This window comes from Ochotona princeps, chromosome 13 (genome assembly GCF_030435755.1).
Source record: "Ochotona princeps isolate mOchPri1 chromosome 13, mOchPri1.hap1, whole genome shotgun sequence".
Taxonomy (NCBI): Eukaryota; Metazoa; Chordata; class Mammalia; order Lagomorpha; family Ochotonidae; genus Ochotona; species Ochotona princeps.
In genome coordinates this window covers 1,767,626-1,839,714 of record NC_080844.1, presented here as the reverse complement: position 1 = coordinate 1,839,714, position 72,089 = coordinate 1,767,626, and the positions used below count along the sequence as shown (strand labels likewise).

The following is a 72,089-nucleotide window of genomic DNA, read 5'->3' as shown; positions in this document are numbered from 1 at the left end:
GCCCATTTCTTGAGTGGCTTGTTTGTTTTGACATTTTGGTTGTTTTGTAGCTCTTTGTATATTCTGGAGATCAGCCCTCTATCACCTAAGTCGTGTGCAAAGATCTTCTCCCATTCTGTGGGTTGCCTTTTTACTTTGTTGATTGTTTCTCTAGCTGTACAGAAGCTTCTTAGTTTGATGAGGTCCCAATTGTTTATTTTGGTCTTGATTTCTACTGCATCTGGAGTCTTTTTTAGGAAGTGAGGGCCTACCCCTAAGTGTTCCAGTGTGGTTCCAACATTTTCTTCCAAAAGTTTGAAGGTTTCTGGATGTAGGTTTAAATCTTTTATCCATTTGGATTTGATCTTAGTATATGGTGAGAGATGTGGGTCTATCTTTTTGTTTCTGCAGGCTATCAACCAGTTGTCCCAACAGCATTTATTGAACAGACCTTCCCATTTGCCTGGGTTGTCGTTTGTCTTTTTGTCAAAGATTATTTGGCTGTATTTCTGTGGGTTCCCATCTGGTGTTTCTATTCTGCTCCATTGATCTTCTTCTCTATTTTTGTGCCAGTACCAGGCTGTTTTGATAACCACTGCCCTATAGTATGTCCAGAGGTCCGGAACTGTGATTCCCCCTGCTAACTTCCTGTTCTTGAGAATGGTTCTAGCTATTCGTGGTTTTTTGTGTTTCCAGATGAACCTTTGAATCATTGTTTCCAGGTCTGTGAAGAATGTTTTGGGCAATTTGATTGGGATTGCGTTGAATGTATATATTGCTTTTGGCAGTATAGACATTTTAATGATATTGATTTTACCTATCCAGGAGCATGGGATGTTACTCCATCTTTCTAGGTCTTGTTCAATTTCTTTTTTAAGTAGTTTGTAGTTTTCCTCGAATAGGTCTCCTACATTTTTGGTTAGGTTAATTCCCAGATACTTCATGCTTTCCTTTGTTACTTTGAATGGTATCTTGCTGGTTAGATCTTTTTCCAACTTGGGGCTGTTAGCATACACTATGGCTGTTGATTTTTGTTCATTAATTTTGTACCCTGCCACTCTACCAAACTCTCGTATAAGTTCTAGTAGTCTCTGTGTTGAGCCTTTTGGCTCTTCCATATAAAGAATCATGTCATCTGCATATAGTGAAAGCTTGACTTCTTCATTTCCCATTTGGATTCCTTTGATTTCTTTTTCTTGTCTTATGGCCTCAGCGAGTACCTCTAGAACTATGTTGAATAGCAGCGGAGAAAGCGGACATCCCTGTCTTGTTCCAGATCTCAGTGGGAAGGGTTCCAGTTTTTCTCCATTCAGTATGATGCTGGCATTGGGTTTTGCATATATTGCTTTGATTATGTTGTGGATTTTTCCATCTATGCCTACCTTGGTTAGGGTCTTTAGCAGGAAGTTGTGCTGAATTTTGTCGAAAGCTTTTTCTGCATCTATTGATACTATCATGTGATTCTTGTTTTTCAGTTTTTGGATGTGGTGTATCACATTTATGGATTTGCGAATGTTGAACCATCCCTGCATTCCAGGGATGAATCCTACTTGATCTGGATGAATGATCTGTCTGATGTGTTTTTGAATTCTGTTGGCTAGGATTTTGTTGAGAATCTTAGCATCAATGTTCATCAAAGAGATAGGTCTGTAGTTTTCTTTCTCTGTAGGATCTCTGTCCGGTTTTTGGATTAAGGTAATGTTGGCTTCATAGAATGAGTTTGGAAGGGTTGCTTCCTTTTCTATTGTTTTGAAGAGTTTGTAGAGGATTGGAGTTAGTTCTGTTCGGAATGTTTTGTAGAATTCTGTAGTGAAGCCGTCTGGGCCTGGGCTTTTCTTTGTTGGGAGGTCTTTAATCACTGATTCAATCTCTGCTTCAGTTATGGGTTTGTTCAGGTTGATTGTTGCCTCTGGGCTATGTTTTGGCAGGTTGTGTGAGTCTAAGAACTTTTCCATTTCTTGGTGGTCTTCTGATTTGTTGGAGTACAGTGCTTTGTAGTAATTTCTGATTATGTTCTTAATGGTTGTAATGTCTGTTGTTATGTTGCCTTTTTCATCTTTGATGCTGTTAATTCTTGCTTTCTCTTGTTTTTTCTTTGTCAGACGGGCCAGCGGGGTGTCTATCTTGTTTATCTTTTCAAAAAACCAGCTTTTTGATTCATTGATTTTGTGTATGGTTTTTTTTATTTCTATCTGGTTGATTTCCTCCCTTGTTTTGATGATTTCTTGTTTCCTGTTGTGTGTGGGGCTCATCTGCTGCTGCTTTTCCAATTCCTGGAGGTGTGTGGTTAGTTCCTGTATTTGAAGCCTCTCTTGGGCCTTGACATGAGCTCCAATTGCGATGAGTTTACCCCGTAGCACTGCTTTGGCAGTGTCCCACAAGTTTTGGAATGTTGTGTCAGAGTTTTCATTGGTTTCCATAAATTTTTTGATCTCATCTTTAATTTCTTCCCTGACCCATTGTTCGTTTAATAGCATATTGTTCAGCCTCCAAGAGTTTCTATATTTCCTGGGACATTTTGAATTGCTGATTTCCAGTTTCATTCCGTGGTGGTCTGAGAGGGTACATGGTATGATTCCTATCTTTTTGAAGTTATTTAGGTTTGCTTTGTGTCCTATCATGTGGTCGATCCTGGAGAAGGTGCCATGCACTGCTGAAAAAAATGTATAATCTGTGGTCTTAGGATAAAAAATTCTATAAATGTCTACCAAGTCTAGTTGTTCTAATGTTTGTACGAGCTCTGTTGTTTCTTTGTTGAGTTTTTGTTTTGTTGATCTGTCTATAGTTGTTAGTGGGGTGTTAAGATCACCCACTATTATTGTGTGTGTATCTATGTCTCCCCTTAAGTCTGTAAGTAGTTGCTTCACGAAGCTAGGCGCATTGGAATTAGGTGCATATATGTTCACGATTGTAATTACTTCTTGATGGATCAGTCCCTTCACCAATATATAATGTCCTTCTCTGTCCTTTTTGATGTCTGTCAGCTTGAAGTCTAGGTCATCTGAGATTAGAACAGCTACGCCAGCCTTTTTTTCTCGTCCATTGGCATGAAATGTCTTTTTCCATCCTTTCACTTTAAATTTCTTACAGGATTTTCTGGTTAGATGTGTCTCTTGTAGACAACATATAGTTGGGTGCTGTTTGATGATCCATTCCGTTAATCTATGCCTTTTGATTGGTGAGTTTAAGCCATTTGTGTTTAGAGATAATATTGAAAGGAATTGGTTTTGGGCTGCCATGAGTGTAAGTATGCAAGTGTGTATTTGCGACTATTAGAGTTCTTGATTGGTTGACTTTTCTTGTATGGATTTTAGTGGGGAGGTCTTCCCATTTGCCATCTTTGATTTTGGTTTGTATTTTTTCTTTCTGGGTTTAGCACCTTCCTGAGGAGATTTTCCAGAGCTGGTTTCGTGTTGATGTATTCTTCGAGTTTCTCTTTACTGTTGAAGTATTTGATTTCATTCTCAAATATAAATGAGAGCTTTGCTGGGTACATTATTCTTGGTTGGCAGTTGTTTTGTTTCAGGATTTGATAGGTTTTACCCCATTCTCTCCTTGCTTGGAGCGTTTCTTCTGATAGGTCGGCTGTGATCCTGATTTCCCTTCCCCTGAAAGTAATCTTATCCTTTTTTCTTACTTGTCTTAGAATGGTTTCCTTGTATTCACTTGAAGGTAGCTTGAGGACCACATGTCTGGGAGACGATTTGTTTGGGTCGTATCTCCTGGGGGTTCTTTGCCCTTCCTGGATTTGTGCTGGATTTATATTTCCAATATTCTGGAAGTTCTCCTGTATTATCTCATTGAGCACCCGTTGCAAGCCTGTCTCCTTTTCCACTCCTTCGGGAAGGCCTATTATTCTAATATTTGATTTTTTGAGGTTGTCTTTCATTTCCTGTATGGACCTATTGGCTTTCTCTAGATTTGTCTCCAACTGTTTGATGAGCTGCTGCCTTTCATTCTGATTGTCTTCCAATTCTGATATTCTGTCCTCTGCTGTGTTCATTCTGTTGGTTAGGCTTTCAATTTTGTGCTCTATATCGAGGATTCCCTTTTTGATTTGATTTATTTCTGCAGTGATATGGTTTTCGAATGCCTTAGACTCTTCCCAGCGCTTTTCACTCTCTCTGACGAATTTCATCATTAGCTTCTTAAAGTCCTTATCTGATAGTTCCTCTACGTCTTCATCTTGCATCTCAGATATTGAGATTAGTTTTTGGTTGTATTGGGAGGGAGTGCTTGATCTTTCCTCTGGGTCATTGCTTTTTCTGATACTTCTCCTCATTGTGTTTTTGCTTCTTGTTGTTTTGAGATTTTAGCGGTGATTCAGCTGAGCCGGCTCTGGTTTGGGGTCTCTGGCTGAGCCCAGCAGGGCTTACTGCCTGAGTCACCAGCTGCTTTCAGGGTCTGTAGATCACAGCCCAGAGCTGGGTCAGGAGGCTTTGTGGGCCAGCCCTAGTGCCAGGCCCCTTCCCCTGTGGCTCCCTCTCAAAGGCAGTGCCCTACAGATTCACTCTGCTGAGCCGCGCCTGGGCTTTGGGTCACAAGGCTAATACAGCGGGGGTCTCCTCCTCAGTGCTGAGCCGAGACTCTCCTTCAGGGCTTGAGGTTAGCACAGCAGGGGCTCCTGCTGCTCGGAGTCTAAAATCCCCAACCCCGGCCTGTGCTGGGCTGGAAATCTCCGCGGCCCCAGTGCCAAACTCGGAAGCGCTGCTCCGCTGAGGGCTGCAACACCGCAGGCAGGTCTTTCCGAGTGGGCTCCTGCTGGGAAAACCTGTCCGGCCAGTTCAGCTGAGCCCGCTCTGGTCTGGCCTCTCTAGCTGAGCCCAGCTGGGGACTCTGCCCTGAAGAAGCCACTTCCTCAGCTGCACTCTCTCAAGGGTAGAAGCTGATCTCTGAGAGGCACAGAGCCCTTGAGGTGAGATATGCCCCCACTAGTCTGCTCCTCTGCCCAGGACGTGAGGCCCTGTCGAGCGTTGCCCAGCCTCTGGGGCTCAGGGCGAGTCCAGGAACAGGATCCACTGACTCTCCCACAGCCAGTCCACAGCTCAGAGCCGATACGGGGATCTCTGAGCCCCAGTCCCACAGTGCCGCTCCTGTTCCCTCTGCACTCTCCCTCAGCCGCTGAGCAGCGGGTAGGCAAGCCTCTGGGAAATCTCCCCTGCTTTTCCTCCACTTCTGCAGGGATGATGCACCCAATGATCAGTCCAGTAGCCTCCTCTGGGGGCTCCTGCCTTCCAGGGGACTGGTGCCCCTGTCGGTGTGGGCGCCTATCCTTCCAGCCGCCTCTGTTTTCCCTGGGGCGGTTGAGCCTCCGCCGCCTTCCCCCTGCCTGGGATCGTGACTCACCAGGTTTCTCGCGGCGTGCTGTATTTTCTTTCCTACTTTTTGCGGCTGTTCCTTCACGCTGTGTAGATCTTCTTGCTTTAGTGGACTCCAGTGACCTTCTCGTTCTTCTCCCTACAGTTTCGCACCTCCTGGCCTGTTTCTCTGCTGGATCGGCTCCCCTCCTTCCCTACTCCACCCTACACCAGCTCTCTGCAGTCGGCCATCTTTTTCTCTCCCGAGGCAACTCTTCTAAACTCATTCTATGAAGCCAACATTACCTTAATCCAAAAACCGGACAGAGACCCAACCGAGAAGGAAAACTACAGACCTATTTCTCTGATGAACGTCGACGCTAAGATTCTCAACAAAATCCTAGCCAATAGAATTCAAAAAAATCATCCGACATATCATTCATCCAGATCAAGTAGGATTCATCCCTGGAATGCAGGGATGGTTCAACATTCGGAAATCCATCAATGTGATACACCACATCCAAAAACTGAAAAACAAGAATCACATGATAGTATCAATAGACGCAGAAAAAGCTTTCAACAAAATCCAGCACAACTTCCTGCTAAAGACCCTAACCAAGGTAGGCATAGATGGAAAAATCCACAACATAATCAAAGCCATATATGAAAAACCCAATGCCAGCATCATACTGAATGGAGAAAAGCTGGAACCCTTCCCACTGAGATCTGGAACAAGACAGGGATGTCCACTTTCTCCACTACTATTCAACATAGTACTAGAGGTACTCGCTGAGGCCATAAGACAAGAAAAAGAAATCAGAGGAATCCAAATGGGAAACGAAGAAATCAAACTCTCACTATACGCAGATGATATGATTCTTTATGTAGAAGAGCCAAGAGACTCAATACAGAGACTGCTAGAACTTGTACGAGAGTTTGGTAGAGTGGCAGGGTACAAAATTAATGAACAAAAATCAACAGCCATAGTGTATGCAAACAGCCCCAAGATGGAAAAAGACTTAACCAGCAAGACACCATTCAAAATAACAGAGAAAAGTATGAAATATCTGGGAATAAATCTAACCAAAAATGTAGGAGACTTATTTGAAGAAAACTACAAACCACTTAAAAAAGAAATTGAACAAGACCTCAAAAGATGGAGTAACATCTCATGCTCCTGGATAGGTAAAATCAATATCATTAAAATGTCTATACTGGCAAAAGCAATATATACATTCAACGCAATCCCAATCAAATTGCCCAAAACATTCTTCATGGAACTGGAAACAATGATCCAAAGGTTCATCTGGAAGCACAAAAAACCACGGATAGCTAGAACCATCCTGAAGAATAGGAAGTTAGAAGGGGCAAAACAGTTCCGGACCTCTGGACATACTATAGGGCAGTGGTTATCAAAACAGCCTGGTACTGGCACAAAGATAGAGAGGAAGATCAATGGAGCAGAATAGAAACACCAGAAGGGAGCCCAAACAGGTACAGCCAAATAATCTTTGACAAAAAGACAAACGACAATCCAGGCAAATGGGAAGGTCTGTTCAATAAATGCTGTTGGGACAACTGGTTGATAGCCTGCAGAAACAAAAAAATAGACCCACATCTCTCACCATACACCAAGATCAAATCCAAATGGATAACAGATCTAAACCTACATCCAGAAACCTTCAAACGTTTGGAAGAAAATGTTGGAAATACTCTGCAAGATCTAGGGGTAGGCCCCGACTTCCTAAAAAGGACACCAAAAGCATTAGCAATCAAAACCAGAATAAACAATTGGGACCTCATTAGACTAAGAAGCTTCTGTACAGTGAAGGAAACAATCAACAAAGTAAAAAAGCAACCCACAGAATGGGAGAAGATCTTCGCGCACGACATAGGTGACAGAGGGCTAATATCCAGAATATACAAAGAACTACAAAACAACCAAAATGTCAAAATAAACAAGACACTCAAGAAATGGGCACGGGAAATGGGCAAAGACTTCACAAAGGAGCAAACCCAAATGGCAAATAAACATATGAAGAAATGCTCAAGTTCCCTGGCAATAAGGGAAATCCAAATTAAAACATCAGTGAGGTACCACCTGACGCCAGTAAGACTGGCCCACAAGAATCAAAGCACCAACAACACTTGTTGGCGAGGAGGTAGGGAAAAGGGAACCCTACTCCACTGCTGGTGGGGCTGCAGGTTGGTACAGCCTCTATGGAAATCAGTATGGAGAGCATTCAAACAACTGAAAATCAACATACCGTATGATCCAGCAATAGCACTACTAGGAATATACCCAAAACACCTATTTTATGAGAAGCCAACATGCACCCCTATGCTCATAGCAGCACAATCAGTAATTGCAAAAACATGGAAGCAACCGAAATGCCCATCAGCAGAAGACTGGATAAGACAGCTATGGTTCATCTACTCCATGGAATACTACTCAGCTATTAAAAAACACAAAATGCAGTTCTTTGTGGCCAAATGGGCCAAATTGGAAACCATAATGCTAAGGGAAATGAGCCAATCCCAAAAGGTTAGATACCACATGTTTGCGTTAATTTAAGAGGATATGATTTTATGTTAAACATGTTATTTTATATTTATTATGTTATATGTTGTGTATAAACTAAAACTGAATTGACAATGAGGTGATCACAGAAGATGGTTAAGAAATTGCAAATGTTTTTAACATACTGATTACTCAAGAGTATAACTATTAGTTACACAACGAAGTTAATTGTTGCCGAGGGTACGTTGGAGCCTTTAATTGATCGGGTTGATAATCTGATGGCTCTGCCCTCGGACCGGACAGGGTCTCCCCAGGAAGCTGAGGAACTAGATTGGACTGTAAGATGTTGGACTCTATGTTTAGTTTATGCTTGCAAAGAGGGAATCTCAACTGTACTTGATCAGTGGATATGCAACAAGGTGGAATATTCTACGTGGGGGGATAGCGGGGGGAGGGGTGGGGTGATTCCCAGTTCCAACAAAACTGTATCACATAATACAATGTAATCAATGAATAAAAAACGAATGATATGATATGATATGATATGATATGATATGATATGATAATTACGTATCTCTCTAAATCTCAGGACTGCAGTTTATTCACTAAAAATGTTAACAAATCCCAGTGGAAACCCATCTACAAATTTATTGTGCATTATTTCTTAGTTATAAGGTGCTGGAGCAACAGAGTTACATAGATGTGCCTAAGATTCACCTATTCTTCCACAGGAGATAAACAAAATATTAAATGGAAAGTTGGGGTTTGGAGTACGTACCAGAGCAAGATCCCTGGAACCAAGTAAAGGAGCGTTATATAATTCTGGTGTGATAGTTTGGAGATAGAAACAAAGGCAAAGCCAATGTCAACACAATCCAGGGATGGGCAATCCAAATTTCAGGGGGAAATGTAAAGAGGAGAGCTTCAGCAGAGGCCTCTGCATAAACAACATACATTGGCAACTCTAGATTCAAGAGGAATCTGTAGTTGTTACTAGGTTCCCAGTAAGGTCATCTAATTGTACCCTTCCTCTCTTTATCATCAGGTCACTATTTGCTATTGTAACGTCCCAAGCACACTGGGATACATTAGCAGGCTTCCTTGATTCCCTCTCAGATTTCCCACCAGAGGAGGCCAGTTCACATGCCTGGCTCATTCCAAGTTGTGGTAGTAATCACACTCCATTGGCTGTAGTGTCTTGGGTTTGTTGACCTGTACTGCTGCCATTGCTAGCCCTGCTCTCATGAGTTCAGCTCTTTAGGTGGTAGCTAAGATGTTGTACAAAAGTATAACAATAACAAAAAGCCATATTTCACACCTGGTACTAACAGTAAACATTCATAGTACAAAATTATCTGTTAAAATTGAATTCCTATATATTGAAAGCATTAATATGATCAAAATATCCATCGTACTTAATGCAATTTACAAGCTTATTGCAATTTTAAAATACCAAGGACATTTTTTCTCATATCTAGAACATTTTTTAACTGTTTTTCAGATTGACAGCATTTCATAACAGCCACATCAATCACAGCATGAATAACAACAGCAACAACGTCAACAACAAATTGTAGCACCTTGATAAGTAATGTGCCACTGAGTAGGCAGCACATGCTTAACTAAAAGGAAACACAGAAGTCTCTTAGGAACTATGTTGCCATCGCATACTCCATGGGCACTTGATGAACTCCACTAGAGAAAAGAAATTATTTAGGAGCCAACAAACCGACATAAAAACATCAAAACATCTGAGACACAGCCAAAACAGCCAACAGACGTTCAAAAAAACAGTATAGATTAGACTATTGGATTTACCCTTTCCATGTTGGCTTCCTTATATGAGACAGAATATATGGTATTTATTCTTTTGTGATTGACTCATTTTACTGAGCATAATGGTTTCTAGTTGGGACCACCTGGTTTTAAATAGAATAATATCATTCTTCTTGACAGCTGAATAATATTCCATTGAGTAGATATACCACAGTTTTTTTAACCACTCTTCATTAGATGCACATCTGGTTTGTTTCCATGTCATTGCTATTGTAGATTGTGCTGCTGTAAATATAGGATTACAGATTCCCTTCTCGTATGCAGATTTTACTTCTGTTGGGTATATTCCTAGTAGCGGTATTGCTGTATCATATGTCAAGTTTATTTGCAATTTTACAAGCACTCTCCATATGGATTTCCACAATGATTGTACTAGCCTACACTCCCACTAGCAGTGAAGGAGGGTACCTTTCTCCCCACATCCACTCTAGCATATGTTGTTTTTTGAATTCTGAATGTAGGCCAGTCTCACAGGAGTTAGGTTGTACCTCAAGGTGGTTTTCATTTGTATCATAAATTGCTTTGATTATGTTGTAGAATGTTCCTTCTATGCCTATCTTGTTTAGGGTTTTTAACATGAAGTGGTGTTGGATTTTATCAAATGCCTTCTCTGCATCTATTGAGAGGATCATATGGTTTTTATTGTCAATTTGTTGATGTGATGTATCACATTTATTATTGTTTTGTGAATGTTGAACCATCCCTGCATGCCTGGGATGAATCCCACCTGGTCTGGGTGAATGATCTGCCTGATGTGTTGTTGGATCCTGTTGGCTAGTATTTTATTGAAGATCTTTGCATCTATGTTCATCAAGGATATCGGTCTGTAGTTCTCTTTTTCTGTTGTTTCTCTCTCTGGCTTTGGTATTATGGTGATATTGGCTTCATAGAAAGAGCTTGGAAGGATTGCCTCTTTTTCTATTGTTTGAAAAAGCTTGTGTAAGATTGGGGTAAGTTCCTCTTGAACTTACTTTGGTAGAATTCAGCAGTGAAGCCATCTGGTCCCGGGCTTTTCTTGATTGGGAGGGCTTTAATTGTTGATTCAATCTCAGTGCATGTTATTGGGCTGTTTAGATTGTTAATTGCTTCCTGAGTCAATTTTGGTGGATTGTATATGTTCAAAAATCTATCCATTTCCTCTAGGTTTTCTGATTTGTTCACACATAGTTGCTTATAATAGTTCCTGATGATTCTTTGTATTTCTGAGGTATCTGTTGTTATATCTCCATTCTCATTTCTAATACTATTGATGTGTATTTTCTCCCTCCTTTTTTTTAATTAGTCAAGCTAGTGGGGAGTCTATTTTGCTGATTTTCTCAAAGAACCAGCTGTTTGATTGATTGATCTTGCGTATAGTTCTCTTGGTCTCTATTTGGTTTATTTCCTCCCTTATTTTGATGATTTCTTTTTTCCTACTAATCTTGGGATTGCTTTGTTGTGTTTCTAGTTCCTTCAGCTGTAAGGTTAACTGATTTACTTGGTGCTTTTCTTGTTTCTCGACATAAGCACTGATTGAAATGAACTTTCCTCTCAGCACCGCCTTGATTGTGTCCCATAAGTTTTGATAAGTTGTGTTGATGCCTTCATTTGTTTCAAGCAAGTTTTTAATTTCCCCTTTGATTTCCTCTCTAACCCATTGCTCATTTAGTAACATATTATTCAGCCTACATATGTTTGCAAGTCTTCCTTGTTGTTTTGAATTCTTGGTCTCAAGTTTCACTCCTTGGTGGTCTGAGAACATGCATGATATGATTTCCACTTTTTAAAATTTGCTGAGGCTTGTTTTATGGCCTATATTATGATCAATTCTGGAGAAAGTTCGATGTACTGATGAAATAAAAGGATATTCTCTATCTGTAGGATGAAAGGTTCGATAGATGTCAACTAAGTCCATTTGCTCTAGAGTGTGGGTGAGTTTTATTGTTTCTTTGCTGAGTTTCTGGCTTTTTGATCTGTCCATTTCTGTTAATGGGGTATTAAGGTCTCCCACTATGATTGTATTGCAGTCTATTTCTCCCTTTAAGCCCGTTAATATTTGTTTCACGTAGCTAGATGCTTTGGCATTTGGAGCGTAAATATTTATTATGCTGATCTCTTCTTGCTGAAGGCATTCTTTGATCATTATGTGGTATCCTTCTTAATCTGTTTTGACGCTCTTTACATCAAATCTATGTCATCTGATATAAGAATGGCAATACCTGCTCATCTTTCCTTACCATTTGCTTGGAATATCTTTTTCCATCCTTTCACTCTCAATTTTTTCTGATCTTTGTTGGTGAGATGTGTCTCCTGAAAGCAGCAGATAGTTGGGTTTTGTTTTTTGATCCAATTCTCCAATCTGTGGCGATTGACCGACGAGTTTAAGCCTTTTACATTCAGCATTACTATGGATAAGGGGCAGTTTGGTCCTGTCATTTTGGTGATGTGTTATTCTATGATTGAGTCTTCTGTTAGCCTTTTAGTGGGATGTTCTCCACATTTGCCTTTGTTTCTGATGGTTACTATTTCTTTTTTCCTTCATGGGGACATTCTTGAGTATCATTTGTAGGGCAGGTTTAGATGAGACAAAATCTTGAAGTTTCTCTTTATTGGGGAAGAATTTTATTTCATTTTCAAAGACAAAGGAGAGCTTTGCAGTGTAAGTTATTCTGGGATGAAAACTTTTCTCTTTTAGAATCTGGAATATGTCACTCCAGTCTCTTCTGGCCTATAGTGTTTCCTCTGAAAGGTCAGCCATGGGTTTGATTGGGGTTCCCCTATATGACACTTGATTTTTTTCTCATGCACATTTAAGTATTTTTTCTTTTGTTCAACTGAAGAGAGCCTGATTATCATGTGTCGTGGTGAGGTTCATTTTTAGTCAACTCTGTTGGGAGTTCTGTAGCCCTCCTGGATATTATTTTCTAATTCTTTGCTCAGATTAGGGAATTTTTCCTGTATTATTTCACTGAATACTCCTCTAATCCCAACTTCTCTTTCTACACCTTCTAGAACTCCCATAACTCTTATGTTGGACCTTTTAATCATATCTTTTAATTCTTGGATAGTTTTTTTAGCTTGACCTAGCTCTGCTTCCACCTTTTTGCTTGTTTCTTCATGGTGACAGGAAATATCTTCTAATTCTGAAATCCTTTCTTCTGCCTCATTCATTCTGTTGTTAAGACTCTCCACTGTATTTTTAATTTGCTCTACTGTGTTCTTCATTTCTGATATATCAGCCTTAATTTGATGTATTACTGCTATTTCTTCTTTGAACTCTTGTTTGTATTTCTCATTGTTGACCAGCAGCTTTGCAACGAGTTTTCTGAGCTCTTTGTCCGCCATTTTCTCAATGTCTTCCTCAGTTAACTCTGGGAGTGGGCGAAGCTTTTGCTCCTTTGTTGGAGAGCCTTCACTAATATTCATAGTGCTTTTGTCTTGTCTTTTACCTTTTGTAGTTGCCAATCTGGTTGACGAAATCATCTCTATGGTGTATTACCTACAGGTCTATAAGTTAATTTTTATGTTCAATCAGTGCCCTGGATTTGGGGAACACAGCTGCCAGGAATAATTGCTTTGTCCACTGCACTGATTTTGTAAGCAGCACTGTGCTTGTCGCCCCCTGCTGTCCGATAAGTCTAAGAACTTCCTGGGGTTATTTTGGGTGGAGTTGGTGGCGTGCCTTGTAGAGGCTGTTTTTCTGTGGAGACTGTGCAGTGCTCTAAGATGGTGATATTTTTGTCCCCAGGTCAGTTCTTGGGCGACTCAGCTGACCTCCCTTCAGTGTAACAGTGTCTGGTCCCATGACACTGTTATCTGAGAGTTGCTGATTTAGCGCATGTGCAGTTTACCACTCCTCCTCTTGCAGTTTATCAGTGTTCAGAGAACTTGCCTCAGTGTCCAAGTTGGTGCCCTTATGGAGCACCAGTAAAGATCGGGGGGCTGTCGGCCGTCAGCTCCAGGGACCACACAGATCCCACAGGTTGCAAGGCTGTTGCCTTGGGCTCAGCTCAGCGCAATTAGCCAGCAGCACGCCCACTCTGGATCTTCACTTGGGGTCCACACTTGTTGCCCTGCTACCCGAGATTGCGCCAGGTGGAGAGCTGCGGCTGGTGGCTTTCAGTTCCAGAGACCAAACTGACTCTGCAGGGAGCAAAGCTGGGGCTCCCATCCACCATTGGATCAGTTTCATGTGAACAGCCAGAAAAGGGCCTGTGTGCCACTCTGTCAACTCTGCATTCCACCTCTCCACACAAGATGGCGCCCTGAGTCCCTGACTCTCTCTGCCTGTAGCTGGTCCCAATCACTCAGCTTTTCTGTCTGCTCCCAGACCACACTCGCTTTCCTAGTTCCCCACGCGGACCCAGGCTCTCACCTGGCGGTCACAACATCTGTGTGGAGGCCACTGCTGGATGTCTGGCTTCACTGGAAATGGATTGCTGGAGCCTGGATCACCAGAGCCTGGATCACTGGACACTGGATCATCAGGATTTGAGTTGGTGCTCGCCGACTGCTGGTGGGTTCTTCAATCCACTACAACACTGCTGTCTTGTTTCCACAGCTACTGTTTATCCAGGAAGGTTCCTGGTACCTTCTGCTTACTGCCTGAGCCCTACGTTCTCCCTGCAATCTACTTATTGTACTTCTCCCTGCCTAAAGATTCTCCATCTTATCAAGAGTGTCTATACTCTATTCCGCCATCTTGCCTCTCCATGTGATATATTGTTAATTCTGAAAAAGAAAAAAGCCAACAACAATGTTCCAATCAGTGAATCCAAGTTCATAAAAATTTCAGAAAAATGAATGATTTTCAACATAAGCACAAAGGAAATTCATAATTGCAACATAAGTCTTACCGGGGAAGATCCTGGGGTAAGTTCAAACAGAGCCAAACAAAACTATCATCTTGAAAACTTGTCTGATGAGAATAAACACAATGGTTTTTAGCATAGTTCACTTAGGGGTAGGCCCTGACTTCCTAAAAAAGACTCCAAAAGCAGTAGAAATCGAGACCAAAATAAACAATTGGGACCTCATCGAACTAAGAAGCTTCTGTACAGCTACAGAAACAATCAACAAAGTAAAAAAACAACCTACAGAATGGGAGAAGATCTTTGCACACTACATAGGAGATAGAGGGCTGATCTCCAGAATATACAAAGAGCTACAGAGAAACCAAAACACCAGAACAAACAAACTGCTCAAGAAATGGGCAAGGGAAATGGGCAGACACTTCACAAAAGAACAAACCCAAATGGCAAATAAGCATATGAAAAAATGCTCAAGCTCCCTGGCAATAAGGGAAATCCAAATGAAGACAACAATGAGGTACCACCTAACTCCAGTAAGGATGGCACACATACATAATACCACCAACACTTGCTGGTGAGGCTGTGGGGAAAAGGGAACCCTTCTCCACTGCTGTTGGGGCTGCAGACTTGTACAGCCTCTATGGGAATCAGTATGGCGAATACTCAAACAACTGAAAATCAACATACCATATGATCCAGCAATAGCACTCCTAGGAATATATCCAAAAGATCTCCTACACAAGAAACCAACATTCACGCCTATGTTCATAGCAGCACAATCTATAATCGCAAAAACCTGGAAGCAGCCAAAATGCCCATCAATAGAAGACTGGATAAGAAAGCTATGGTTTATCTACTCTATGGAATACTACTCAGCTATTAAAAAAAACAAAATGCTGTTCTTTGTGGTCAAATGGGCCCAACTGGAATCCATCGTGCTAAGAGAAATGAACCAATCCCAAAAGGTTAAATACCACATGTTTGCCTTAATGTGAGATGAAAAGATGACAACTTGGAAGATAGTACCTGTATATTGTAATATTAGTGCAATCTCTAACAACCCGTATCCAATGCAATAAGATAATGCGATATAATCTATAAACCAACACTTAATGTCAGAATACTTAAGATCTACATCGAAAAACTGTAAAACCTACTATACTCTCAATACGCTATGTTAACCTGTAACGGGGGAAGAGTGCAGGGAAATCTTTCAGGTACATAAAAAGAGTGAGAAAAAAGTACAATATAGCCTATCAAGATGAAATCTGGTAATTCATAGACAACAGACTCAAAGCGGCACTAAACAACAATAACAGTACTATACCAATGCATGAGGGGGGAATCGGCTGCGATCCTGACAACCTCTTAACAGGAGGTCATGTGACGTGGAGCAGGGGGGCACTCCAGGGTGGAGCAGGTGGTAAGGAGGAAGCTTGGATCCCAACCATGAAGACTCCCAGACCTTCACCACAAACTATTAATATGAGCAACAAGGACTATATCCCAACTGCCAAGGAGGCCATAGGAGTACTGGGAGGCCGAGTACTCTGAGGTCATCCACCCCCAACCGGAGCTTCCCCAGGGGATGGAAGAAGTCCAAACACTACCGCGCAGAAACCAATGTCATCGGAAAGACAACCAGAAGCCCTGAGCAGTCCACAGAAACAGAAGAACAATAAATGTCCTTCGGGACCAGGGAGGAGAGCTTTCTCTGGTCTGAGAGCCTGGCTCCACCTCTGGACCCCCGCCCTCCCTCGCAGTGACCATCGGGATCACTTCGAAAGCCCCTCACAGCAAACAATCATACAAACTAAAAAAAAACCTTAAAATAAATAGACAAACAACAGAAAGTAGAGCTTGAAATCTGACAGGATAGAGCTGGGGTGGATTGGCTCATGCCTCGCTGGGTGGGACACAAAGATTAGTTACTCCTCACCATGGTGTTGAGGATCTTCCTGCACATCCCCCCACCAAAAAAAAATGTTCTGCACCTTAATTGTCCACAAATATCTTGTTAGAGTTACAAGCCAGTCTAGATTATCCTAAAATCTGCCAAGATCAGCAAAATTATGCTTCAACACAACAAATGGCTAAATACTAAAATGAAATAGACACGAGACAGCTGAATGGTACCTTACAGCCATTCTAAGGTATAGAGCAGCCGGTCCGGTCCTGTATATAAACTAAAATTGAAATGTCAATGAGCTAATCACAGGTTGTGGTTAGGACTTGCTTTTTTTTTTTTTTTTTTTTTTTTAACATACTGGTTACTCAAAACCATGTCAATTCCATAATATTGCAAATTGCTCTTGATGTTATATTGGGACTCTTAATTGACTGCGATGATATTCTACCAGCTCTAACTTCAGACCAGAAATGGTCTCCCCAAGAAACTGTTCAACCCATCTGGACAATAAGTAGCTGAACTCTATGCTTGGTATATGTTTGCAAGGAAAGAATCTTGATTGAATTTGAACTGTAATACTGCATCAAGGTGGAGGAATCCACGAGGGGGGAGGGGAGGGTGAGGGCAGGATTCCCAGAGCCTATGAAACTGTCACATAATGCAATGTCATTAATAAAAAAAAAAAGAAAACTTGTCTGATGGGAATAAACACAATGGTTTTTAGTATAGTTCAGTACAGCTTCTTACCACAATAAATCTAAGACCATAACAGAAGGATTTGAAATCAGTTGCATCCTCTATTAGTTAGATTCACTAACCCCACATCAGAATATCAATGAATTTCTTTGAAAAACTCCAAAAGAGCTATAAAACTTTTAGAAAAAGACAAAATATTTAAGTATTCAAATATCTAATGCTGGTTTGAACAAAAATAACAACTGAAAGCATCAAAATACCTGATTTGAAGACATTCACAGATGCTTTTAATAAAAGCAACAACAACAAAAAACAGACACATCAATGGAACAGATTGAAATCCCACCAATGAATCAATGTTTGTGTTCTCACCTTATTCCTGACAAATATTCACAGAACATACACTGAGAAAGAGATCTACCTATACTAACTGGTGCTGGGAATGCTGGATATTCATATGGAGAAAAAACAAAGCTGACTGCCATGCTCCACCCCTAACCCTGTACAAAAACCCAAATGGATCAAAGCCCATATGCACATCAAAAGCTATGGAACTACTAAAAAAACACAAGGAGAGACTTCAAGACAACAATACAGGAGATATATTTTTGCAAAACAGGGTACAAAACTTAAGACATCAATAAAACAATTTTGGAGGAGACCTCAATGCCATAGGCAACAAACCAAAATACACAATTGAGATGTTATCAAACTCTGAAGGTTCATCACATAGAAATAGCAATACAATTGTGAGAATGTCAGAAAATATTTTTAAGCTATTCATGTGACCAAGGATTATTACTTGACTATATACTTAATATAATTCAGCAACAACAATATCCCTCTAAATATTGGGAAGAAATAAGCAAAAGATTTGCATATCTTTTTCAAAAGAGGAAACACTTTGGGATAACCTTCCCCCATAGCACTTGCATTCCATATGGAAACTAGTTCCAGTTCAGTCTCTACTTATTATCTGGTCATTCTACAGCTTGGGGAGTGAATCAGAAGATGGAAGATCTTCCTTTCTGTCTCTCCTTCTCTCGATATATCAGATTTTCAAAAATAATAATAATAATAATGAAAAAAACCAATCTTTTTAAATGGAACTATTTGTGGCAAAGAAATTATTTTAAGATAATCACTATTAGCCATTTGAAAATGCAGGTCAGCACCTCAATGAGGGCTGGGCATTCGATGCAGTGGTTAAGTGTCACTTTGTACTCATATCCCAAATGAATTCCTGGTTGGAGTTCTAATTTTGCTTTTGCTTTCTGACTCCTTGAATACGTTGTCTCAAATGCCTTTTAGTCACACCTTCAAATCCCATATTTATAACTAAGGACAGACCATATGTTCAAGCACCTGCAGCTTGAATTTCCTAAAAATCCTGCATGCAGGACACTAATGAAGTTACCACAATGTGCAATTTTTGCTGTGCTCACTTTTCTTTTCTATATCTTAACATATGTCTACATATTCTAATTTGTGCATGGAATGTTTTTTCTCCTTTTTTTTTAAAAAAAGATTTATTTATTTTCATTGCAAAGTCAGACACATGTAGAGAGGAAGAGAGACAAAAATATCTTCCCTCCGATGATTCACTCACAAAGTGACCGCAAAGGTTGGTGCTGTGCTTACCTGAAGGCAGGAGCCAGAAACCTCCTCCAGGTCTCCCACGTGGGTGCAGGGTCCCAAGGCTTTGGGCCATCCTCAACTGCTTTCCCAGCCACAAGCAGGGAGCTGGATGAGAAGCAGGGCTGCCAGGATTCGAATCAGTGCACATATGGATTCCGGGTGCATGCAAGGTGAGGACTTAAGCCACTAGGCCAGAGCTTGACCCCCATTTTTCTCTCAATATTTTTGATTCTGTTTTCTACACAAAATTGCATTTGTGCTGACCAGTGCTACAAGAATAAATGTTTTACTTTTTAGAGGGCTGGTGATTTTTTACTCAACACTGAATGCAGTTCCTTGACCTTCAGTTATATCTAATTATGTCATTACAACTATCAGGAAAAATAAAGTGAAGCTGAACATGAATCGGCAGACCGACAGTAGTCAGAATGGGGATAGAGAAAGATTTGATTTATTTTGTGATCTGAAGGTGAAGTCAGTCTCGTAGCATTAGAAGAAAACTATGATTAAGTGGTAGCTTGGGGCACAGTCTTCCCCTACGTGTCCTGACACAAAGTTAGAAAGCTCCCTGTGATGTCACAAAGATGCTCAGTCAAACCCTGTCCTGCAGTAACCATGGAGACCTCTCTGTGACTCAGTTCTCAGCCCTTAAACCTTCAAGCTACCTCACCAAGCCATGGAGATGTAAGGGAGTCTTGCTCCATGCTTCTGCGTTGGCTCTGCTAGGACCTGGTGACTGAATGTCTGTGATTGATAGATTGTTGGCCCAAGCTATGGAGGCCCCTGACTTCTCATATTGGTAGGTGAGCTCTGGTATTAGACAATGAAGAGGGAAGGCCCCTTACCATGATACTGTGAAGATCATGGCATATGTTGTGGCCTCAATGGTCCCACAGAGGAGGATGTGGTGACCTCTTGTACTGGGTTTGCTCTTGTACTGGATTTTCTGGTTCACAGTAGATGACAAGGGTTCTGTAATACACTCCCATGCTGACAGGATACTCAGGTGAGGATGGCCTTGTGCACAACGAGCAGATGTGAGAACAGTTCAGTCTGATATTCCAGGCAATGTTGCTCTGTGATGGCCTTTGTACATGAACTTCTGTGTGTATGTTTGTATGTGTGTGTATGTGTCTGTCCATGTGTACGTTTAGCTTGGACATGAAGGAAATATTTTACTTTTTTCAGGTGCAGGAAACAGAATAGACAATGTATCCCTATTTGTTTGAAGCTGCTGTTGTAGGAAACCAGGTACAAGGGGTAAAAAGTCAAATTAATATTCTGAAGATGATGACTTTTTATTTAGTATTTTTTGATGCAGTTTAGTTGGCACTGGTTCTCCATTCCACCTCCCCAAGTTTCCTCCCATCCCTTCTGCTTTCTGCACCAAACTCACAGTGGGTGTCTTTTATGAATTTTCCCCAAGGCCATCATGCTGCCACTGGATTATATCTCCCAACCATGTAGGAGACTGTCAGTCATTTCCTTGTGACTTTACTCCCATATCCCTGGCCCATAATGAATCTTTGTTATTTGTGGGCAGTGCCGCAAACAGTGATAAAAAGGACATTGACCATTTCAGGTAATTTATAAATAATCAGTCTCTTACAGATGCTAGGTTAATGAATTCAAGCACAAGATCTTATTACAAATGGTAATGAAAGTATGTAGTGACATAAGGTAAGATTCACATGTAAGATCCCAAGATTTGACATTATAGTATCTTATATTAGAGCAAACATGATATCTGACCTTTTGGGTTTGGCTCATTTCCCTTAGCATCAATGGTCTAGTTTTGCCCATTTGGCCACAAAGTATTGTATTTCACTTTCTGATATAGTCAAGTAGTATCCCACAGTGCAGATAAGCAGATAATGGGCAATTAGTTTGTTTCCATGTTCTTGTGGTTGGTGACCATGCTACAATGAACATTGGAGTGCATGTTGCTTTCTCATGTAACAAATCTATATTCCTAGAAGTGGTATTGCTGGGTCATATGGTTGGTGGAGGTTTAATTGCCTGCATGTTCTCCATACAGACTTATATAACGGTTGCCCCAGCCTGCAATGCCACCAGCAGTGGAGTAGGGTGCCTTTTTCACTGCAAGATTGCCAGCAGATGTTGTTAGTAGTTTTCTGTATGTGGGCAATTCTTGCTGGAGTTAAGGGGAGACTCAGTGTTTGTGTTTGAATTTCCCTTATTGGCAGAGACCTTGAGCATTTTTTCTTGTGTCTGTTAGTCATTTGCATTTGTTCCTTTATAAAATGTCTGCTCATTTCCCATGCCCATTGCTTCACTGGTTTATTCCTTCTGATTTTATTGTTGTTCTGGAGTTCTTTGTATATTCTGGAAATCAGCCGTTTGTCTCCTGTGTAGTGTGCAAAGATCTCCCATTCTGTTGGTTGCCTTTTTACTTTGTTGATTGTTTCCTTTGCTGTGCAGAAGCTTCTTAGCTTAATGTAGTCCCATTTATTTATTGTGTTGCATACTTCCTTTGCTTTTGATGAATTTTCTAGGAAGTCAAGGCTTACACCTGTATCTTGCAGAGTATTTCCAACTTTATCTTCCAAATGGTTGATTGTTTGTAGGTATAGGTTTAGATCTTGTATCCATTTAGATTTGATCTTTGTGTGTGGTGAAAGGTGTGGGTCTTGCTTCTTATTTCTACAAGCTGCTAGCCAGTTATCCCAACAGCATCTAATGAAGAGACCTTCCTTTTTCTTAGGTTGTTTTCTAGTTTGTTGTTGTTCGTTTGTTTGTTAAAGGTTAGATAGATGTACATGTGTGGTTCCCTTCTGAAATTTTTTCTACTCCATTGACCTATATTTCTGTTTCATTTTTCCATATGCCTGGATGCTCTCATGTTTGGCATGTAAATATGTATTATTGTTATATTTTCTTTGTGAATGACTCTCTTTATCATTATGTAGTGTCCATTCTTATCTCAATATCTCTCTTAGTGAAGTCTATATCATTTAAAATTAGAAAAGCTACAGCAAATTTTTTCTTCTTTGCATTTGTGTGAAGTTTCATTTCCCATCCTCTCACTCAGCTTCTTTGCAACTGTGTTGATTATGTATGTCTCCTGTAGGCAGCGGATAGTTAGGTCCTGTTTTATGATCCATTGCTTTATTGTATATCTTTTGATTGGCAAGTTTAGGCCACTTGTGTTTAGAGTCAGTATTGAGAGGTTATGGTTTAGCCCTGTCATGATTGTGTGTGTGTGTGTGTGTGTGTGTGTGAGTGTGTGTATGCATGCTGTTGTCTCTGTTTAATGTTGTTTCCTTTCATGTGTCATGAGAAAAAGCTTCCCCTTCTGTCTGATATTCTTTCTTCTGCAGCATTCATTCTATTGGTCAAGCTTTTTTTTTCAATCCTGAAATTTCATTGTGATCTGGCTTATTTTCTCTGCTAATGTTATTTTTGAAGTCCTTGAGTTCTGCCCAATGCTTCTCATTGTCTCTGCATAGTTTCCTGATGCTTTTTAAATTTTCCTTATCTGGTAGCTTCTTCCTGTCTTCATCTCACAACTCTGAGACTGAGGTTATTTTTTGGTCACTTTTTGGGCATGTGCTTTCTTCTTCATCTGAATTATTTATTTTCTTGGCAACTCTTCCTGTTTATATGTGTTTTATTGTCATTTTGAGATCTTAGCTTCTGATGTGTTTTTATGAGTTCCTGGGACCACTATATTGGTCCACTGCCATGTGCATTGCATGGCCCATCAGATGGCCAGGCAACTAGGATGTTTGTCAGCTGCTGCCAACTTGTGTGTGACTGGTGCTTTCACTCTCCTCAGCATTCACGTTTCCCAGTCTCAGGTGGGTGTGGAACTTTGCAACTCAGAGCCTGCAATTTCCGGTTCTGTGCACAAGTCCTTTCCTGCTGACGACTTCACAGCCTCTACCCACTGGGAAGTTGGCTAGAGTGGGAGTGATGTAGCCACTGATACACAGTGTGTAATCAGCAGCTCGGTTCTCCACACTCTGGAGTCACTGAGCCTTCACTCATCCCTAATGCGCAAGTGACAGCATGGGGTAGTGTGGCTTTGCTTTGTCACAGAATTTGTAACTCCACCACTGGGTTCCCCTGTAGTCTGCTGGGCATTTTTATGGTGCCATACTACTGTTATGCACCCTCGGAGTCTGACCTTACATTGCTGGGTAAACAAGAGAAACCTATGACCATGGTGGTGGTGGGTAATGCTGTGTTTCTGTTTTGGATGATTTTAATGTCCCTCTGGGTGGCCCAGCTCTGAGGTGTTTTGGCTGGGGGTGGCTCAGATCTTACTCCATGTGTCTCCAGTTTGCATGTTTCATTTCCCAACTACCGTTTCCCCAGTGACATTCCCTCCTCTGGCAGAGGCTTCTCAGGTCTCTGCTTGTAGTTTCCTCCTTGGGGCATTTTTTAGCCCTTTGGTGTCCTGATATGAGTCCTTTTGCCTCCCTCCATTTCTTATGCTTATACTAAGACTCCCACTAGCATCTTCCCTGCATTGATGCACAACAGCTAGATTGCAATCTTGAGAGAATTTCTGCTGCCTTCTCTTGCCTGTTTAATAATTGCCTTGTTCCTGTGGACTCCAGGGAGCTTCAGACACCTTTTCCTGCAATTCTGTACTTCCTTCTCTCTCCTCTGCCTATTTCTATCCCTATCTCTCCACACACGTAGCTACACCAACCTTCTGTGTTTGGCCATCTGTTCTGTGTTTTTTTTTCAATGATGAGGCTTCTTAAGGAACAAAATACAAAGCATTCATAGGGGATGAGAGAAAACACGGTATCAAGAAGAATTCTGCATTCCTGAAAACAGTGGGAATATTTCTCAAATTCCCCCAGTAGTTTTCAAAACCTTTAAATCCCATACAGACTCTATTCATATTCTTAAGTTGATATTTTCTTTCTTTGAACCAATCCAATGGGTAAGCTTGTATAGACTCTCTTATTGTCCTAATGCAGAATTTGCAGATTTTAGGATGCAATATGTTAGAGTACTCCGGTTCATTTCCTCACATGCCTTTAGTCACCTTTATCCATATATTTTCCAATGATTAAAAAGGATCTTTATGTGTTTTGGGGGGTAGTGAATTGCCCTGTTGTTGCCTTTGCTATATATATACTCTCTACTGTGAATCTTTCTGAAATTCTGCTTATTGAACACTTAGGCACTGACAGCCTTTAGTTTTATGAGTTTTCTTTGCTTTCTTTTTTTAGATTTATTTTCATTGGAAAGCAAGATATACAGAGAGGAGGAGAGACAGAGCAAAGGATCTTCCATCTGATGATTCACTCCCCCAGAAACCACAATGGTCAGAGCTGTGCTGATCCAAGGCCAGTACCCCAGAGCCTCTCCTGGGTATCCCATGGGGTTCAGAGTTCCAAGGCTTTGGGCCATCCTATGATGCTTTCCGAGGTCACAAGCAGGGAACTTGTTGCTAAGCAGATCCTCAGCAATTAGAACCATTGCTCATATGGGAGCCTGGCGTGTGTAAGTTGAAGACTTTTGCTGCTAGGCTACCATATTGGACCTGTGAGGTTTTCTTAACCTTATAATAAGCAACAAAGGCCAAAAGAAGTCTGTTTATGAGTTTAGTGAAATTTAGATAGAAGTTTAAATGCATTTGGGAGCTGTGTTGTGGTGATATTGAATCTCTTAAAACCTAGCTTTCCATTCCTTTCTTTCTTTTTTTTTTTTTTTTAAAGATTTATTATTATTGGAAAGCCGCATATACAGAGAGGAGGAGAGACAGAGAGGATGATCTTCCATCCGATGTTTCACTCCCCAAGTGAGCCGCAACGGGCCGGTACACACCAATCCGATGCCGGGAAGCAGGAACCTCTTCCGGGTATCCCACGTGGGTGCAGGGTCCCAAAGCTTTGGGCCGTCCTCGACTGCTTTCCCAGGCCACAAGCAGAGAGATGGATGGGAAGTGAAGCTGCCGGGATTAGAACAGGCGCCCATATGGGATCCCGGGGCGTTCAAGGTGAGGACTTTGGCCGCTAGGCCACGCCGCTGGGCCCATCCATTTATTTCATTCTAATCGGGTGAAAACTACTTTTATATGAAAAAATGTACATTGATTTTTGAACATAAATTAGGTGTATTTTAAACCTTGATTTTCAAACCTATGTTGCATTAAATCAGAACACATGCAAATGCATTGAAATGTTCTTTCTAGAAATTTATATGGAATTTCATGCTGTGAATATTTATCTTGCTTGTACATCTTACAAATACATTCGTTTGAGCATTCATTAAAGCCATGCATTTTGTTTTTATAGAATAGTTACATATTTTCATACATAACTTCAGTTTTCTGAATGGGATCTTTAGAATGCTCAGAGAAAGACAGGAGATATCATTTGAAACTTAATTTTAATGGGATATCCCCCCTTACATTTCTTAAAAGCTTATGAAAAGTGAGCAAATTAATACAGACTTAGAAGCATAGAGGTGCTTCCTACCTACCCACCATCCTTCCTATTTTCATTTCTTAAAACATTTTAACAATGGGATAGTTTAATTTCATTTTGCAGTTACAGGCTTCACACTCCATTGGTAAAAATTTCAACAAATATGGATTGGCATGATGGCTGAATAGCCGGCTAAATGCTGACTTTGCAAGAACTAGGATTCCATATGGTTGCTGCTTTGTGTCTTGGCTGCTCTATCTGCCATACAGCTCCCTGCTTATGACCTGGGAAAGCAGTAGAGAATGGCACAAAGCCTTGGGATCCTACACTCATATGGGAGACCTGGAAGAAATTCTTGGCTCCTGGCTTTGGATCAGCACAGGATTGGCTGTTGTAGCCAGTTAGTGAATGAGCTAGCATGTGGAAGTTCTTTTTTATCTCCATAAATCTGATCTGAATTTTCAATAAAACAAGAAATACTTAACATAACAATGAGAAAAAATCCTACTGTTGCTGAAGAAAGTAAACATAGTCTGAAACAAGTAACTCAAATGTCAGGTTGCCATTGTTGCTCCAGTAGATGACATCTGCTTTGTACACTGAGTATGAGTTATCACATCTCCTTTTACTAGAGATTCTCCCTGCACACTGTTTTACTGTGGTGATAATCATTCATATTTCTGTTGGTAGCATATATGTTAGCATATTTGCTAAGGAGTCGTGTCTATGTCAGATTGATGGATATAATATTATGGTTGGAATTTTCTTCCTTTAAGGACCTAGGCTATTTTTCTGCATTCTCTCCTAGCCTGTATGTCTTTCATTAAGATATCAGCTTTTGTTCTAATTGAAGATTCTCAAGAGGTAATCTGGAGTGTTTTCTCATGACTATTTTGGAAAATTTTCTCTCTCTCTTTTAAGGTTGAGAGGTTGATTATGATGTTTTGTGGTAAAATTGATTTCTGTTCATGCTTATCAGTAGTTCTGCATGCTTCCTGTACTTGGTGTCTCCCTTTCCCTCATCAGGGAAGTTCTCTGCTATTTTAGGCCTTCTAACATTAAATACTCTTTAAGTTTTCCTGATATGTTTTCTGGTTGTTTGTTAGACTAAAATATTTCCAAGGAGCTGTCTTCTACCTTAGATATTATTCTTCGTCCTCATGAGCCCATTGAAAGTTTGCATGGCATTTTATGCTTGCCACATTGAGGTATTCATTGTTAATATTGTTGTTTGAAGAATTTTTGAGATTTCAAACTTCTGCACAATGTTTGATTTGTAGCACATGCTGATATACTTACCTTAATGATTTTTCTTTGTGCTTTTTGATTAATCCCATGATTGTTTTTTCATTCATTTTCAGGTACTTCATCAATATTTCATACTTGTAATAGTTGGAATTGACATACTCTTTCTGAGTCATAATACCTTCATTTTCTCTTTTATGCATTTGTGACATGCAGAAGAACCTCACAGGTGCCCAGGGGCTCCCGTCCCTAAAGCCCCACCCACCCAACCACCACTGACCCACCTCTCACCACCCTTCCTGCTTTTCTTCTTTAGAGGTGTTGTCTTTGATATATACATCTGTAATTTGCTTCAGTGACTGTGCCTACAAAATGTGCCCATGTTGCAGGATATTAAGGTCAATACTCAAGTGAAGTGAGAATCCAGAATGACACCAAAATTGGCCATAGTTGATCTATTTTGTTAGCATGGAAGAGGCAATGATCATGATTGTTATTATAGTCACAGCGTCACCTCCTTTCTTCCTAAGTAAACCATGTACAACAATAAACTTGAGTGGTTATAACTACCCATTCTATGCCAGGACATGTGCCCACATTATGTGTGTGCTAACTTCTCTGCGTATCCAGATTCCAAGCTACATACAGCATGCCCTTTTACAAAGTCATCAAATTCATAAGGTCTCTGCATCAGATTCTTATGATTGTGTTATTATAAATCTTTGCTCAGATCCACTGGTCTGCCATGATCTCAGCACCAGCTACCTCTGGGGGATCTGTTTTGGTAGATTGCACCTTTGGCCCTCCGAAAGGTGGAGGTGTGTGCATGTCTCATAGTTCCAAGTGAGGGCTATCTCCTGTCTGGCCTCAATTCCTAACACAAATTCTGTGGGACAAACAGAAATATTTTCTTTAAAACCTCATGAAAATTAAATCATCTCATATTATTTCATTTCCAACTGTGATGTCTGGGATTATATCATGTGGTAGGATCTATTTGGGAATCTATCACTAATGCAAAAATTGTCATGCAGTAAAGTTCTTTCTACAATGATCTTAGAAATGGAAAAACTGTGAGGACTCCCATAGGCCATCTGAAAAAGATGAATTTTTTTTTCCCTTTATCATTAGTGATGACAATAAGAAAGAATATAGAGTTGATCAATACAGGATGTTTTATGATACAGTTCCATATGCTCTGGGAATCTTCTTAAGAAAATGATGCTACTGGGCCCGACAGAGTGGCCTAGCAGTTAAAGTCCTCACCTTGAACTCCCCGGGATCCCATATGGGTGCCGATTCTGAACTCGGCAGCTCCACTTTCCATCCAGCTCCCTGCTTGTGGCCTGGGAAAGCAGTCAAGGACAGCCCAAAGCTTTGGGACACTGCACTTGTGTGGGATACCCGGAAGAGGTTCCTGGTTCCCGGCTTCAGACTGGCACAGCACTGGCCATTGCGGCTCACTTGGGGAGTGAATCATCGGACAGAAGATCTTCCTCTCTATCTCTCCTCATCCTGTATATCTGATTTTGTAATAAAAATAAATAAATCTTTAAAAGAAAATGATGCTACTGTGTGATCTATGAATCGATAAAGAATTTAATATGAGAAAATAAATGCTTTGAAGAAACAAAAATAAAACATTGAAATCATGAGATACAGTTTCCACTGAATGTTGGTGAGATATGTCTCCTGTAGGCAACAGATAGTTTTTTTAAAATTCAGTCTACTAATCTATGATGTTTGATGGATGAATTTACTAGACTTACATTCAGAGCTAATATGAATGGGTGGTAATTTGGTCCTGCCATTTTAGCCATGGATTGTTCATTGTTTGACTTATCGTCTGTTGTTATTTTACTGGGATGCTCTTCATATTTGCCTTTGGTTTTGGAGGGTGCTATTTCATTTCTCCATGGAGAGAACATCTTGAAGAGTCATTTGCAAGGCAGGTCTGAAAGAGGTCCATTGGTTGAGTTTTTTTGTACTGTGGAAAATTTTATTTAATTTTCAAAATCAAAAGAAAACTTTGCTAGATGTGTTATTCAGGGATAATTTTTTATTCTTTTATAACCTGGAATATGTTGCTGCATTCTCTTCTGGACTGTAGACTTTCCTGTGAGGGGTCTTCTGTGAGTCTGAATGTCATTTTTCCATATGTCAATTGCTTTTTCCACATTAACATTTAAGGATCTTTTCCTTATGTTCAACTGAATACAGTTTGCTTATTATTTGTAATGGTAAAAATTACTTTTGGTCAATGCTGTTGGGAGTTCGGCCTACCTCTTTTCTGTTTCCAATTCTTTCTTCAGGTTAGGGGAGTTTTCCTTTATTATTTTGTTAAATACATTTTTTGAGATTTATTATTATTATTGGAAAGCCGGATATGCAGAGAGGAGGAGAGACAGAGAGGAAGATCTTCTGTCTGATGTTTTACTCCCCAAGTGAGCTGCAACGGCTGGTGCGCGCCAATCCGATGCCGGGAACCAGGAACTTCTGCCGGGTATCCCACGGGGGTGCAGTGTCCCAAAGCTTTGGGCTGTCTTCGATTGCTTTCCCAGGCCACAAGCAGGGAGCTGGATGGAAAGTGGAGCAGCCTGGATTAGAACCATATGGGATCCTGGGGAGTTCAAGGCGAGGACTTTAGCTGCTAGGCCACTCTGCCGGGCCCTGTTAAATACATTTGTAAACCCAGCTTATCTTTCTGCACATTCTTGAATTCCCACAACTCATATATTTGGCCTTTTAATAGCACCTCTTAATTCTTGAATACTTTTTTTTTTACTTTGACTTTTCCAGTTTTTGATTGTTTCTCTTTTGCGGCAAGAAATATATCACAATTCTAATATTCTTTTTTCTGCCTCATTCTATTATGGAGGCTTTCCACTGAATTTCTAATTTGCCACATTGTGTCCCTCATTTCCAATATTTCTGCTTCATTTTGTTTCGTTATTGCTATTTCCTGTGTATCATAATCCTTACATTTCTGCACGTGCCTCTCATTGCTGCCATGAAACTTTATAATTGTTTAAGCTCTTTAAACTCTGAGGTTGGCAAAGGCATCCATAATATTCATTGTGCCTCTGTCTCCTCTCTGCTCTTGTTTACTGTATTTCTGGTTAGCAGATTCCTCTCCTTGGAGAAGATTTCTAAACTCTGTCACCTATAGGCCTACAGTTTGATTTTACTTAGTGCATTTGGTACCTGCTTCTTTGATTGTAGTCACTTGTGCCACTCCATCCAGTGAATGTGGGTTGAATTTGAGTGATTCAGAGGATTTGGGGGACACAAATTGTTATAAATTGCTAGGTTGCTGGTGGTGCTGATTTTGCAGAATGCTGCTGGTCTTTAGGTCTTTAGGCACCCTGTACCTATTTTGACCTGTAGGTTGCCAAGGTCAATATGATTTTCCCTGTGGAATCAGGGTAATGCACTGAGCTGGAAGACAGCTCACTCCCAGCTCAACGCATGCGCAGCTCACTGTTGTTTCTTCAGTCTTATAGACTTTGGTACACTGTACAAAATGGCACCTGATGTGCCACTACTATAGTTCTTAATCTGCGGTCTGAAAACAAATCTAGCAATTTTACTCATGATTGGAGTTTTGAGTCTGGAGGTCCAGTTAGGTGGGAAGAATCTGTAAATAAACCATCCTTATGTATATTTATTTATTTATTTATTTATTCATTCATGCATTCATTTATTTTGGATACAATTTAGTACCTGACTCTTGTGTGCTCCAGCCAGTGCCAGGTCTGATGACTGAAGTCCATCATAAGCATTAGCCTACACACACTGGTAGTTGTAGTCACCCAGTCAGCTATGTCCCAAGCCCCATTATTGCAAAAACCAATGGATGCTGCAGCCCAACCCTTCTTACCGCACACTCAGCCTTCTCACACATGCAGGAACTGCATCCTATTTGGAGTGACCACCAAACACTCCCAATAGGCCCACATCCAATTTTTGTTCATGTGCATGGCATTTTGTGCTCAACTTCATCCTGTTTCAATTTGTTCTTTTACACATGAATGGTGTTGGAGCCTAGCTCAGCACACTGAGTCCCAGTCTAGCCCACAGTTATGCCAGCAGGTGCTAGCTGAACAATAGGCCTGTCATCAGCCCTTGTTCTCATGTTCATTGCTGGGAGATGTAGCCCATCAGAAGGGTGCCTGGAGTTTCAGTACTAGGGCCACTGCCAGCCCCAAATCTTGCACTTTCCAGGTGGTACTGCTGTCTAGCCTAATGGGACTTGCCCCTATTCCTAGTACTTGCAATTGATGCTGTGGAAATATCCAAGCAGCATGTACTTATTTTTCCTGATGCATAGTCCAATTGAATTAGGTCATTTAGCTCAGCCTATATTTCTCCCTGACTCAACTCATATTCAGGCCAATGGAAGCCGTAGCCCTTCCAAGACCGATCCACCACAATGCCCAGCTCTCAAGCTCATGAGCAGAGAAGTGGCCAACTGGGCAGTCCCTGGATTTCCCTTACACATTACCCACCCTGCTGGGGTCTTACATGTGCTGGTGACTGCCACATCCCATTCTGGCGTGGCCCAAATAAACTCAGCATTAACTGGCATAAGCTGCAGCCTGGCTCAGCCAGGCCTATATCATTTGCAGCTCATGCTGGCAAATGCTGTAGTCTAGCCTAGCCTGAACTGCCCACCATCCTGGCCCTAATGTGAACTGGCTAAAGTTGTGGCACAACCCAGCCTGTTGAATCCTGAGACCTGAGCTGCAATTATGCTGGAAATATTAGTGCCTAGTTTGGTCTGAGCTGCTCCTACCCTTGGTTCTTGTGCTCACCTGTGGGAAATGCATCTTGACAGAGGTGTTACCCAGGCTCATCTATCAAGTCAATTCCCAGTCACTGGTCTTGCTCATGCTGTAGGATGCATCACCCAGCCTGACTTGGCACACCTCCTATCCCAGCAGATATATTGGCCTTGACTGATTAGCCCACACTATTCTTGCTCTTACTGTTGGATACTACTGTCCAGTCCCACCAGGCCACCCTGAAATCCAGCTTTGAATGGCTCAGAGGGTGCAGATGCCATACCTAGCCTGTTTCATATCCATCCTGACTTTGCAAGCACCAGCAATTGCTGGAGCCTTTCTCAGTCTGGCACACCAAAGATCTTGCAAAGATATTGCAGACATGTCAAGCCAAGTTTGCCCAACTCCCTCCTCCTTTCTAGCTCCCACATTCTCCAGTGGGAGCTGCTGCTCAGACACAGCACCTCTTACCAGCCAGATACATATCTTGTGTATGCCAGTGGTTGTGACAACCTAGCCTGGGATAGCCCATACCATGGCTTGGCCTTTGCCATTGGATGCTGCAGGTTGCAAAGTCATTATGTCCCCAGTTACAAATATTGTTGGGTGGGTGATATGGCCTAGCCTGTCCCCTTCGGAATTTCAAATAATATGATAGGTTTGATAACCTAGCCTGCCACATCTAATCCTGGATCCTGTGTATGCCAATATGCTACCATTTGGACAAGCTTTGGCTGATCTACCCCTTGAGCCAGCACCAACACCTAGCAACAATTGGAGCAGCCCTGAATGGTCAGATCAATGCCCAGCCTTGACTCTGTGCTCATCTTAGGCAGCTACAGCCCACAAAGATAGTTCTCCAATTTCCTCCACCAGGCCCAGATCACAAATATTCCAGCATGTGCTAAGCCCTTACCTGACATACTCCATCCTCCAGTCTTGGCCTTTGGAGTGAGCCCACATATCCCCCTCATAACCTGTCCCAAGAATTGATTGTCTCACTTCCTGGTTAGTATCACAACCAAACTAATGTGACTCATCTCCTGATGTGACATTCACTAATGAATACTAGGCTGAAAGGTAGCCACCCGCAACCACCCACCCCAGCCCTAGCTTTTGTATGTGCAAATGGTGGACAATGGTAACTAGCTCAGGGCGGGTTTCCCACATGGGTGGTGCATTGGTCTGACCTAAAAAGATCCTTCAATTTCTCACCTTGAAATCACTGTTTAGGCCCCCTGGCTTACCTACAATTACAATGGCCTTGGGGGAAGTCCAGAAGAAATCCATTCCCCTCCTGTAACATGCTCCCTCAGAGGTCTCATCCTCCCACCCTGTTCCCTAATCAATCCACAAACCATGCAATGGATTGCATGGGTTCCCCATCCTGAATTTCTAGCAGTATGTTATGCTGCTCTAGCACCTTGTCTGCCCACTTGGAACCCAAGTACATGCATGGAGTGTCTGACAGTGTACTGTCTTCCTTAGACCCAAGCATGTGAATGAGCACTCAAGTCTGAACAACCAGTGCACCATGTCAGCATTCCAATCCTATATGCTCTCCTCATCCTTTTCCCAAGAACCCAAACATGTCAGAGTACCCCGGTGTACTTTGATGGCCCAGGCCCTGGCATAGTTTCCCAGTTCTAAAACCCACCTGAATGGCATGGTAGTAAACAAGTGTGTTTTAGAGAGCCTTCAATATCAAAACATATCTAGAAACATATCCTATTTTTGAAAACCCATCCTAGAAAGAATATAAAATAGGAAAATTTAAAAATTGATCTTGAGGCACATTAATTTTCTGACATCTAGCAGGGCAGAGCTTGTGAAACTATGTCACATAATGCAACATAATTTAAAAAAAGAAATATATTGTGACAATAGAATGATGGATTGTCAGTCAATGTCATAACTATAATGCCAAGAAACACTTAAATAGCAGAATGATGGACTTATGACTGTTTTTGAATTACTATACTACTTTAATATTATAGGGGAAATTGGTGGTGGAAGGGGACATGAGGAAGCCAGTGAAAGGAAATTCCAGAGCCTATGAAATTATGTTATAAAATTTAAAAAATAATATGATTACTTGCTTGTTTCAATTATATCAGTCTGAGAATTCCTGTGATCAGAAACCAGAATAGCAGGAATAGAAACAGGATAGCAGCAGCTCTACTCTATGAGCCTGACAATGAAGATCTAGCATATCTGCTTCCATAGCAGTCTCCATCTTGGATAGCAACATACATCCTTGACTGGGAAGGGTGGGCCTCCCACAATTCAGATGAGCAGAATGGATCGTAGAGTGTGACAGAATTTGTGCAAGTGTGGATATGCTTGTGGAAAAATATCATCACTTTAAAATCAGAACGTATTAGATTCAAGGGGTAAAGGTGACAAATAGGTGATTGGTGGGTATAACTGGCAGTTTTTATATTTCTGTGTTTGTGAAATAAAAGGGATTGTGAGTGAACTTTGCAGAGGAGACTTAATAGGAGGTGGTACGGCACCGGAGGTTATGTGTGATACATTGTTATCTTAACCTTGGCCCACTTTGCTTTTGAAATGTGGAGTACACTATTTGTCTCTCTAGAAATGAGCTTACCTCAAAGTCGAATAGAGGAAATGCAGTGTGCATTCTGCTTGCAATGCAAATGGCCTGGTTCAGGGATATGTCCCCTTGGAGAAAAGATATCTTTTCTTAAGTTGGAAAGCACAAGTGAGCAGTTTCCTAATTTTCAGTTGTTGTATTCTTTCGCTGAGATGCTAACACCACAGAACCAGCAGGGATCTCAGCACATGTCTCCATGGGGATAACTTGGGAAATCAGCTGTGGCTTGTACCTGTCCTAAAGTCAAGCTTATTGTTTTCCTCTTGTCTCTTGGCAAGGATTGAGAGGAGAAAACATGCCCAGGCAGGCTTGCCGTGGAGAAATGAGTCCACAGGTGAGAGGAGTGGAACACAGCTGCTCTCCTCTGCTGTCTCAAAGAACCTAGGAAAGTTTACTTTTCCCTGGGGTGGCTACACCTCTAAAGATGATGAGGCCAGTGCTGTCCTGCTTCTGCAGGTCAAATGACAGTAATGGGCCTGGAGGAAGATGAGCTGGTACCATCACTTTCTTATAACCACATCTTGAGGAATCATCTCACAATGTGTTCATATCAGAGGCTTAGCTGGGTGAGTGTCTTTCTTTATATTCATGTAAAGTATTTTTCAAGAGCAGGTGGGTTCTGGGATGGTTTTTGACAGTTCTCCATTTATGGTATCAATCTTAGATCACTGAAATTGGAAATTTTATCAATTATATTTATACATGAGTGAACAGCTTTGCAAAAGCATACTTATAATTTTCTATCAGTTTGAGTTGGAATTTGCATTTAGTATCCCTCAGTCTAACACATTTCAATTTAACTTACTTAATTATCTTTGATCTAGTAACATACAAGTGCCCAGAATTGAACCAAAATGCTTTGGTGATAGTGCATTCATGCCCGATAAGGAAGGTGAAGTTTGGTAATGTGGCCCCAAGGCTCCTCATCAGGGAACATGGAGCACAGGTGACATTTTTCTCTTTTGTCTAACTTCAACATTTAACACGTTGCTAGGGTATCCCCTCATTGGAGTGATACACGGGCAAGCATGTGATTAGTGCTTACTAACACAGTTTTTCCCCGTCTAATGTCTACTTGAACCTCATGATTTTAACAATGCATTTTTAGGGAGCATTTTTGAACTCAAGTTTAGTGCTTATGATTAATGCCTTTTCTTGCTGTTCTTTTTGTCTCCTACCTCTTAGTGATAATTTTGTTTCTTTTTTAACTGAATCTTACTGAAAACTCAGCTTGTGAGATTGTGCATGTGGTCAACACTAACTCTGTGTTTTAAGTTTGCCTGCATTAAATTCCACTTCTAAGAAGAGGTGACACAGTGTAGTAATTCAATGCTATCGGAGGCTTATCCAGTTTGTTCTAGAATTTGTTGATTTTGTTTGAAAATATTTTTTGAGTAGAGTGAATCATGTTAGAAAAGATGTTAATCTGCTTGATTTTACCAGCTAATTCAATTCCATGAAAATACTGTCAACTAGTCACACCTATTTTTTCATGAGAATTTCTGATTAAATTTTGGTGTTGTGAATGATGTCATTCATATGTCTTCAAATGCCTCTCAAGAAATATGATAAAACTTATGATGATGATAACACTTGTGATTAGCATAGTAATAACGTAACAGTGTTATTTTACCATAGATATTTCTTCTTCTTAAATCTATACAGAAGACAGAAATCAGTGTATATTCATTCATTCATAGAATAATGCTTAATTTAGCATTCATACTATAGCACTACTCAAATAACTGCTATTGAGTTCAGCATAAGAAAAAATGTTTTATAGAATAATTTTCTGGGAGAAACCATTGTGATTAAGTTGCCTCTTTGGTTAGAAATTTTACATCAGAGATTGTACATCAGAGGGTGATTCTCTCTCCCTCTGTATCCTTTTTAGTTTTGCATAATTCATTTTAAAAACACAATGCCTGTTCTAATTAGTCCTCAAGTTTTGCAGATGGTTTCTCACCATCTTGATACTCTGTTTTATGCACCTGTCAAATCCACCAACTTTTAGAATGTGATTCAGAGATACCTGGCAATAGCCAAAATTTCTGATGTCACCTTTCTCAACGTCATTAGCATTTATTGCAGTGATCCTTCCATGATGGGTGCAACATTATTCACATGAAAATATAGAATACAAGATTGACTTTGAAATTCAAATAATGGTATTTTCAGACTCACATATGTAATATAGACAATTATCATTTGTAAGATCATGGGAACTTTGACAGCTTTCACTGTGGCTGTCATTGTTCATTCACAATTACCACGACTTTTATCCCATGATGTATGAAATATAACAATGCATTTTCATATGTATTTAACTGAAATAATTGCACAGATATTATTCTATGCTTACATTTTAAAAAGTATTTGTGATCTTACCAATGTGGAAGTTATCAATCATGTTGTCAACTTGATCTGAGTGCTTCTCCTGGCTCCGTGTTGTGCTAAGTGTGTACATACAAGTATATGGAGCAACCAGTTAACAGTTCTGATTCACAAGTAGTTTCACTCTCCCAGATTAATGCTTTGAAGCATGTTCAACAGCCGTTGAATCAACTAAGCAGTGAGTCCTCTGTTAACTCATTGCAAGTGATATAGTTTGGGAAGGATTTTATATTTCTGTTATTTCTGTATATGAGTTTTTTGTTTCATGTATGTGTGCATATATGTATAGAGGGTAATTGAAAAGGTACAGAAAATGAAATTAAAAATCAGATTGTTTTGTTTGAGAAGGACACAAATATAGAGGTCTTCAAAAGATTAAAAATGATATAAAATAACAACTTAAGTTATAAAGTAGTGAATTTTTATTAAAAAGAATTTCTACTAAGATGCAGAGGTTATAAAATAAGTGGATAAAATAGAAATCATGTTTTATGATCATTTTCCTGACAAAATGAAGTTCATGGGTCACACAAGGTTTGTCCTTTGTATTACAGATAGCTGACACATTTTCAAGTTTGCTGAGATGAACAAAGCCTCCACTTATGTTATCATTAAGAAATGTGTATACTTTCCAAGCTGGCATTGGCATCTTAGCCAATACCTTTCTCCTCATCTTCCACATCTTCACAGTCTGCCGGGTTCATAGCCCAAGGCCCACTGATATAACCACCTGTCAACTGGCTTTTGTGCACCTAATGATGCTAGTTATTGCTCTGGATATTTTATCTGCAGACATGTTCAAATGGCCAACTTTTCCCAGTGAACTGAAATGCAAGCTTTTGTTCTACGTGAGTAGGGTGATGAGGGGACTCTCAATTTCCACCACCTGTCTCCTGAGCATCATTCAGGTTATCACCATAAGTCCCAGCTCTTTCTATTTGTCAATGTTCAAACACAAACTAACAAATTATATTGTCATTGCTTCTTTCTGTATTTGGTCCCTCAACCTGTCTTCCAGTAGCAATATGATCATTTACACTGTAGCTCATTCTAACAGCAGTAATCTACTCAATATCAGTAAGTACTGCTCATTTTCCTCAATGAACTCTGTCATCAGGAAAATATTTTTTATGCTTGAATTATCCCAGAGTGTCTTCTTTGTAGGAATCATGCTGCTCACCAGTACATACATGGTGATTTTCTTATGTAGCCATCAGAGGAAGTCTGAGTACCTTCATAACATGAGCATTTCACCAAGAATATCCCCAGCAAAACGGGCTACCTGCACTGTCCTAGTGCTGGTGAGTTTATTTGTGATTATGTACTGTGTCGATATCACCATCTCAGCCTTTTCATCTGTACTGTGGAAATACGAGCAAGGCATCGTGGATGTTCAGAGGTTTATGGGAAACATCTATCCCACTGTCAGTCCTTTGGTACATATTAGTTCTGATAATAGGATACTTGCTCTTTTTATTTATTTTTTAATTATTTATTATTTAACTTCAGTAATTACATTGTATTATGTGACACAGTTACATAGATACTTGGGTTCTCCCACCCCTCCCCAAACCCTCCCACCATGGCGGATTCCTCCACCTTGTTGCATAACCACAGCTCAAGTTCAGTTGAGATTCCACCATTGCAAGTGTATACCAAACATAGAGTCCAGCATCTTATTGTGCACTCAAGTTCAACAGCTTCTTAGGTATACCCTTTCTAGTCTGAAGACAGAGCCAGCAGAGTATCATCCCAGTCAATTGAAAGCTCCAACATACCATCAGCAAAAATTTACATCATTATGGAATTAATTGACATAGTAATGAGTAACCAATATGTTAAAAGTAATTGCGAGTTCCCAGCCACCTTCTGTGACCACCTCACCTATACTTCAATTTAGTTTATACACAACATATAACATTCAAAACATAACATGTTATACATAACATCATATCATCTTAAATTAAGGCAAACATGTGGTATTTAACCTTTTGGGATTGGCTCATTTCGCTTAGCATTATGGTTTCCAGTTTGGCCCATTTGGCCACAAAGAACTGCATTTTGTTTTTTTTAATAGCTGAGTAGTATTCCATGGAGTAGATGTACCATAGCTTTCTTATCCAATCCTCTGTTGATGGGCATTTTGGTTGCCTCCATGTTTTTCCAATTACTGATTGTGCTGCTATGAGCATAGGAGTGCATGTTGGTTTCTCATAAAACAATTGTTCTGGATATATTCTTAGGAGTGCTATTGCTGGATCATACAGTATGCTGAATTTGAGTTGTTTGAATATTCTCCATACTGATTTCCATAGAGGCTGTACCAGCCTGCAGCCCCACCAGCAGTGGAGTAGGGATCCCTTTTCCCCGCAACCTTGCCAACAAGTGTTGTTGGTGCTTTTATTCATGTGGGCCAGTCTTACTGGCGTTAGGTGGTACCTCATTGATGTTTTAATTTGGATTTCCCTTATTGCCAGGGAACTTGAGCATTTTTTCATATGTTTATTTGCCATTTGGGTTTGTTCCTTTGTGAAGTGTTTGCCCATTTCCCATGCCCATTTCTTGAGTGGCTTGTTTGTTTTGACATTTTGGTTGTTTTGTAGCTCTTTGTATATTCTGGAGATCAGCCCTCTATCACCTACGTTGTGTGCTTCTATAGCTGTACAGAAGCTTCTTAGTTTGATGAGGTCCCAATTGTTTATTTTGGTCTCGATTCCTACTGCATTTCGGAGTCTTTTTTAGGAAGTGAGGGCCTACCCCTAAGTGTAGCAGTGTGTTTCCAACATTTTCTTCCAAAAGTTTGAAGGTTTCTGGATGTAGGTTTAGATCTGTTATCCATTTAGATCTGATCTTAGTGTATGGTGAGAGATGTGGATCTATCTTTTTGTTTTTGCAGGCTATCAACCAGTTGTCCCAACAGCATTTATTGAACACACCTTCCCATTTGCCTGGATTGTCGTTTGTCTTTTTGTCAAAGATTATTTGGCTGTATCTGTATGGGTTTCCTTCTGGTGTTTCTATTCTGCTCCATTGATATTCCTCTCTATCTTTGTGCCAGTACCATGCTGTTTTGTTAACCACTGCCCTATAGTATGTCCAGAGATCCGGAACTGTGATTCCCCCTGCTAACTTCCTGTTCTTCAGGATGGTCCTGGCTATCCGTGGTTTTTTGTGCTTCCAGATGAACCTTTGGATCATTGTTTCCAGTTTCATGAAGAATGTTTTGGGCAATTTGATTGGGATTGCGTTGAATGTATATATTGCTTTTGGCAGTATAGACATTTTATTGATATTGATTTTACCTATCCAGGAGCATGGGATGTTACTCCATCTTTTGAGGTCTTGTTCAATTTCTTTTTTAAGTAGTTTGTAGTTTTCTTCAAATAAGTCTCCTACATTTTTGGTTAGATTTATTCCCAGATATTTCATACTTTTCTCTGTTATTTTGAATGGTATCTTGCTGGTTAAGTCTTTTTCCATCTTGGGGCTGTTCGCATACACTATGGCTGTTGATTTTTGTTCATTAATTTTGTACCCTGCCACTCTACCAAACTCTCGTACAAGTTCTAGCAGTCTCTGTATTGAGTCTCTTGGCTCTTCCATATAAAGAATCATATCATCTGCATATAGTGAGAGTTTGACTTCTTCATTTCCCATTTGGATTCCTCTGATTTCTTTTTCTTGTCTTAGGCCTCAGCGAGTACCTCTAGGACTATGTTGAATAGTAGTGGAGAAAGTGGACATCCCTGTCTTGTTCCAGATCTCAGTGGGAAGGGTTCCAGCTTTTCTCCATTCAGTATGATGCTGGCGTTGGGTTTCTCATATATGGCTTTAATTATGTTGTGGATTTTTCCATCTATGCCTACCTTGGTTAGGGTTTTTAGTAGGAAGTGGTGTTGGATTTTGTCGAAAGCTTTTTCTGCATCTATTGATACTATCATGTGATTCTTGTTTTTCAGTTTTTGGATGTAGTGTATCACATTGATGGATTTGCAAATGTTGAACCATCCCTGCATTCCAGGGATGAATCCTACTTGATCTGGATGAACGATCTGTCTGATGTGTTTTTGAATTCTGTTGGCTAAGATTTTGTTGAGAATCTTAGCATCAATGTTCATCAAAGAGATAGGTCTGTAGTTTTCCTTCTCTGTTAGTTCTCTGTCTGGTTTTGGGATTAAGGTAATGTTGGCTTCATAGAATGAGTTTGGAAGGGTTGCCTCTTTTTCTATTGTTTTGAAGAGTTTGTAGAGGATTGGGGTCAGTTCTGTTCGGAATGTTTTGTAGAATTCTGGAGTGAAGCCGTCTGGGCCTGGGCTTTTCTTTGTTGGGAGGTCTTTAATCACTGATTCAATCTCTACTTCAGTTATGGGTTTGTTCAGGTCGTTTGTTGCCTCTGGGCTAAGTTTTGGCAGGTGGTAGAAGTCTAAGAACTTTTCCATTTCTTGGTGGTCTTCTGATTTGTTGGAGTACAGTGCTTTGTAGTAATTTCTAATTATGTTCTTAATGGATGCGGTGTCTGTTGTTATGTTGCCTTTTTCATCTTTGATGCTATTAATTCTTGCCTTCTCTTTTTTTTTCTTTGTCAGTCGTGCCAGTGTGGTATCTATCTTGTTTATCTTCTCAAAGAACCAGCTTTATGATTCATTGATTTTGTGTATGGTTTTTTTTATTTCTATCTGGTTGATTTCCTCCCTTGTTTTGATGATTTCTTGTTTCCTGTTGTGTGTGGGGCTCATCTGCTGCTGCTTTTCCAGTTCCTGGAGGTGTGTGGTTAGTTCCTGTATTTGGCGCCTCTCTTGGGCCTTGACATGAGCTCCAATTGTGATGAGTTTATCCCGTAGCACTGCTTTGGCAGTGTCCCACAAATTTTGGAATGTTGTGTCAGAGTTTTCATTGGTTTCCATAAATTTTTTGATCTCATCTTTAATTTCCTCTCTGATCCATTGTTCGTTTAATAGCATATTGTTCAGCCTCCAAGAGTTTCTGTATTTCCTGGGGCATTTTGAATTGCTGATTTCCAGCTTCATTCCGTGGTGGTCTGAGAGGGTACATGGTATGATTCCTATCTTTTTTAAGTTATTTAGGTTTGCTTTGTGTCCTATCATGTGGTCGATCCTGGAGAAGGTGCCATGCACTGCTGAAAAAAATGTATAATCTGTGGCCTTAGGGTAAAAAATTCTATAAATGTCAACCAAGTCCAGTTGTTCTGTTGTTTGTATGAGCTCTGTTGTTTCTTTGTTAGGTTTGTTTTGTTGATCTGTCTATAGTTGTTAGTGGGATGTTAAGATCACCCACTATTATTGTGTGCATATCTATGTCTCCCCTTAGGTCCATGAGTAATTGCTTCACGTAGCTAGGTGCGTTTGAATTTGGTGCATATATGTTCACAATGGTAATTACTTCCTGATGGATCAGTCCCTTCACCAATATATAATGTCCTTCCCTGTCCTTTTTGATGTGTGTCAGATTGAAGTGCACATCATCTGAAATTAAGACAGCTACCCCAGCCTTTTTTTCTCATCTATTGGCATGAAATATCTGTTTCCAACCTTTCACTTTCAGCTTCTTCGAATCTCTTCTGGTTAGATGTGTCTCTTATAGGCAACAGATTGTTGGGTGCTGTTTGATGATCCATTCTGTTAATCTATGCCTTTTGATTGGTGAGTTCAGGCCATTTGTGTTAGGAGTTAAAATGGAGAGGTTGTGATTTTGCCCTGCCATACTTGTTTTTGTGGGTGTTGATATCTGTGTAATTGCCCTTCCTTGTGTGGACTTTTGTGGGGAGATCTTCCTGTTTGCCATCTTTGCTTATGATTCACCTCCTTTTTTTCTGGATTTAGTGCATTTCTAAGGAGATTTTGTAGAGCTGGTTTTGTGCTGGCATATTCTTCTAATTTCTCTTTGCTGTGAAAGTATTTGATTTCGTTCTCAAATATGAATGAGATCTTTGATGGGTACAATATTCTTGGTTGACAGTTGTTCTGATTCAGGATTTGGAAGATCTTTGTCCATTCTCTTCTTGCTTTATGTCTCTTCAGAGAAGTCAGCTGTGATCCTGATTGGTTTTCCCCAGTATGTGATCTTTTCTCTGCTTCGTACTTGTCTCAGGATTCTTTCTTTGTCTTCATTGGAGTGGAACTTGAGCACCATATGTCTGGGTGAAGATCGCTTTGGGTCATATCTGCTGGGAGTCCTCTGACCGTCCTGGATTTGGGCTGGGTTCATGTTCCAAGTGTTTTGAAAGTTTTCCTGTATAATTTCGTCGAACACCATTTGCATTCCTGACTCTTTTTCTGCTCCTTCAAGAAGGCCAATAATCCTAATATTTGATTTTCTGAGGTTGTCTTTCATTTATTGTATGGTCTTATTGGCTTTGTTCAGACTTGTCTCCAGCTGTTTAATGAACTGGGTATGTTCGTTTTGTGTGTCTTCCATTTCAGAGATCCTCTCTTCTGCTGTATTTGTTCTGTTGGTTAGGCTCTCAATTTTGTGCTCTAAGTCAAGGATTTTACTTTTCATTTGTTGTATTTCTGAGGCTATGTGGTTCTTGAATTCCTTGAAGTCCTCCCAATTCTTCTCATTGTCTCTGACATATTTTAACATTATTTTTTTGAATTCCTTGTCTGGTAGATCTTCTATGTCTTCATCTCGCATCTCCGAAATAGACATTGGCTTTTGATCCTTTATTGGTAGGGTGTTGGCACTCTCATCTGGATCATTACCTTTTCTGGTATTTCTTCCCATTGTGTTAGTGTTTCTTTTTTGAGAGACCTAGGCACCTGTGTGCTGAGGGGTCTCCAAGCACTATCCTGTAGAGATCGGAGTCTGCAGGCGTGGAGTAGCAGGGTGTGGGAATTTTCAAGGCTCTTTTGGTGCGTCTCCAGAACACTGGACCTCAGGCCGCCACTTCCAGGACCAAGCAGATTCAAAGCGCACTCTCAGCTCGTTTCCTACAGGTATGCTACCACAGGGCGTGGGGGAGTGAAAGCACTCTCTGTGCGTGCCCCCTGTGCGCGCGATCACAATGCTCGGAGGATTCTAGGTGCTTTCTCAGTGTGTCCCCAGTGCCCGGGACTGCAGGGCGTGGAGGTTCCAGGTGCTCTCTGGGAACGCCTCCTGCACTCTGGTCCGCAATGCTCTCCTGGTTCATCTCCCAAGCACGGGACTATAGGGCTTGGGGTGTTCTAGGTGCTCTCTGGAAGCACCTCCTGTGCAGGCCTGCCCATCCCAGCGCTTGCAGAGGACTGACTGCCCCAGTGCTAGCACGGGACTGCCCAGCCCAGAGGCGTGCTTGGGTTCCTGTGGGATAGCACCGCCCAGCTGAGTGCCAGACCGCAAAGGCACGGGGTAGTATTCAGTATGCCTTTTGCCTTTCTCCCAGACACAGTTTTGGCAGTTTCAAGGCACTCTCCCTGTGTCTCTAGACGCTGGATTCTCGGGGGGGGGAGGGATGGGGAGACGAGCACCAATTGTGTTCAGGCTCTGTTCATGCCGCTTGGGGGCCAACTCCCGAAGCCTCCAACCCACCACTGTCCCCACCCAACTCACTCAAACCTCAGGTTCTTGCAGTCTGCCTCTTCCTCTGGTGGGAACCCTTGCCGTGGGTGCGTCTCCCGGCTCTTGCGTCCGTTGCTGGTCCCGGCGGGTGTAGGCGGGTGTAGGCGGGTGGAACCTGGAGGCTGCGGCGGTCCCAGTGGGACTTGGCGACCAGGGTGGGTGGATGCCGGCGGGTCCCGGTGACTCAGGGTCCTGGTGTCCGCAGCGGGCGGAGGTCCTGGCGGGTCCTGGTGACCAGGGTGAGCAGATGCCAGCAGGTCCCGATCACCGCCTGTCCTCACGGCCACAGCGTCTGCGGGATGGTAGGCGGCTTCCAGAGTCTGCATTCAAAGGTGACTCAGCAGGTCAGGAGCGGAAAGTCGTCTTCCCTGCCCTTTGTTTTGTTTTTCCCTGGTTGCTCTTCCGAGTTGTGTGGATTTTTTTGGTTCCACACTGTCCAGGGAAATTCACGTTCTTCTCCCTGTAGTTCTATGCTGCTCCACTTACGCTTTTGTCATGTTCTAGCACTCTCTGTCTGTGAGCTCTCTCACAGTCTTGATGGCCGACATAGATACTTGGTCTTTTTAAAAAACGTAGTTGTTTTAACAATAATTGTAATGCTGATGAAGCAAGTCTGAAAAAATAAAATACGTTGTTGTTGAAATAAACATAAATCCAGAATTTTTAGTGTAATATCAATGCGCAGAATATTATTTGTATTTTAACTTGTGTTTAGTTTATTTTCACCTTGACACTGCCAAATGTATGAACTTTTTGGTTTAATATTTTTCTTGTATTGACATTTCTGCCTCTTGTGCTTTCCTCATTTTGAGTAGAAAAACATTTTCTGAGCTTGCTCATATGAAGCTCCTTTTGACTCTTAGTCTTTACATCTTGTTACTTCACAAAGTAATCTAAATTTACTTGCTGAAAGCCCACTAACTAAATATCTGATTCTAGCTTCACAGTTTGTCTGTGACGGTAAACATTTGCTTTTGTTATTACTCTATATAAACTGTTGCAAGTTTGCTCTTGTTTTTGTAGATTAGGATCCTTTACTCAGCTTTTCTTGCTCGTTGACATGACACCATATAAAAAGTATTTAAGTTTTTTTTTTAGCTTTCACTTATTGACTATATTTCTGAATGCATGTATTTGTGTCTTCTGGTCAATTTTGGAAAGGTTGTGTAATACTTTAATTTCTTTTATACAGTCCATATAAATGCTGGATTATTTAATTCATTCTCAATTGAGTTTGTCTATATGTAGGAGTGTAATTTCAAGCACATTTTACATTTATATCGATTTTAATATACTTACCCTAACTGTGCTTAAAATTACACTTCAGTAGTCTTTCTTTAAACATGCTTTTATTTATATAGAGTTGTTTTTCTTTACCTCACTTCAATTAGCACAGGTTATATATTGAGTAATTTCACTATACTTAACAGTTATTTACTTGCATTTTTTCCAAACAAGCATTTATAAGCATATAGTTTCATATTATTTAGTTTTAATTCCTCCATATTTATTTTATTGACTTACATATTGAAATACCACTGCGAAGGAAGATTTTGTGATGTAGATTTTATTTTGTCAGTTAATTTATTACTTGTGTAAAAAACAATATATTGATTTTTATAAGTCAGCCTGTGATGTTCACAGTTGATTATATTGCTTTTTCCATCTCCAATCTATTTGGATTATTATATACCTGTTGATTCTTACACAAATGGAAAAGTTGCTTCTTTGGTTCCTTCCACAGATGTTTTACCATTCTTTTTACAAATCCTTGAAATTTTTTTTCTCACATTTTTAAGCACTTTTTGAGTCTAATGAATTTTTTTTAGAGAATTGGAAAATTGTATTTTATTTTCTTTAAATGCAATTATTATAGTTAAATTTAAATCCCTTTATCTTGCTCTTTATTTTCTGTGTGACCCATCTGTTCTTATAATCTTTTTTATTACTTTCTGTTATTCTTCTACTAATTAGCAGTTTTAATATTACATTTTATTTTGAAAATTGAGTTAGCCATACCTATATGATTCTTTTAAAGGGTTCCTCTAAAATTTATAACCTGCGTTTTTGTTATTGTATTATCATTAAATAATTTATATAAATGTTACTTTTAAATACTCTTATAAATATGTAAAGATCTTTCATTATATTTAAATATCTCATTTCTTGTGATATTGTTGCCATGTTTTTGTTTTCTACCAACATTATAAATGGCAGAACACACTGATATTATTTCTTTTTATATTAATTTTATTCATTAATTACATTGTGTTAGTATAACCTTCTACACCTGAAGTAGTTAGACAAGCTTTTTTATAAACTATTTAACATTTGGTTCATATCCTCTAACCACAGGCATTGATCACCTTGGAAGAGAGGAAATGAGGCTGTAATATTGCCAGTCAATATCATTGTATCCTCCTTGCTGCTGACAAGAAAAATCTAATAGCCAACTTGGGTAACACCCTGGATTTTCTCCCCACCCTGAGCACTTCCCAGAGATCCATGGTGCAAAAAGTATAAACAATTTAATACTTGCACAAGAAGCATAGTTAAAAGAAATGAAAGCCACCACAGAATAAGACCAAGAAAATTTTCTGCAAATTCCTAAAACTTAGTGGAGAAATGCGAGAAACAAGAGCAAGAAAGATGATGTGACTCCCCCAAAGTAACATAATATTGTTTGTATATTAGAGTATGAAGAGGTTAATGGAATGCATCAAAAGGAATTTCAGAAAAGGATCCTAAGGTTACTACAAAATGTGCAGAAATGTAGCACTGAGCTAAAGAAATCCATACATTATGTAGATGAAAAATATTGCTGAGGTAGACATATAGAAGTGAAATCAAACTGAAATATATTGCAAATGAAGAATTCAACCTGTTAACCAAAAAATACAGTGGCAACGCTTAACAGTGACCTTGATGACAAACTAGAAAGGCTGGGCAAATTACAGGACAAATTCTTGGGAACAACTCAGACCAAAAAATAGAGAAACTAAAAACGACCTTCTAGATTAAAGGGACCTTATCAAGTGACCAAATATAAGCATCTTTGTGTTCCTGAAGATGTAGAAACGCGGAATGAATTAAAAGCGCAGTTAGTAAAATACTAGCAGAAAATAGTCCTAATGTGGAAGGACATGCAAGTACAAGAAACACAATGAATCATTAATTGGCATGGCCAGGTACTGTTTTAATCATGACATATTATAGACAAATATTCAGCAAAAGAAAACAAAAAATTCTAAAATGAGTGCGATAGAACTTCTAGATTGCATTTAGACAGTCCTCAGTTAGATTGGAAGCTGATTTGTCATCATAAAACCTACAGGCTGGCAGAGAATAGACAGACATAATCTGGGTCCTTGGTAACTCTCAATCTGCAATACTGCATCCAACAAATCTCTTATCTGCAAATGAAGGTGAAATAAGGACCTGTAAACAAACAAATTGAAAGAACTTGCCACCGTGCATTGACCCTAACAAGCAATGACTAAGAATGCCCTATAGACAGAACTAGAGAATAATAATCATCATGAAAGAAGGGGAAGGCAGATAATCTTCTGGTGAAAGCAAAAGTGAATCCAAATAAACAGTATGAATATGCAAAATGGTAGAAAGAACTCATTACATACCCATAATAATCTGGAAAGTCGATAAACTCAATTATTGAATCCAAAGAAACAAACTGGTAGGCCAGATTAAAAAAAAACAAAGAAACAAAAAACAATCCCATGTGTATTTACAGCCCACAAGGAACATACCTGGACAACAAGCTTCATGCAGAATTTAAGTGAACAGATGGAAAGATATTATACATCAAAGGGAAGGAAAAATGAGCAGGTGTAGCAATTTTAATATCAACCAAAATCAAGATATTACAAAACATCTGATTAAAATATGAACGACATTATATAACAGTTAAGATGTCTATTCAACAGAAAAGCATTAGATTCTTCATCAAGTCAAAGCAGTATGTGAAAACCCATATCCATCATAATACTGACTGCAGAAAATTAAAAGCATTTGCACCAAAATCTGGAATCAGCTAAGAACGTCCAGTTTCACTACGGCTGTAAAATGTTACTAGAAGTCTTATACAAAGTCATTTGATAAGACAAATCAGAGCAGTATGAATTGGAAGCTATCTCTGCTTGCACTTGACAATAATCTCTATATAGGGGAACCAGCCTATTGAGACTACTGTACTCATAAGCAAGTTTGATAAAGTTACATTATAGAACACACACCAAATTCAGTAACCTTTATATACAATGAAAATGCTGTGGCTGAGAAACATTTTGTCAGATTAGTCCCATTTAAAAACCCTAAAGAGAAACTCTAATATCTTGGAATAAACTTAATCAAGGATGTGCAAGTTATCTACAAGGAAAATGACAAAACCCTTAAGAAAAAATAAAAGCAAAACCATAAATAAGAGTTGGGAATCTTCAATGGCTATAAATTAGTATACTTTATATGAAAGCAACTCCACCATCTAAAGTAATGCAATTCTTCTAAGATCAAAAAAAGATGATGGTAAAAGGCTGGCACATTGGTGTATCAGGCTAATCCTCAACCTGCTAGTGCCAGCATCCCATTTGGATGCTGGATTTTTCTCTGACCATTCCATTTCTGACCCATATTACTTCTTGAACTAGAAAAGTAACATAAGATGGCCCTGCTACAAGAATCTCCAGGTTCCCAGTTTTGATCAGGAAGTTATGGCCTTTGTCATCATTAGGGGAATAAATTGGAAGGTTAAGGCCCTGCTGTCTTTTGCCTGTGAAACGTGTCTTTTAATTAAAAATAAATCTTCATAAAATGATGTTGAAATTCATGTGGAAATACTTGAGACCCTAAGTGGTTAAAGCAACCTTAAACAACAAAAGCAGAGCTGAAAGCATCACATTGTCAGGCTTCAAGACATACTCTAGGCAGTTGTGATTAAAACAGCCTGACACTGGCTCAAAATGTCCATGTAGATTAAATGAACTGAACACAAACCTGAGAGAGGAATCCACACACCTGAACACAATGAAACCTTGGCAAGAGAACTGAAATTACTTCAGGGCAAAGGAACAGTCTAAAGAAATGGTGCTGAGAAATTTGCATTTACGTGTGCAGAAGTAAGAAACAAGACCCTTACTTTGAAACTCTTACAAAATAACTCAAAATGGATTAAGAATATAAACCAATGACTAGATACAATCAAATTAGCAGAGAAGAAAATCTGCAAGATATAGTCCAAGACAAAACTTCTTGCAAAACACCCAAGAACAGGCAATTAAAACAAAAATAAGCAATTGGTATTACATCAAGCTAGGAAGCTTCTGCGCTGCAATTGAAATTGTCAACAAAGTGAATCAATAACCAAAAGAATGGAAAAAGCTAACAAATTATGCAACTCATGGAGGATTAGTATCCAGAATCTATAAAGAGCTCAAGAATACAACAACAAAGCAAAGAATCCAGTTGAGAAAGAAGTAAAGGATCAGAGTGGGCAAGTTTTAAACGATGAAATAAAAATGGACAACGAAGGCAGAAAGAACAGATTGTTAATTTTAGGCTATATTTTTATATCATGAGTAGGTGAACTGGTCTTTGAATATTTTTAGTATAGAATCTTATGATTAGAGTCAAATTTAGCCTGTGAAAATAGATCCAGGAGTCAGAATGGAAAATTAGGGAAACAGTAGGCACTTCCCTTCTGGGTTGCCACTTCAACTGGTGATCATGAGAACCAGGACTGGGGCAAGCTTGGCTAGACAGAGAGTGACACCCACTTTCATGTGTGTGGGTTGGATAGTGGGGCTAGTTGGGTTAAACTAGGCTTCAATGCCCATAGACATGCATGAGAGCTGAATGAGATGTGGGAGAGACTGGACCAGACTTCTGTACAAATTGGCATCCATGGGAACCAGTGCAGAGGTGTACCTGATAGGGGTTATTGCGTGTTGCCCCAAATAGGCTGCAGCTCCCACTGGTTTATGTGGACAAGTGTGTGGTGGGTAGGAGCTGACTGGGGTGCAACATCCATTGGTTTGTGCAGAGGACAGACTGGAGATAGAACTGACCCAGTAATTGCAACAACCAGTGTGCACGTAAGCTGATTGGGGCGACAGGCTGTGCTGGACCCTGTATTGGCAAACACACATAAGAATTACATCTGGATCACCTCAGAAGAGGTTTATCTGAGGATAGCCCAACTGAACTGCTGGACTCAGAACTCCAGGCCTGGAGAAAATTGTAGGGTCCATGGTCCTGTCATGGAGTGCTTCTGTCAGAGCTGGGCCTCCTCAGTCTCCTACACAAAGCTGTGGACAGCATAACCAGCTGCAGATGGAGGATGCAATGGCACATTAAAACCTGCAGAGGACACCTGGCACCATAACCGATAGTGAGGGCTTTGGGATGGTTGGGAAGCTGGGTATGACTTCTCCCTTTATCTTTCCCCTTCCCCCAGATACAGGAAGGCAAAAAGAGAATGTGGAAACAATGGTCTTATCCAAATTCCTCTAGCCGTTGACCCTTTGCACACTGACCGAATTTGTCAACATCATCAAAAATAACAAAAAAAAGTTAAAGAACAAAACAAAAATATTATGTGCATAAAAAACCAAAATTATGTGCATATATTTAAGATAGATAAGTGAGAGAGAGGCCTATTCTGGGTAATCAAGAAAGTGATGAGGATGTAGTTGCTTTATTGTGTAAAATCTGTTCTCTGTATTAACTAATGTTGTAATTAATATCATTTTTATTTCATGATTATACTCCAGTAAAACTGTGGTATTCCTATTTTTCAGTTGAGGAATACTAGGCAAATTAAGCCTGTGCAAATAAGGTGGATTAAAATTCTGCCTTCTGAAAAATGATGAAGGGAAGATTGGAAGTGGGTCTGGAGGTTTAGCAGGTGTTGAGGGAAAGGTGGTTGTCTTCTTGGGATTATACCTGTGGAATACATAAAATTGTTTTCTCTCACAGGGATTTTAAAATATGCCTCTCAATGTTTGTGGAAGGAGGAGAAAACAGAAGAACTCACAAGGAGTGCATCCCATAGAACAGATACTGCTTTGGTCACAGAGTAAGATTCAAATTTGTCCATGTCTGATTTCAATAAAGATGGAAATAGACTTTGTCGAAAGTAAAGGCTAATTGAGGTTTGAGATCTAGTTTTGTAAGATCAGGGTCTGCAAAGAGACACATTGAACAAGGCATGGAAGCCTTAGACATTAGCCAGGGGTGCCAGTGATGACTGTCTAATGTTTGCAGATTACAGTGAAGGCAAAGAGTGATGGCTTTGCAATAATATGGAAATCCATCTTCAGAAAAGAGACTAATGGAGCTGATCACTAACATGGCGTTAGCTCTCACATATGTCTGACATACTGTTAGTTTAGAGTTTTGAAACTAAGTAGCAGAGGTCAATAACTCACATGATCTGATAAGCATGATGTAGCATTGGCATAAGAGTGGACTAAAGTCATGATTACTATAAAACGTTTTTTCTATGTGACTGTTTGGAGTCATTTCATAGCCAAATAACATTATGTATCTCCCACAAACAATATAAATGATTGAAGACACAAAAATTGGTGAATTGATTTAATATTCTTTCAACATGTTACACACACAGAACCGGTAACTGGTATTAAACTAAGCCCACTTTGATGCAACGACTCTTAGAAGATAATGCGCTTGAAAGCCCAGTGTACTCCCATTACATTACTAAAACAGCCTGTTGTTTACTGAAATCAGGACTATCAAGACAACCTCCCTACTGTTTTCGCCATGTGTCTTGATGATGTTCTCACTGGACTTGTGATGGAGCAGAGCATCAGCTTTCCATGGTGAAACACAGGAAATAACAGAAGGACTGTACCATCCTAAACTAACACTCTTGAAATAAATACTGTTTCTCTAAGAATATATTTGTAATGTCTGTCTCATTTCCCAGTAAGTGTCATCCAACAGAACTTGCTGCTGTCCTCAACATTATTCTGCTTGTTTTCCAGTGTGTTTGTCACCAGCCACCCATAGCTATTGAATACTTGTACTGTGAATGTGAATGAAGAACTCATACCTGTTATTGCCTGTTAAATAATTAATGCTGGGGGCCCGGCGGCGTGGACTAGTGACTAAAGTCCTCGCCTTCAACACCCCGGGATCCCATATGGGTGCCGGTTCTAATCCCGGCTGCTCCACTTCCCATCCCGCTCCCTGCTTGTGGCCTGGGAAAGCAGTTGAGGACGGCCCAATGTATTGTGAACCTGCACCCACGTGGGAGACCTGGAAGAGGTTCCTGGTTCCCGGCACTGGATCGGCGCACACTGGCGGCTCACTTGGGGAGTGATTCATGGGACGGAAGATCTTCCTCTCTGTCTCTCCTATTTGTATATCTGATTTTGTAATAAAAATAAATCTTTAAAAAATAATTAATGCTGAAATTTAATCGGTTACATATTAATGTCTAGTGTAAGAATGAAACACTGGATTTAAATGTCTTGGAAGACACAGTACACAATCTTCATTGGCATGACCTAAAGAATTTGACTAACACCTCATCTTCTTAAAAAGAAAATGGTTTTATTTTTTCATTTTGTTTTAGGCACTGAATATTAGCCCTCTCTGTTGTGTATTGTGAAATGATTTTCTCACACTGTTGGCTGTCTCTTTATTTGTTGATTGTTTTGTTTTCTTTCTGTCTCAAGCTGTTTTAGTCATGCCTGCCTTTGCTTTTGATGATTTTTCTGACAAGTTTTGCCTATGCCTATAGTTTGTAGATTATTTAATACATTCTTCTACTAGTTCAATGATTTCTGGGTGTAAGTTTAGATCCTTTATCTAATTAGTTTTAATCTTTGTGTGTGGTGAAAGGTGAGGGTCTTCTTGCTTACTTCTTCAAGCTGCTATCCAATTGTCCCAACAACATTTGTTGAAGATACAATCTTTTTGTCCTTGGGTTATTTTCTGTTCTCTCTTTGAGGGTTAGGTAAATAGAGGTTCCATTAACCCTAATGAAAATGACACACAGACACAAAACTACCAACAACACCCATTGGTGAGGATGTGGTGGAAAATGTACCCTATTTCATTGTTAGTGGATATGTAGACTGGTGCAACTACTTTGGAAGTCAGTATGGAGAATATTCAGGCAACTGAAAATTCACCTGACATATCACCCAGCAATCTTCCTGGGATCATATCCAGAAGTTGCATGCAAAATTAATTGGAATAGATAGAAAAAGACATTGCATATTAAGAGAAAGTAAAAAAAAATTGAGAAGTCATTCTAATATAAACCATTAAAGATTTTAATACAAATACTATTATATAGGCAAAGAAGAGAGGGATGTAAGAGTAAGTGATAAATCCAATTTGAAAATGTGACTACAGTAAATATATATGCTCCTATTGCTACGGGCCTTAGTTATTTAAAACAATTGTAAACATAGATAAAGGCAGGATAAACTAAAATACAGCAACAATAGGTGACTTAACACCACATTTCACCAACTGGCAGACCAAATTGAGAAAGGATCAATAAACAGCAAAGGTGATTACACCAGTGATATCTAATGGACATTTCATCACACAGTTAAATCATTGAAGAAGACAGTACGGAAAATCCTTCCTTTCCACTTTTGTGGATTAACTCAGGAAATGAATTTAGAATATCAAAGAGTTTTCTTTGCTTCTTTGGTTATAGCAACTGAAGTGACAATAGCTAAAAAATAAAATCCACCAAGATATGCTTCAATTGCTGATTATATAAAGAACTTGTGATATGTATGCTTCATGGAATACTACTCACCCATTGAAACAAGGAATTTGTGTCTTTTGCAACAAAATGGAAACAATAGGAGATCTTTTGTTTAGTGAAATAAACCAGTCTCTCCAAAAGACAAATGTCTTGTTTTCCCTGATTTGCAAGACTAATAGAGTACACAAAAGCTGTCATACGTATGAGTGAAGTAGACAATTTGGAACTTTACTTTTCTACAGATTTGTCTATAATCTTGAGGACCAATAGCTTTTCTACTTATTACTTGTTGAATGTTTTCTTTAATGGAGTGTTATCATTACCAAGAAATTAAACATGAATTTTTCTAAACCTGAGAGAAAAAAAAGCAAAGCTAGAGTGATGATGTGGGAGAGGAAGGAAATATGATACCATGGGAAGTATCATACTTCAAATTTTTTTTGTATGGAATGGAAGAGGTATGATCACCATATGTAAAGAAAATGGAAAAAAGGTCCAGGGGCTCAATGTCACTTTGCTAAAACATTAACAGCAGGTAAATGGGTTGAACCATGCAGTCGATTTGAAACAGAAAAAAATGATGTAATTTCACTCCTGTGCTCCTGAGAACTATGTCATAGTATCACTTTTCCAGTGGTGGGGAAAGTATGCAATTGTTCTCTCATTCCTTTTCTAGATTATGACTTTCACTATGAAAATTGGTGGATGACAAATTTTGTGGCAAAAATCTGAAATTTAACGTCACTAGAAGAGGAAAGACTCAAGAATAGCTCACTTGATAGAATTAATAGCATGTGGTAGGGAGAATAATTTCATGCATTCTATAGGTATCAATCAAGTAAAGTTTTATTTTATTCCACGTTACTCAGCCAAACTCTACCACATTTTTATGTGGAATATGACGTACTATTAATGTTCTTTTAAATCATATATTGTGTGAAGCTTCTAGTCTCTTGCCTTTCCATGTAACTTTTTTCTATTTTCTTTGGATTTCGTGGTACAATTCCATAGGCTCTGGGATTTCTTCTACACACTCTCCAAATACCCACTTCTAACAGATTCCCACCATATTATTATACGCTTATGAAATGCCCTACAAATAAAATTTAATCTTTATGTTCTCTTGACAGAGAAAAGAAATAGCACCCACCAATACCAAAGGTAAGTGTAAAATAAGAGTCGAACACTAAATCAAAGACGACTCATTATTTAAATGACAGGACCAAGTTATCACCTATCCATATGAACTTTGAATGAAAATTCATCAATCAAATATCATATATTAGTAGACTGGATTAAAAACAAAATCTATCTGCTACCTAGAGGAGACACATCTCACCAAGAGTAGCCAGAACTGTATCTCATGGATTTTTTATTCTTTTTATTTTCTGTTCTTCAAAACAGCTTTTGTCTGAAAGTCTTCAGAATCATAGGCCATACAGTACCATTATTTTCTTCAAGAACATTCTTGATTTTCTTTTTCATTTCTTCAGTGACACATGAGTCATGTAGTAACATGGTATATAACTTCTTGTCATTGTTAATTTTTTTCTTCCTATTGATTATTATTTGTGACCTTTCGTCTAAGGGGATGTATGGTAACTGTGTAATGGAGACCACAATATTAAGATGTGAACATACATGCAGTATGCATCTCTACCTCCAAATCAAAGATGGACTCTCAATGAATCTGTTAAATATATCTTGACAATAGGATGCTTGGCTCTGTCATTGTTCATGCCTGCAATGAAGGATGTATAACTACTTATGAAGAAATATATTATTGTAATAACATAAGATGAATCAATTCACGGCAGCGGCTTTTGGAAAGGGGTACGTGAAATCCCATGTACTATGGAACTATATCATAACTTCTTAATCATAAAAAACAGAAAAACAATTTTAGGAAATAAACTTGAATATACAAAAATCAGAAGTATTTAATATGCCAAATGTAAAAAAATAACTTCCTTAGAGAGAAATTTCTCTTTTTAAAATTTATTTTGGGCTTTTTACATAGATGACCAGGATGAGAAAGTTTGAGGATTAGAGGAAAGTGGGCAAGCACATTTTCTTTATGTATCTGAGGGAGTGGTTGATACAAAGGGACAAACCTAAGAATGCTATTGCTGGATCATACGGTATGTCGATTTTGAGTTGTTTGAATATTCTCCATACTGATTGCCATAGAGGCTATACCAGCCTGCAGCCCCACAAGCAGTGGAGTAGGGTTCCCTTTACCCCGCAACCTCGCCAACAAGTGTTGTTGGTGCTTTTATTCATGTGGGCCAGTCTTACTGGCGTTAGGTGGTACCTCATTGATGTTTTAATTTGGATTTCCATTATTGCCAGGGAACTTGAGCATTTTTTTATATGTTTATTTGCCATTTGGGTTTGTTCCTTTGAGAAATGTCTGCCCATTTCCCGTGTGCACTTCTTGAGTGGCTTGTTTGTTTTGACATTTTGGTTGTTTTGTACCTCTTTTTTTTTTTACATTCTGAATTAATATTTAATTAATATTCTGAATTAATATTTTTTCCATTGTGTATTTTCTTTTTTTTTTTTAATTTATTCATTAATTACATTGTGTTGTAATTACATAGAATCTGGGATTCTCCCCCACACCCTGCCCCCATTGTGGGTTCCTCCACCCAGCTGCATAACCATAGTTCAAGTTTAGTTGAAATTCCCTCCCTGCAAGAATTTGCCAAGCATAGAGTCCAACATCCCATAGTCCAGACAAGTCCAACTACTTTTTGGGAAGACCCTCTCTGGTCTGAGGGCAGAGTCAGCAGAGTATCTTCCCGGTCAAATAAACACACTAATATACCATCTGCAACAGTTAACATCGTTATGGAATTAATTGACATGATATTGAGCAGTCAACATGTTAAAAATAAATGCGATTTCTTAACCACTTTCTGTGACCTCCCTATTCACAGTTCAATTTTAGTTTATATACTACAAATGACATAATATCCATAACATAACATGATATGCTTAACATCATATCATATTAAATTAAGGCAAACATGCGGTATTTAACCTTTTGGGATTGGTTCATTTCCCTTAGCATTATGGTTTCCAGTTAGGCCCATTTGGCCACAAAAACTGCATTTTGTTTTTTTTAATAGCTGAGTAGTATTCCATGGAGTAGATGTACCATAGCTTTCTTATCCAATCCTCTGCTGATGGGCATTTTGGCTGTTTCCATGTTTTTGCAATTACTGATTGTGCTGCTATGAAAATAGGAGTGCATGTTGGTTTCTCATAAAACAATTGTTCTGGATATATTCCTAGGAGTGCAATAGCTGGGTCATACGGTATGTTGATTTTGAGTTGTTTGAATATTCTCCATACTGATTTCCATAGAGGCACTACCAGCCTGCAGCCCCACCAGCAGTGGAGTAGGGTTCCTTTTCCCCGCAACCTCGCCAGCAAGTTTTGTTGGTGTTTTTCATGTGGGCCACCCGTACTGGCGTTAGGTGGTATCTCATTGATGTTTTAATTTGGATTTGCCTTATTGCCAGGGAGCTTGAGCATTTTTTCATATGTTTATTTGCCATTTGGGATTGTTCCTTTGAGAAATGTCTGCCCACTTCCCGTGCCCATTTCTTGAGTTGCTTATTTATTTTGGTGTTTTGGCTGTTTTGTAATTTTTTGTATACTCTGGAGATTAGTCCTCTATCACCAATGTCGTGCGCGAAGATCTTCTCCCATTCTGTGGTTTGCCTTTTTACTTTGTTGATTGTTTCCTTTGCTGTGCAGAAGCTTCTTAGTTTGATGAGGTCCCAATTGTTTATTTTGGTCTCAATTTCTACTGCTTTCGGAGTCTTTTTTTAGGAAGTGAGGGCCTACTCCTAAGTGTTGCAGTGTGTTTCCAACATTTTCTTCCAAAAGTTTCAAGGTTTCTGGATGTAGGTTTAGATCTGTTATCCATTTAGATCTGATCTTAGTGTATGGTGAGAGATGTGGGTCTATCTTTTTGTTTCTGCAGGCTATTAACCAGTTGTCCCAACAGCATTTATTGAAGAGACCTTCCCATTTGCGTGGATTGTCCTTTGTGTTTTTGTCAAAGATTAATTGACAGTACCTGTTTGGGTTCCCTTTTGGTGTTTCTATTCTGCTCCATTGATCTTCCTCTCTATCTTTGTGCCAGTACCAGGCTGTTTTGATAACCACTGCCCTATAGTATGTCCAGAGGTCCGGGACTGTGATTCCCCCTGCTAACTTCCTGTTCTTCAGGATGATTCTAGCTATTCGTGGATTTTTGTGTTTCCAGATGAACCTTTGGATCATTGTTTCCAGTTCCATGAAGAATGTTTTGGGCAATTTGATTGGGATTGTGTTGAATGTATATATTGCTTTTGGCAATGTAAACATTTTAATGATGTTGATTTTACCCTATCCAGGAACATGGGATGTTACTCCATCTTTCGAGGTCTTGTTCAATTTCTTTTTTCAGTAGTTTGTAGTTTTCCTCAAAAAGGTCTCCTACATTTTTGGTTAGGTTTATTCCCAGGTATTTCATATTTTTCTCTGCTTTTTTGAATGGTATCTTGCTGGTTAGATCTTTTTCCATCTTGGGGCTGTTCGCATACACTATGGCTGTTGATTTTTGTTCATTAATTTTGTACCCTGCCACTTCACTGAACTCTCGTATAAGTTCTAGTAGTCTCTGTGTTGAGCCTTTTGGCTCTTCCATATAAAGAATCATGTCATCTGCATATAGTGAGAGCTTGACTTCTTCATTTCCAATTTGGATTCCTTTGATTTCTTTTTCTTGTCTTATGGCCTCAGGGAGTACCTCTAGGACTATGTTGAATAGCAGTGGAGAAAGCGGACATCCCTGTCTTGTTCCAGATCTCAGTGGGAAGGGTTCTAGTTTTTCTCCATTCAGTATGATGCTGGCGTTGAGTTTTTCATATATTGCTTTGATTATGTTGTGGATTTTTCCATCTATGCCTACCTTGGTTAGGATCTTTAGCAGGAAGTTGTGCTGGATTTTGTCGAAAGCTTTTTCTGCGTCTATTGATACTATCATGTGATTCTTGTTTTTCAGTTTTTGGATGTGGTGTATCACATTTATGGATTTGCAAATGTTGAACCATCCCTGCATTCCAGGGTTGAATCCTACTTGATCTGGATGAATGATCTGTCTGATGTATTTTTGAATTCTGTTGGCTAGGATTTTGTTGAGTATCTTAGCATCAATGTCCATCAAAGAGATAGGTCTGTAGTTTTCTTTCTCTGTAGGATCTCTGTCCGGTTTTGGGATTAAGGTAATGTTGGCTTCATAGAATGAGTTTGGAAGGGTTGCTTCCTTTTCTATTGTTTTGAAGAGTTTGTAGAGGATTGGGGTCAGTTCTGTTCGGAATGTTTTGTAGAATTCTGTAGTGAAGCCATCTGGGCCTGGGCTTTTCTTTGTTGGGAGGTCTTTAATCACGGATTCAATCTCTGCTTCAGTTATGGGTTTGTTCAGGTCGTTTGTTGCCTCTGGGCTAAGCTTTGGCAGGTTGTGTGAGTCTAAGAACTTTTCCATTTCTTGGTGGTCTTCTGATTTGTTGGAGTATAGTGCTTTGCAGTAATTTCTGATTATGTTCTTAATGATTGTAATGTCTGCTGTTATGTTGCCTTTTTCATCTTTGATGCTATTAATTCTTGCCTTCTCTTTTTTTTTTCTTTGTCAGTCTGGCCAGCTGGGGTGTCTATTTTGTTTATCTTTTAAAAAAACCAGCTTTTTGATTCATTGATTTTGTGTATGGTTTTTTTTTTTATTTCTATCTGGTTGATTTCCTCCCTTGTTTTGATGATTTCTTGTTTCCTGTTGTGTGTGGGGCTCATCTGCTGCTGCTTTTCCAATTCCTGGAGGTGTGTGGTTAGTTCTTGTATTTGGCGCCTCTCTTGGGCCTTGATTGAGCTCCAATTGCGATGAATTTACCCCATAGCACTGCTTTGACAGTGTCCCACAAGTTTTGGAATGTTGTGTCAGAGTTTTCATTGGTTTCCATAAATTTTTTGATCTCATCTTTAATTTCTTCTCTGATCCATTGTTCGTTTAGTAGCATATTGTTCAGCCTCCAAGAGTTTCTGTATTTCCTGGGGCATTTTGAATTGCTGATTTCCAGCTTCATTCTGTGGTGGTCTGAGAGGGTACATGGTATGATTCCTATCTTTTTGAAGTTATTTAGATTTGCTTTGTGTCCTATCATGTGGTCGATCCTGGAGAAGGTGCCATGCACTGCTGAAAAAAATGTATAATCTGTGGTCTTACGATAAAAAGTTCTATAGATGTCTACTAAGTCCTGTTGTTCTAATGTTTATATGAGCTCTGTTGTTTCTTTGTTGAGTTTTTGTTTTGTTGATCTGTCTATAGTTGTTAGCGCACTGTTAAGATCGCCCACTATTATTGTGTGTATATCTATGTCTCCCCTTAAGTCTGTAAGTAACTGCTTCACGTAGCTAGGTGCATTCGAATTAGGTGCATATATGTTCACTATTGTAATTATTTCCTGATGGATCAGACCCTTCACCAATATATAATGTCCATCTCTGTCCTTTTTGATGTGTGTCAGCTTGAAGTCTAGGTCATCTGAGATTAGAACAGCGATCCCAGCCTTCTTTTCTCGTCCATTGGCATGAAATGTCTTTTTCCATCCCTTCACTTTAAATTTCATACAGGCTTTTCTGGTTAGATGTGTCTCTTGTAGGCAACAGATTGTTGGGTGCTGTTTGATGATCCATTCCGTTAATCTATGCCTTTTGATTGGAGAGTTTAGGCCATTTGTGTTTAGAGATAATATTGAGAGAAATTGATTTTGGGTTGCCATGAGTGTAAGTGTGCAAGTGTGTATTTGCGACTATTAGAGTTTCTGACTGGTTGACTTTCCTTGTATGGGTTTTAGTGGGGAGGTCTTCCCATTTGCCATCTTTGATTTTGTTTTGTATTTTTTATTTCTGGGTTTAGCACCTTCCTGAGGAGATTTTCCAGAGCTGGTTTCGTGTTGATGTATTCTTCGAGTTTCTCTTTACTGTTGAAGTATTTGATTTCATTCTCAAACACAAATGAGAGCTTTGCTGGGTACATTATTCTTGGTTGGCAGTTGTTTTGTTTCAGGATTTGAAAGGTTTTACCCCATTCTCTCCTTGCTTGGAGCGTTTCTTCTGATAGGTCGGCTGTGATTCTTTTTTCCTTCCCCTGAAAGTAATCTTATCCTTTTTTCTTACTTGTCTTAGAATAGTTTTCTTATGTTCACTTGAGGGTAGCTTGAGGACCACATGTCTGGGTGAAGTTCTGTTTGGATCATATCTACTGGGGGTCTTTGTCCTTCCTGGATTTGTGTTGGATTTATATTTCCAGTGTTCTGGAAGTTCTCCTGTATTATCTCATTGAGCACCCATTGCAAGCCTGTCTCCTTTTCCACTCCTTCGGGAAGGCCTATTATTCTAATATTTGATTTTTTGAGGTTGTCTTTCATTTCCTGTATGGACCTATTTGCTTTCTCTAGATTTAGGTCCAACTGTTTGATGAGCTGCTGCCTTTCATTCTGATTGTCTTACAATTCTGATATTCTGTCGTCTGCTGTGTTCATTCTGTTGGTTAGGCTTTCAAATTTGTGCTCTATATCGAGGATTCCCTTTTTGACTTGACTTATTTCTGCAGTGACATATAAATCCATACAAATCCAGGAAGGACAAAGGACCCCCAGTAGATATGATCCAGTGACATGGTTTTCGAATACCTTGGACTCTTCCCAGCGGTTCTCACTGTCTCTGATGAATTTCATCACTAGTTTCTTAAATTCCTTATTTGGTATTTCCTCTATGTCTTCATCTTGCATCTCAGATGTTGGGATTAGTTTTTGGTTATATTGGGAGGTAGTGCTTGATCTTTCCTCTGGGTCATTGCTTTTTCTGATACTTCTCCTCATTGTGTTTTTGCTTCTTGTTGTTTTGGGATTTTAGCATCGATTCAGCTGAGCTGGCTCTGGTTTGGGGTCTCTGGCTGAGCCCAGCAGGGCGTACTGCCTGAGTCACCAGCTACTTTCAGGGTCTGTAGATCACAGTCCCGAGCTGGGTCAGGAGGCTTTGTGGGCCAGCCCAAGTGCCAGGCCCCTTCCCCTGTGGCTCCCTCTCAAAGGCGGTGCCCCACAGAGATTCACTCTGCGGAGCCGTGCCTGGGCTCTGGGTCACAGGGCTAGCACAGCCGGGGTTTCTGCCTCAGTGCTGAGCCCAGACTCTCCTTCAGGGCTTGAGGTTAGCACAGCAGAGGCCCCTGCTGATTGAAGCTTGATATCCCCAACTCCGAGCTGGGCTGGGCTAGAAATCTCCACTGGTCCCAGTGCAGAACTGCGCTCTCCGGGATTCCTACTCAGAGGCGCTGCTCCACTGACACTGCAGGCAGGTCTTTCTGAGCGGGCTCCTGCTGGGAGAACCTGTCTGGCCAATTCTGCCAAGCCCACTCAGGTCAGGCCTTTCCAGCTGCACCTAGCATGGGACTCCGCCCCAGAGAAGGCACTTCCTCAGCTGCACTCTCTCAATGGTGGAAGCAGATTCCCGAGAGGCACAGAGTTGTGAAGGGCTTGCAGACGTGCTACCACTAGTCTGTTTTTCCGCCCAGGATGTGAGGTCCCTGCCGGGCGTTGCCCAGCCTCTGGAGCTCAGTCCCAGCCCAGCAACAGGATCCACTGGACGGAGCCAGTCTACAGCTCGGAGCCCATAAGGGGATCTCTGAGCCCCAGTCCCACAGCGCCGCTCCTGTTCCTTCTGCACTCTCCCAAAAATGCTGAGCAGCTGAGAGGCACACCTCTGGGAAATCTCCCCTGCTTGTCCCCCACTTCTGCAGGGGATGATGCCCCCAATGATCAGTCCAGTAGCCTCCTCTCGGGGCTCCTGCCCTCCAGAGGACTGGTGCCCTTGTCAGTGTGGGCGCCTATCATTCTAGCTGCCACTGTCCTTGGGACGGTTGAGTCTCTGCCGCCTTCCACCTGCCTGGGATCGTGACTCACCAAGTTCCCTGCAGCGTACTGTATTTTCTTTCCCACATTTTGCGGCTGTTCCTTCACGCCGTGTAGATCTTCTTGCTTTAGTGAGCTCCAGTGACCTTCTCGCTCTTCTACCTACAATTTTCTGTTTCCTAGCCTGTTTCTCTGCTGGATCGGTTCCCCTCTTTCCCTACTCCTACTTACACCAGCTCTCTGCGGTCGGCCATCTTCCCGCCAATCCGTCCTTGTTTTGTAGCTCTTTATATATACTCTGGAGATTAGCCCTCTATCACCTATGTCGTGCGCGAAGCTCTTCTCCCATTCTGTGGGTTGCCTTTTTACTTTGTTGATTGTTTCCTTTGCTGTGCAGAAGCTTCTTAGTTTGATGAGGTCCCAATTGTTTATTTTGTTCTCGATTCTTACTGCTTTCGGAGTCTTTTTTAGGAAGTGAGGGCCTACCCCTAAGTGTTGCAGTGTGTTTCCAACATTTTCTTCCAAACGTTTGAAGGTTTCTGGATGTAGGTTTAGATCTGTTATCCATTTAGATCTGATCTTAGTGTATGGTGAGAGATGTGGGTCTATCTTTTTGTTTCTGCAGGCTATTAACCAGTTGTCCCAACAGCATTTATTGAACAGACCTTCCCATTTGCCTGGATTGTCGTTTGTCTTTTTGTCAAAGATTATTTGGCTGTACCTGTTTGGGTTCCCTTTTGGTGTTTCTATTCTGCTCCATTGATCTTCCTCTCTATCTTTGTGCCAGTACCACGCTGTTTTGATAACCACTGCCCAATAGTATGCCCAGAGGTCCGGGACTGTGATTCCCCCTGCTAACTTCCTGTTCTTCAAGATGGTTCTGGCTATCTGTGGTTTTTTGTGTTTCCAGATGAACCTTTGGATCATTGTTTCCAGTTCCATGAAGAATGTTTTGGGCAATTTGATTGGGATTGCGTTGAATGTATATATTGCTTTTGGCAGTATAGACATTTTAATGATATTGATTTTACCTATCCAGGAGCATGGGATGTTACTCCATCTTTTGAGGTCTTTTTCAATTTCTTTTTTAAATAGTTTGTAGTTTTCTTCAAATAAGTCTCCTACATTTTTGGTTAGATTTATTCCCAGGTATTTCATACTTTTCTCTGTTATTTTGCATGGTATCTTGCTGGTTAGATCTTTTTCCATCTTGGGGCTGTTCGTATACACTATGGCTGTTGATTTTTGTTCATTAATTTTGTATCCTGCCACTCTACCAAACTCTCATATAAGTTCTAGCAGTCTCTGTATTGAGTCTCTTGGCTCTTCTACATAAAGAATCATATATCTGCGTATAGTGACAGCTTGACTTCTTCATTTCCCATTTGGATTCCTTTGATTTCTTTTTCTTGTCTTATGGCCTCAGGGAGTACCTCTAGGACTATGTTGAATAGTAGTGGAGAAAGTAGACATTCCTGTCTTGTTCCAGATCTCAGTGGGAAGGGTTCTAGTTTTTCTCCTTTCAGTATGATGCCGGCGTTGGGTTTTTCATATATTGCTTTGTTTATGTTGTGGATTTTTCCATCTATGCCTACCTTGGTTAGGGTTTTTACTAGGAAGTTGTGCTGGATTTTGTCGAAAGCTTTTTCTTCATTTATTGATACTATCATGTGATTCTTGTTTTTCAGTTTTTGGATGTGGTGTATCACATTTATGGATTTCCGAATGTTGAACCATCCCTGCATTCCTGGGATTAATCCGGAACAACTGTTTTATGCGAAACAAACATGCACTCCCATGTTCATAGCAGCACATTTAGTAATTGCAAAAACATGGAAGCAGCCAAAATGCCCATCAACAGAGGGTTGGATAAGAAAACTATGGTTCATTTACTCCATGGAATACTACTCAGCTATTAAAAAAAACAAAATGCAGTTCTTTGTGGCCAAATGGGCCAAACTGGAAACCATAATGCTAAGGGAAATGAGCCAATCACAAAAGGTTAAATACCACATGTTTGCCTTAATTTAAGATGATATGATGTTATGTATAACATGTTATGTTTTGAATGTTATATGTTGTGTATAAACTAAAATTGAAATGTCAATGAGGTGGTCACAGAAGGTGGCTAGGACCTCGCATTTACTTTTAACATATTGGTTACTCATTACTATGTCAATTAATTCCATAATGATGTAAATTTTGCTGATGGTATGTTGGAGGTTTCAATTGACCGGGAAGATACTCTGCTGGCTCTGTCTTCAGACTAGAAAGGGTATATCTAAGAAGCCGTTGAACTTTACTGCACAATAAGATGGTGGACTCTATGTTTGGTATATGCTTGCAATGGGGGAATCTCAATTGAACTTGAGCTGTGGTTATACAACAAGGTGGAGGAATCCACCATGGTGGGAGGGTTTGGGGAGGGGTGGGGAGAACCCAAGTACCTATGAAACTGTGTCACATAATACAATGTAATTAATGAATTAAAATAATAAATAATTAAAAAAAAAAAAAGAAACAAAAAAAGGGAGAAACCATTTTGGGCCTCCAAACTGTCTCTGTTCCTGTTGTTAGTGGATAGCCACTCAATATCCTCATAGCAGAGCATCTTCAGAGTGTTTTGGTTAAATTGCATTGACAGTCCAGAGAGTTCAGATATGCTGTTGCTATCATTGCTCCAACGATGAGGGCATACTTTCAAGTTCAACTGGTTGATATAGGCCACCTCTGTGTCTCCATTTGCTTAGATATATGCTGTCATATATCGCTTGCGTAGTTAACCCATTTGTTCTGCGCTCCTTTCTCCTCAAACCAATTGGTTCTGTGGCCCAGCCCAGCCCTGTCCACCACATCATCTCCCAGGCGGTGCTGCAACATAGAGCAATCCCCCCAACTGGACTTCCCCAGCTCTGCTTTCTGTGTCTGCCAGATTGTACAGTGGACTGTTCTGATCTGCCCCACATCCCATTCAGATCACATATGCATCATTACACATAGAATCTTAATTTAACTCAACTTACTCCTTTCCCCAGCCCACACTCATTCCAGCAGGTACTACCACATGTCTAGCCAGTCTTGTTCCCAGCTCTGTTTACATGCTCAATAGTTGGAGCTGCAGCACAACCAGGGAGGTATTTGATGATGATATTTCCAATGAGGTCACATGCTTTTACTTACTTTCTAGCAATATAAATAACTTTTCTATGAGATTTCTTATTTCAATATATCTGTTTGAATTCTTCATTATGATCTATTTATGTACAGTATTCGCATTTCCTGCTATTACAGGTTTCTTTTGGTAAATATCAATTAAACCTTAAGAATAAATTCTTAAAATACCTGTTCCATATCCTATTGGCAGAAGTCCTCACCTGGCAACTCCAGAATCTCATATGGGCAGTGGTTTGTGTCCCAGTGACACTGCTTCCATTCAGCTCCCTGCTGTGGCCTGTAAACGCAGTCAGGAATAGCTCAAAGTCTTGGGACTCTGCACACATTTGGGGGACCCAGAAAAAGCTTCTGGCTCCTGGATTCATTATTGGTTCAGTTCTAGCCATCCAAACCACTTGGCAGTGAATCAGCAATGGAAGATCTTTCTCTGTCTTCCGTCTGTGTATATCTGACATTCCAATATATACATATCAAGTAATTTATAAAAAGAAAAAAAATCTTATTACACAATTTTTAAGAAACTGGGCCAGACTAACATGTAAATAGGAACCTTACATGCATTGAATGGAATTCAATCAGTAACTTAAAAAATAGTGTGTGAGAGAGATTTGAGTTTAGCACCTGAAAGTTTAAAGCACAGTTCAGTGTGACATACTGGTCTCCAGTTGCTTCTAAACTGACCTCTTTTTGTGGCATTTTTATAATCAGTAATAATGACTTCTGTTCAGGAGCAGGTGACAGAAAATCTGCTGAAGCATACTGGATTTTTGACTTGTTCTGATATTCCTGGTAGTCATTCTTTTCTAATATTACCAAGAATGTCATTAATACAGTTGTCGGACGACTGCTGGGATCACAATGGGTATTCACGTGGGATCCTGCATTACCTTGGAGAGGGGAAATGCAGCCAGCATTCTGCTACCAATCCAGATGCCCTGGGTCAGGGATGTTTCTTGTTGGATCAAATATCCTTCCTGAGGAGCACTGGGAGAGGTGAAGTTTTCCTGATTTACAGGTGGTTATTGTTTCCCTGAGATCTCCTGATGAGAATCAATCTGAATGCCACTATTGGTCTCTGGGACAGTGGCGCTCTCCTGAGATATCAGCTGTGGATTGTACTTGTCATGAAGTCAAGCTTATTGTTTTTCTTTTGTGTGTTAACAAGGACTGAGAGCAGACAACCTGCCTGGGCAGGCCTGCTTTGGAGAAATGAGTCCACTGGTGAGACGAGTGGAACACAGATGCTCTCCACTGCCACAAACCAGGAAAGACATTTATCCACTCAACATTTTCCCTTGAGTGAATACCATTCTAAAGATGACAGGCCAGAATTATGCTGCTTCTACAAGTGAAATGAGAATAATCTCTCAACCCAGAGATGAGCTGCTACCATCCCCTCATTATAAACACATCTAGAGGATTTAGTTCACAATGGATTCAGATCAGAGGCTTAGTTAGGTGAGTGTCTTTCTTTGTGTCTTATGGGGTGAAGCAGTTTATTTTTCTGTGTAAAGTTAAGAAAATTTTCTGTTCATGATATCAATCTTAGATTAATGAATTCAGCAATTTTATGAATTACATTGAGTGGATGGGCTTCCAAGATTGCAGTTGTATTTATTTACTGCCTTAAATTGCAATTGAATATAGTATCACTTATTGCAGTATGTTTTCAATTTAACTTCTTCATTTACTTCAATTTGCTCTAATTAGATATAACTCACCTGCACTGACTCAGCATGCTTTGGTGATATTGAATAACAAGGATGAAGTTCATTTAAATTCAACCCAATGCTCTTGTTCAGGTAAATTGGAGCAGAAGACACATGTTTTTTACATTTTTTATAAACTCACTACTTGACCGATTATTCTGGCTATAACCTCATTATTTTAGTGATTTGTAGGTTGTCATTAGTGAAACTTTAAAAGTGCACTTTCATTTCCTTCTTGAATCTACTTGATTCAGTTGATATTAACAAGTAACTTTTATAGAGCATTTTTTTTGTTTGAAAACAAACAGTTATGATTTCCTACTAACTTATCTTGCTGAATATTTTGTTACTTCTGTTTTTTCTCAATGATTCTGGGAACTCAATTTTAATGATTGTGCATATTTTCATCATTATCTTTACAGTTTTTCATTTTTCAACAGTAAACAACACTTCCAAAGAACAGGTAACACATTGTAGTTATTCAATGCTGTTGGATCCTAATTCTGTTTATTCTTCTAAAATTTGTCCATTTTATTAAAAATGTTTGAGGGCACTTACAATAGTGGAAAAGATGTTTATTGCTTGATTCTGCCAGCTCACTCAATTTTGTCAATAAACACTAATAACCAATTCACACATATTTGCACATCAAAAGTTCTTGTTACATTTCAATAATGTAAATGTTGCCGTATTTCTTCAAATGCTTCTCTCTATAAATATGAAAAAATTATGAGACCATCAGGCAAATATTGGTGTGGGGGATGAAGAAAACATTGATATTATCTGGTCCCTATTTGTCATTAATGTGTTTTACTGAATGGCTCATAATGTGTGAATATTGTAACACAGTTACATATCTAACTATAATTTGTATTACATCATTTCACCTTAAACATATTACTAAATGTATTGATTATGATCATTGAGATGCAGAAACAGTCAATCATTTATTCAGTTTGAAGGTGCTACACAATTGTTTCTGCTTTACTAGAGTAAGCTTTGGAGAATATTCAGCATCCATTTAATCAACAAAGCATTGATTCCTAAGTTAACTCAAGGCACGTCATGTGGTTGTGGAAGGGTTTTGTACTTCTGCACGTTTTTTCTGAATGTGAGTGATTTTCGCTTTAATTATTTATAAAAACATACACAATTAGATGTATGTATTTAGAGAAATTATTTCAAAATGAGAAATCAAACTAAAATCATATTGCTTTGTTGCAGAATTTAAAGACTATAAAAGTTTCAAAAATTGTGTATACTAACAAATTTTCACATTATTGAATTAGAAGTGCAGAAGTTTTACTACAAATAATTTTACTAAACATTCAGAGTTAATTAAAGTAGTAGGTACAACAGAAAGGATAGTTTTTGCATGATTTCATATAAATAAAGATTTATGGTGACATGCGTTCTCTGTTTTATTTCATAGGTGTCTGAAATATTTTCAAATATGCTGATATGAACAAAATATTCAGTAATGTTATCACTGAAACATGTGTATTTTTTCGAAGCTGGCATTGGTATCTTAGCCAATACCTTCCTCCTTGTCTTCCACATCTTCACAATCCATCAAATGCATAGACCTAGACCAACAGACATGATCACTTGTCAGTTGGCATTTGTCCATATGGTGATGCTACTTATCGTTCTATATATTTCATCTGCAGACATGTTCAAATCCCTGGGATTTCCAAATGAATTAAAGTGTAAAGTTATGCTCTACGTGAGTAGAGTGTCTAGGGGTCTCTCCATCTCCATCACCTGTCTGCTGAGCATTGTTCAGGTCATCACCATCAGTCCCAGCTCCTTCTACTTGTCAAGATTTAAACAGAAACTCACAAAACATATTGCCATTGCTTTCTTCTGTATTTGTTGCTTCAGCCTTTGTTCCAATAGCAACATGATCATCAACACTGTAGCTCATTCCAACAGGACCAATCTACTCAATGTCAGTAAGTACTGCTCACTCAGCTCAATTAATTCCATTGTCAGGGCACTATATCGCATGATTAACTTGTCCCAGAACATTTTCTTCGTAGGAATGATGCTCCTCTCCAGCATGTACATGGTGATTTTCTTATGTAGCCATCAGAGGAAGTCTGAGTACCTTCACACCATGAGCATTTCCCCAAGAACCTCCCCAGCAAAAAGGGCCACCTGTACTGTCCTAGTGCTGGTGAGTTTCTTTGTGATTATGTATTGTGTGGATAGTATTATCTCATTCTTCTCAGCTGTATTGTGGAAATATGAACCTGTGGTCCTGGGTGTGCAGACACTGGTGGGAAACATGTATGCCACTGTCAGTCCTTTGGTGCTCATTAGCTCTGACAAGAGAATAGTTGACATTCTGAAAAAAGTAATCAATATTTGCCAATTTTTTCAAGAGTCAGTAAAGTAAGACAGAAATATAAAATGCATCATTTGTGACATATTCAACCATCCAGAATTTTAATGTGATACAAACATGGGAAATTCTACTAGTATGTCTTTTTATTTCCACTTTGTCACTACCGAAATCTATATGCCTGACTTCTTTCAAAGATGTCCATGTATTGAAAATTCTTCCTCTTCTACTTTCTAACTTTGTCAAGGAAAACTTTTTCAGAGTGTGCTTATAAGAAGTTCTTTATAACACCTAAATGTTAATCCTACTTACTTCCAAAGAAATCTAAATTCACCTTTGCTTGTTGAATGCTTAGTAATTATGTGCCCAATTCCAGGTTTAACTACTCTGTATCTGTTATATGATAATTTTTATCTCGACTTTAACATTGTATAAGGTTTGGGAAGTGTTTTTAATTTGCTATGTTTCTTTCTCCTGAATGGAAAACTGTATAGAGATTATTTAAATATTTTTCCTAAATTTTCACTTTTTGGGCCTGGCCTGGCTAAAGCCCTCACATTACACACACCTGGGAGCACATAGGCTTGCTGCCTCATTTCCTAGAAGCCCCACTTCCCATCCAGCTTCCAGCTTCTGGCCTGGAAAATGATATGACCAAGTCCCAAAGCCTTGATACCCTGCAACCACATGGGAGATCTGGAAGAATCTCCTGAATCCTGGCTGCTGGCTTCAGATCAGAACAGCTCTGGCCATTAGGGCCTCTTGGGGAGAGAATCAGCAGACAGAAGATCTTCCTATCTTTCTCCTTTTCTCTCTGTATATCTGCAATTCTAGTATAAATAAGTAAATATTTTTTAATTGACTTATTTACACTGTACATTTTGAAAACTTCCACAATATAAAATACTATAATAATGTCTTTAACTTCTTTGTATATTTAGAATATAATTTGTAGTGTATTCTAACTTCCATTGAATGCAATGTATTTACCCTAACTGTGCTTAAAATCACCCTTCATCAGTCTATTTAAAATGATTTTATTTGGGCCCAGAACAATAGCCTAGTGGCTAAAGTCCTTGCTTTGCATGTTCCAGAATCCTATTTGGGTGCCAGTTCATACACAAGCGGCCCAATTCCCATCAAGTTCACTGCTTGTGGCCTGGGAAAGCAGTCAAGGAATGTCCAAAACCTTGAGACCTTGCACCCAGGTGGGAGACCCAGAGGAGGATCCTGGCTCCTGTCTTCAGATCAGCTCAGTTCCAGCCGTTGCAAACACTCAATGAGTGATTCAATGGGTGAAAGATCTTACTCTCGATTTCTCCTGGTCTCTGTGTATTTGACTATCCAGTAAAAATATAAATTTTAAAATGATTTTATTCATATAAAGTTAACAAACTGAATCTGTTCTCATGAGTATCATATGCTTTATACTGAATAAATCCACTATGTTTCAGTAATTTACTTCTTTTCAAATATGCATTTGTATATGGTTTCATATAAGTTTGCATTAATTTTCCATATACATTTCATTGATATACCTGATTTAAATACCACTCCCAAGTGAGAAGTTTACGTGGTGTGGAGTTTTATTCTGTTAGTTTGCTTACATGTGGAAAATAACATATTGATTCTCACGTGAGGCAGATTTCTGCTTCTAATGTTTGTGTTAGGGAATTTTAATTCCTTTTCCCTCTCCAAACTTTATAATCCAAAAAAAAAACATTTGTGATATTGCTGAAAAATCTCTGAAGAATTCTAAACTTGCTCCTCACTTTAATCCCTTGTCCAGATCTTTTATTTGGTTTATGTTTTCACTTGATGTCCTCAAAACTCCCTTCCAGCTTCTTTAGGCATTTTAGTGAAGCTACTGGATTTTAACAATTTTAAACTTCCACACTAGAAGTTTGTACTCAATATAATATTTTTCTCCAAAAAAGCACAATTTCTGAAAGCATGCAAATGACATTTCAGATAATGTTCTGAACTACCCAAGCATATTTCACGCAAAATATTTTTTTCATTTACCAAATACTTCTCCAACGTGGACTCGAGTATGATAATCTGTAAAATATGATTGTTTTCACAGCATGTAAGTAATTTCACATTTTACACAAAGTTATTTCATGTTACACTGAAGTATTAAGTTAATACTGTGGAGGTTATTCATATGAATTCAGGACTTTATCTTCAACCACCATTTCTCTTCATTAATCTTCCCATCTGTGTACAACATAATCTTATTGGATGATCTAGCCAAATTTTGTGTTACATAAATGATCTCAATGAAATGTCCATGTAGATGCATGTCTCTTGTGATTTAATTTTACTTGATGGTTTCTGTTGTCTTTACAGTGCTGAGAAAATATCTGCAGGAATTCTACTGTGAGGGCTGCAATGACAGGTTTTATACACAATGTATTTTTCTAAGTAAACACACCTGATTTCAAAATGTTGCCC

At 39.6% G+C, this 72,089-nt stretch overlaps 2 protein-coding genes across 2 annotated transcripts; both read left to right on the top strand.

The window, feature by feature from the left end:
* Nucleotides 1-36,721: 36,721 nt before the first annotated feature.
* On the top strand, nt 36,722-68,750 carry LOC101529756 (putative vomeronasal receptor-like protein 4). Its single transcript, XM_058671869.1, has 2 exons — nt 36,722-37,585; nt 68,718-68,750. Exons 1-2 carry the CDS (start codon nt 36,722-36,724, stop codon nt 68,748-68,750), a joined length of 897 nt encoding a protein of 298 aa, XP_058527852.1.
* Nucleotides 68,751-68,765: 15 nt separating this feature from the next.
* Nucleotides 68,766-69,686, top strand: LOC101518274 (vomeronasal type-1 receptor 94-like). Its single transcript, XM_004599669.3, has one exon. The coding sequence runs from the start codon at nt 68,766-68,768 to the stop codon at nt 69,684-69,686; it is 921 nt and encodes a 306-aa protein (XP_004599726.3).
* Nucleotides 69,687-72,089: the final 2,403 nt, after the last annotated feature.

Excerpts from the sequence above, each read along its gene's own strand:
- LOC101529756 (XM_058671869.1), top strand. The coding sequence starts at position 36,722 with ATGTTATCATTAAGAAATGTGTATACTTTCCAAGCTGGCATTGGCATC. Across the intron at positions 37,586-68,717 it reads GTTCTGATAATAGGATACTT|GTGTCTGAAATATTTTCAAA; the intron begins GCTCTTTTTATT and ends TTTATTTCATAG.
- LOC101518274 (XM_004599669.3), top strand. The coding sequence starts at position 68,766 with ATGTTATCACTGAAACATGTGTATTTTTTCGAAGCTGGCATTGGTATC.